At 35.0% G+C, this 72,089-nt stretch overlaps 1 protein-coding gene across 1 annotated transcript; it reads right to left on the bottom strand.

Moving 5' to 3' along the window:
- Positions 1 to 7,990: 7,990 nt before the first annotated feature.
- Positions 7,991 to 32,439, bottom strand: SLC5A7 (solute carrier family 5 member 7). Its single transcript, XM_019751685.2, has 9 exons — positions 31,952 to 32,439; positions 30,431 to 30,659; positions 26,086 to 26,199; positions 25,164 to 25,319; positions 20,652 to 20,800; positions 17,734 to 17,877; positions 14,101 to 14,254; positions 10,839 to 11,056; positions 7,991 to 9,878 (listed from the first exon to the last, which is right to left on the bottom strand). Exons 2-9 carry the CDS (start codon positions 30,606 to 30,608, stop codon positions 9,252 to 9,254), a joined length of 1,740 nt encoding a protein of 579 aa, XP_019607244.1. The 5' UTR covers positions 30,609 to 30,659; positions 31,952 to 32,439; the 3' UTR covers positions 7,991 to 9,251.
- Between the last annotated feature and the right edge of the window lie 39,650 nt (positions 32,440 to 72,089).

Genomic DNA, 72,089 nt, shown 5'->3' on the forward strand with positions numbered 1-72,089 from the left:
TTTATTTTATTTTTTCAGTGGAGCATTCCAGTCCTACTCCTAGAACACCAATGTATTGAAGAGCCCTGTATTTCAACATCGTATTTTTAATTAATTTTCATCATCAAAATTTTAAACCTGCCTTAGAAATCAAAATTATGTTTTTCTTACTTTATGACTTTGTTTATTGCGTTTGTTAGTGTCCATATTTTCAGTGAGGATATTATGGTATGGACAGTTGGAGCACTGTGGTTCTTAGATTGCCAGTTCAGAATTCACTTATTGCTTTACTCATTGCTCCCAAAAGCTGAAACGTTTATATTTCGTATTACTAAACACAGCAATAACAATGCCCACATACATGCAGCAGATCTGTGATTTTTTTCTTTCATTAATTGAAATCTTATATTCACTACCCATCTTCAACTGTGTGCTAATAGTGTATGCAACCCACCAGAGATAAAAATCTGTTAACTCAAAGAGAAATATAAGATATTTTGATCTAAGGCAACAATATAAAATATTTTTCAAGAAATTTTTTCTTAGTGCTTTGGCTATGGTAACAAAATTAAATTACTTTCTTGAGTAAAAACCAATTAATAAAAGGAAAAGCTTGGTAAGAATTGGAGGATAAGACGAGGTCAGTTATTTATAAGAGACTGGATAATTGACTGAGTTGTTATATAGATATTTAACAAGTTATTATTTTTTCGGAAATTATTTATTTAATATTGAAACTTTAGTTGCAACTCTTGGCCATTTTTCCTTTGGTCTAGTTTTCTACTTTAATAACGACATTTCTAAGTTACATACCATGAATTATTAAAACTCCAGTTACTACCCTACCTCTTTTCAATGCTGTCTGTATGTTATAGAAGAAAGACCACTCACTGGACTGGGATCCCAAATATTTGGGATACTAATAGATGCTGCTATTTGGTTGTAACTCAGCGGTTTTAAAGAAGTCACCTACTTTTCTATCACTATTAAGATTGAGATAAACTTTTTCCCTAAAATATTTCTAAATCATTCCATCATTGGTAGTGAGTAAAATCAAAGTTATGCTTCCACATCTGCTTTGAAATATTAGTTTACTCAAGCAGCCATAAAAATAAATATATTGTAAATAAAGTTATAAAAATTCATTAAATTTGAGCCATGAGAAATGTAAGTACTACCTATATACATTTCTTTAAAAAGTTGTCCACTTATATAAAAAAGATAGGTTAAGAGTCTCCTAGGTTTCAGTGGTGAGACATGTACATTCACAGTAAGGGGATAATAGATCTTATATTTGTCTATTCTTAAGTATCCCAAGTTATTTCAAATGAACATTAACTTTTAATTATGTCCAACTTTTATTTTTGAAGAAAATACAGGTGCTAATTTAAAAAAACAGAAACACATTCTCTTTGTCAGAGTATATATTTCAAGCAATAGCAGTAATCTTTTCATATATGTTGTTTGGTGTGTGTGTGGGTATGTGTGTAGAGAGACACATTATCATATTTTCCATATATATTAACATACACACAGACACAAACACAAAAAATAACTAATTGCAACAAAGTTCAGAGTTTAACTATTATGTTTTATATTTCCAAAACATTTTCAATGTATTCAGTTAAATACGTCATATTATTTGCATTAATTCACTTATTTTTTATGTTTTCTAAAGTGGTTTGTGGAAATTAGCATTACGTTTATGGCTCACATTATATTTCTATTGGACAGTGTTGCTCCCACATGTTTTCTAAATCCATTTAATCACCACCGCTTTTAAATGATGTTATTATATCATAAGTCTGAGATCATACACAATATATTATATGACTATTTCTATTCTCAATAAAACTACAACTTTTCTCCCACCCTTCATCCATAACATGGGTCAAATGTCTTTATTTCAAGGTCCTTCTTTCTAATTGTACCAATCTTTCCACATGACTATTGTCCTCAAGGAATGGTACGTGTATCATGTATATGTGAGTGCGTGTGTATTTTCTATTAATAGAGTCACTTTAAATCATAGCAAAGTTGTACTTACTACTTTAAATTATTAGGAGAGTGAAGGGAGGAGAGAAATGACACTTTCACTCCAAGGTGTTCTAAAGTAAACTTAAGTTACATTTTCCCTCTCTCTTCCCAAGTACCCAACATACACTTAGGGCCTAGACCAGCATTCAGAAGAATTTAAAATGTTGATTCCATATCCACTTGCAATTCTTTGTTCTAACCTGGGTCTTTTAGTAATATATTTGATATTTCACAGAGAATAACAATAAATATTTCTTTAGATACTATTTAATAAAATTTTTGTAGCATAATAACTGAAGAAGAAGGTCAAGGAATAAAAAAACACATTTTGGTTAAACAAGATTGGGAATGATCTATAAACTGTACCATTTGTCTGAAAAGACAATATAATATTTGAGTCTTGCTGAAATATTGAAGTTAATGGAACACTTAAATTTCTACAGTTCATATCCTTTTAAGAGTATAGTCAAAATATTTACAATAATCCCTATGTATAATTTGTGTAAAATTATGAAGAACATAGGCTGACAGAAGCTTATCAGATATGAGATTGAATTCTAAAGTATATTGTCCAATTTGATTCTGAAAAATTCTCTAAAATCTCACAGTGAGAATGTAAGTAAAATTTTAAAAATATGTATATGAAACTATAGAACACAAATGTTTCTGTTGTTTTATTTTCATTGAGAATGTGTTTTTGAAAATAAGTCCACTGAGCAAAGCTGAAAGAATACAAGGCTGTCTGCATTACCTGTGATTTCAAAAGAGAGCAAATGATGAGCATAAAGAATTGTCTTCTGCATTTCATAATTTTGTTCCTTCCTTGAAAAGGGGAAAATTTGTGCTTGAATGTGCCTAAATAAAGATGTTGCAATCACTGTTTCATTCTTTTTGATCTTCAACTATTTATGTCCTAATTTAAAAAATCATCTTGCTAATATTTAGCACATTATTGGACTTTACACTAAACTAGCTTTATAGTGGTTTACCTAGTTTAAGAGTAGGTAGGAAATAACAGGTTTAATAAAAATAGAACATTATTTATTAGCTAAACTGACTTATTTAGTTTTTAATATTTTGGATAAAGTAAACTATTTCCCCTTTATCTTTCTATTGTTACAAAATGAATAGAATGAAAGAAACTTTCACTATTAGTATTTATTCTTTTTCGCTGGATTTAAATATGATTGTTCAGACAATTGTTGCCCAACAAACTTGTAAAATATAGTGTCTGTAAAGAAAGTATTCTATCTCATTGCACTCTGTTATAATGTGGATGATGTGTTTCTATGGATGCATGTACCTGAATAGGTTGAAACAAAAACTTGTGGTGATGGAGTGGGGAAAAATAGTAATTCAGGTAATGTCTCGGAAAGCATGACATATCTCAAGTATCATGTTTGCCAGGAACTGTAGTCCCCACTAATTATTCACTTTACGTGCCAGATGTTTTTAACTTGGTTGTTTTTCATTAATGTGCTTCCTGCCCCTGGCTCTTCTCTCAGTCCATGTCTGAGAATTGGGACACCCACACTTACTGGTTCCAATAATGTGCTCCTTCCACGTATTCTATGGGATACTGGGCATAAAATAAATTCTGAGCAAACAGATGAATAAAAAGAATTCTCTTTTTGTTTACGATAGATGATGGTCTGTAAAGATTCTGAATGCAATGTCATATTCACTATTAAGTTTTGATAAAGCATTAAAAATATGGGACAGTATAACATGTAGAATTATTTAATTTTATGTTTAAAAAAATAACCCTGTAAACTTACTTCATGTTAAATAACAGATATATTATTTGATGCTTTTAGACGAGTACACTTTTTTAAAAAAAGGAATTCTACCTTCTTGAACACAACTTTTATACTTAATGTTGAACACTGAGTTAACTTCACTTTGTCTATGAATCACAAAAAATAAGTATTTTTGGAAAAAATGCTTTAGTTTGAACAATTCAGGCTGCCTTTCATTATTGGATCAAATGCCCAGATAATTTTTCAGCTCACCAGTATGCTCTGTTTTGTAGACAAATCTCCAGTTATATCTATTATATCGGTTATGTGACTGGTGGGATAGCATTTGAAATTTTAAAATGGAATATATATATATATATATATATATATATATATATATATATATATATATATATATATATATATATATATATAGAACCACTATATGTATCTGGTCAGTAGCAAACTTACAGTAAATTATACATTGTATCATATTAAATTTTCTTAAAGGATGGAAAAAAAGTCATGATTTATGTTTAAAATACAATGCTAATTCATTATTTCCAAGTAAAAAAGCTAATGACCATTACATTTGATTCACTATTTCAAGCTTACATTCATTTGATATCCACATAAAATTCATTACTTATGAGTATAGTAATGAAGTTGGATTTTGACACTGAGTGTTTGAAAGCTTATTGTCAACTTTTCAGTCCAGCTACAAGCTTGATGTTTTGAAAAATATGTGTGAAAAAAATCATTAAAATTACCCAATAAACATATTGCAATTATTGTAAAAGTGTGAAAATGAAATATGTTGCATTCTAATGCCACAGCATTACATTATAGCCAGTGTTTAAAATGTTTCTGTTGTTTTATTTTCATTGAGAATGTGTTTTTGAAAATAAGTCCACTGAGCAAAGCTGAAAGAATACAAGGCTGTCTGCATTACCTGGGATTTCAAAAGAGAGCAAATGATGAGCATAAAGAATTGTCTTCTGCATTTCATAATTTTGTTCCTTCCTTGAAAAGGGGAAAATTTGTGCTTGAATGTGCCTAAATAAAGATGTTGCAATCACTGTTTCATTCTTTTTGATCTTCAACTATTTATGTCCTAATTTAAAAAATCATCTTGCTAATATTTAGCACATTATTGGACTTTACACTAAACTAGCTTTATAGTGGTTTACCTAGTTTAAGAGTAGGTAGGAAATAACAGGTTTAATAAAAATAGAACATTATTTATTAGCTAAACTGACTTATTTAGTTTTTAATATTTTGGATAAAGTAAACTATTTCCCCTTTATCTTTCTATTGTTACAAAATGAATAGAATGAAAGAAACTTTCACTATTAGTATTTATTCTTTTTCGCTGGATTTAAATATGATTGTTCAGACAATTGTTGCCCAACAAACTTGTAAAATATAGTGTATGTAAAGAAAGTATTCTATCTCATTGCACTCTGTTATAATGTGGATGATGTGTTTCTATGGATGCATGTACCTGAATAGGTTGAAACAAAAACTTGTGGTGATGGAGTGGGGAAAAATAGTAATTCAGGTAATGTCTCGGAAAGCATGACATATCTCAAGTATCATGTTTGCCAGGAACTGTAGTCCCCACTAATTATTCACTTTACGTGCCAGATGTTTTTAACTTGGTTGTTTTTCATTAATGTGCTTCCTGCCCCTGGCTCTTCTCTCAGTCCATGTCTGAGAATTGGGACACCCACACTTACTGGTTCCAATAATGTGCTCCTTCCACGTATTCTATGGGATACTGGGCATAAAATAAATTCTGAGCAAACAGATGAATAAAAAGAATTCTCTTTTTGTTTACGTATAGATGATGGTCTGTAAAGATTCTGAATGCAATGTCATATTCACTATTAAGTTTTGATAAAGCATTAAAAATATGGGACAGTATAACATGTAGAATTATTTAATTTTATGTTTAAAAAAATAACCCTGTAAACTTACTTCATGTTAAATAACAGATATATTATTTGATGCTTTTAGACGAGTACACTTTTTTAAAAAAAGGAATTCTACCTTCTTGAACACAACTTTTATACTTAATGTTGAACACTGAGTTAACTTCACTTTGTCTATGAATCACAAAAAATAAGTATTTTTGGAAAAAATGCTTTAGTTTGAACAATTCAGGCTGCCTTTCATTATTGGATCAAATGCCCAGATAATTTTTCAGCTCACCAGTATGCTCTGTTTTGTAGACAAATCTCCAGTTATATCTATTATATCGGTTATGTGACTGGTGGGATAGCATTTGAAATTTTAAAATGGAAATATATATATATAGAACCACTATATGTATCTGGTCAGTAGCAAACTTACAGTAAATTATACATTGTATCATATTAAATTTTCTTAAAGGATGGAAAGAAAGTCATGATTTATGTTTAAAATACAATGCTAATTCATTATTTCCAAGTAAAAAAGCTAATGACCATTACATTTGATTCACTATTTCAAGCTTACATTCATCTGATATCCACATAAAATTCATTACTTATGAGTATAGTAATGAAGTTGGATTTTGACACTGAGTGTTTGAAAGCTTATTGTCAACTTTTCAGTCCAGCTACAAGCTTGATGTTTTGAAAAATATGTGAGAAAAAAAACCATTAAAATTACCCAATAAACATATTGCAATTATTGTAAAAGTGTGAAAATGAAATACGTTGCATTCTAATGCCACAGCATTACATTATAGCCAGTGTTTAAAATGTTTCTGTTGTTTTATTTTCATTGAGAATGTGTTTTTGAAAATAAGTCCACTGAGCAAAGCTGAAAGAATACAAGGCTGTCTGCATTACCTGGGATTTCAAAAGAGAGCAAATGATGAGCATAAAGAATTGTCTTCTGCATTTCATAATTTTGTTCCTTCCTTGAAAAGGGGAAAATTTGTGCTTGAATGTGCCTAAATAAAGATGTTGCAATCACTGTTTCATTCTTTTTGATCTTCAACTATTTATGTCCTAATTTAAAAAATCATCTTGCTAATATTTAGCACATTATTGGATTTTACACTAAACTAGCTTTATAGTGGTTTACCTAGTTTAAGAGTAGTTAGGAAATAACAGGTTTAATAAAAATAGAACATTATTTATTAGCTAAACTGACTTATTTAGTTTTTAATATTTTGGATAAAGTAAACTATTTCCCCTTTATCTTTCTATTGTTACAAAATGAATAGAATGAAAGAAACTTTCACTATTAGTATTTATTCTTTTTCGCTGGATTTAAATATGATTGTTCAGACAATTGTTGCCCAACAAACTTGTAAAATATAGTGTATGTAAAGAAAGTATTCTATCTCATTGCACTCTGTTATAATGTGGATGATGTGTTTCTATGGATGCATGTACCTGAATAGGTTGAAACAAAAACTTGTGGTGATGGAGTGGGGAAAAATAGTAATTCAGGTAATGTCCCGGAAAGCATGACATATCTCAAGTATCATGTTTGCCAGGAACTGTAGTCCCCACTAATTATTCACTTTACGTGCCAGATGTTTTTAACTTGGTTGTTTTTCGTTAATGTGCTTCCTGCCCCTGGCTCTTCTCTCAGTCCATGTCTGAGAATTGGGACACCCACACTTACTGGTTCCAATAACGTGCTCTTTCCACGTATTCTATGGGATACTGGGCATAAAATAAATTCTGAGCAAACAGATGAATAAAAAGAATTCTCTTTTTGTTTACGTATAGATGATGGTCTGTAAAGATTCTGAATGCAATGTCATATTCAGTATTAAGTTTTGATAAAGCATTAAAAATATGGGACAGTATAACATGTAGAATTATTTAATTTTATGTTTTAAAAAATAACCCTGTAAACTTACTTCATGTTAAATAACAGATATATTATTTGATGCTTTTAGACGAGTACACTTTTTTAAAAAAAGGAATTCTACCTTCTTGAACACAACTTTTATACTTAATGTTGAACACTGAGTTAACTTCACTTTGTCTATGAATCACAAAAAATAAGTAGTTTTGGAAAAAAATGCTTTAGTTTGAACAATTCAGGCTGCCTTTCATTATTGGATCAAATGCCCAGATAATTTTTCAGCTCACCAGTATGCTCTGTTTTGTAGACAAATCTCCAGTTATATCTGTTATATCAGTTATGTGACTGGTGGGATAGCATTTGAAATTTTAAAATGGAAAATATATATATATATATATATATATATATATATATATATATATATATATATATATAATCTCCAGAAAAGGAGCAAAATAATATTTAATGACTGACCTTGTGAAAATTATATAGACACCAAATATTAAAATTGATGGCTTCTTCCCTTTAGAACTTATTTTTACTTTCTGCTTTCTTCTGCATTTTAAAATTCACTATGTAATTTTTGTAGTGGTGATTTGTCCAGTACCTAAGACTGGCTTACATGCAAAAACACTACAGAGTAGCTCTCTTAACACTAAATCATCCTCATTAATAAATATCTAAAATTGAGTGGGTTTTGTTTTTCTATTTTTTTTCTACCTTCAGGAGGTGCAGTTTGTCCTTCATTAACCTTAATTGGTCCTATGGAGCTACCTCACCTTACATATGGCTCAATTTCACTCCCAATACTAATTAGATAATAAACTAAGACATTACTTCTTTAATCATAAATCATAATGTTATAAACTTCAGATGAAAATAAAAATCTACTGTGCTTCTTGTCACTTCTACTTAGTGGCCTTTTGATTTATTGCTTTAAGGTTGCCCAATAATCATGTCTTCCATGCTTCCAGTGCTCTTCTTAGTGCATATGGTAGCTGTAGACACATTCAAAGAAGCCCAGTCTCCTCTGCAAAGATGGATTCTATTTTGCTATTACCTTGCACATTAAAAAATCACTATACAATATTTTTTGTATTTGTTTTGCCTATGCTCAGAGTAACACACGCTGCTACTGAAAGAAAAACAAATTGCATATTCAGCAAATGTTATAGTGAAGAACATGAAAGAAGGGGTTCATCATTACATTGAGAAAGTCAGCTGGTTAATTCATTGCACCATTCCTTGGTATAAAGGTGAGTTATTCTCACAGCTTCAGGGCGGTAACTGAACTAGATTCACCAGTGCATTAGTAAACAAGGTCTGGATCAAGATGACCTGATTTCTTTGGCTCCTTCATCTCTACTTCCTTTTGTCATCATAAAGATACTCTGTTTGGCCCTCTGTTCTTTGAATGGGGTTTTATTCATTTTTTGAATAATTAGTGAAACTATCTAGAGTCAAAATCAAATGAAGGTGAGAAATTTCGATGAGAAAGAAAGCTTTCGCTTTCATAGGTGCTTCCTTCTAGCTTGGCTTGTATTTGTACAGTTGTACTTTTATATGGACTTTTGTCCTCCTGAACATTATTTTTAAATATATTTTTATATGCTGCAAACCATCCTTCCAGGACTAGCTTGCTATAGAGCTCTGAGAAAGCAGTGTTTTATTTAGATGGGGTTATTATAAATTATCTTCAGTCCCAGATCCTTCTGGGCTGGAATCGATGGCAAGGAAGGCCTCTTTATTGGTGAAAGTTGAGCTGAGAGTTATGCTCTGTCGAGGCCTCACAGGTGCAAGTTCATCTAATTTAATATTTTCATTTCTAACCAGAATTGTCTTATCCATGTTTTCTTCACTGTGCCTTGCAACAACAGCATCAAATACATCTAATTTTGGTGGCATGGTTCCACTTTCAAATAGGTATTTGGCTAGATAAGAGATGCCAATGTTAAATAAGAATGAGGTAACCATGGAGAGTGTTTTAAATGGGAATCTCTGATTATATATACCATTCTTATCAGAATAATAACCAGGATAAAAGATCAAGGGCTGCAGGTACAGATATGGCTCCCCGCCAGTTATTCTCAGGAAAAGGCCAGAAACATAACCAGCCACAGCTCCATACGTGTTAGTTCCCTTGACGAAAAGCACACAAAGCAGCTGCGGGAAGATGATGATGTAAACAAGGTCTGAGCTGAGGTACCAGAGCCCATACACGGTCTTTGTCAGCAAGGCCATAGCTGTTGCAGAGGCTCCAAACACAAACACTGTGACTCGCATGACCCAGACGATTTCCTTGTCTGATGCCTGTAAGAAGTTGCCACAGTGTCAGTTTTTTACACAATGTTGGCTCATTTACACGAAGAATGAGATGCACTTCTGTGCATGAAAGCTGGTTGAAAGAATTCCCCTTTTTCCAATGGCTCAATCTATGGGCAAAACCAACCTAAACTGCATCATATAAAGCAAGCAATCTAGGTGGCCACCCCAGTGGGCCTTTGGGAAGGGTTTCTAGGTACCATATGCAGGAAACACGGACCACCTTGTGCCTTTCCCTGAATGTGCAGGGGCAGAGGTGAGACAAGCTAATGTGTTGTCCTTGCTTCCTCTCTCCATAGGAGCCCTACCGTCTCTAAGGCTAACCTCCTTAAAAAACAAGTGGGGCTATTTTGTTAACTACAACCTAGAAAACCTAGAGAAAGACAGAGACTTAGTCAAGGAAGAAGGTGGAGAGGGGCTGGTGGCCCCTTAGTCACCACAATAGCATGCTGTTCGGCACCCACTCAGTTCAATTAGGAAAATAAAATTGAAAGCCTATTTTCGGGCAAACATGGGCTAGGGAGTCAAGTGGAGAATGGGACAGATGTTATTACAAATACCCATGAAATAATTTACTCACTTTCACTAAGATTCTCAAGTTTCTTATTGTATTTAATTAAACTCTAAGTTTTTCTAACATATTTTAGGTTTCATGACTCTGGCATTAGAAAAACAAGAGTTTAAGTTATAGCAATATGATGGCACCTCTATGGGAAATTTTTACATTGATTTGTTCCCTTCTGTATTAACATGAATGATAACAGGTATTAGAAGCATTCACACGTAGCATAAACAAAATTCATTGTTATTTAACCTTGTGTGCTTAGTCACAGTAGGGTCAGATTTAAATATAAAGTATTAATAAGTATATATTACTACAGCACAATAAATGCAATGACACCACCACCACCACCAACAACAATAATGTCACATAAAAAAAGTTCTTACGTTTTGTCTGAATGAAAGCTGGTAGATGTTCCGAGCAAACATTGAACTTGCTGACAGGATAGAAGAATCTGCTGATGACATAACAGCAGCAGACACTGCACCAAGACCAAAGAAAGAAATGTACACAGGGCAGAGATACTGCAGAACAATCGGTAAAATCATGTCTGCTTCTTCTTTACTCTTGGGATCTGGAAATCCATATGCAGTCTGGTTCCAGTCTGTTGAATAGAAACAAAAAACATAACAACAACAAAAAAGCCATATTTTCTTTAACAATCTAGGGTCATCTTATTTACTAGGTAGTTTTAAAAATAAATTTAGAATGTATGAGTCAGTCTAAGTAGGTGGGAAGTCTAATTAGTCTAACTAGATATGTTAGTCTAATTAGGTGGGAAGTTCACGTACTAGTCAAATGAAATTGTATTACATGTCCTGGCCTCTAATGGGTTTTAGTTACACTTAGTCTTATTCATAGGACCTGCACAGAATATGATGGTGATCTATGTATATATGTATATACGTATGTATGTACGTATGTATGTATGTATGTATGTTTGTATCATCATCATCATCATCAAATCTTCTGCAATGGTGGCATTCCATTGTACAGAATTACAGAAAACAAATGTTAGTAACTGAAGCATAGATTATTTCTTTAACCATTTGCAGATGTGAAAGGACATTCAATGTTTCATTTCTTAGTCCTCTTTTATATATGCATAAGTGTACAAAGACACAGTGGAGCTATTCTCACCCATCCTCTTCCTATATATAAACTTGGTTTTGGAGCTTCCTCAGCATTACTTTTCCCCTAACTATATTCTTTCTTGCATCATCTTTTACTTATTGGAAATAGGAGGCATGATAAAAAAAGAACAGTCCCTTTTTTTTTAAAATTAAAAAGTGCAGATATAAGGCTGAAATTTTCAGAAGGTTTTTGGGCTCTTTGGTAAAAGGCCTTGACACATGTTTATCTTTGAATAGGCAGCTCTTTTAATGATTGATTATTGAGTAGCCCCCTCTTATCTGCAGTTTCACTCTCGGCAGTTTCAATTACTCGCAGTCAACTGGGGTCTAGAAATACAAAATGGAAAATTCCAGAAATAAACAATTGGTAAGTTTTAAATTGCCCGCCATTCTGAGTAATCTGATGCAATCTCACACCATCCCACCTGGGATGTGAATCATCCCTTTGTCCATCACTTCCATGCTGTATACACTCCCTGCCCAATAGCCACTTAGCAGGCATCTCAGTTATCAGATCCTCTGTCTTAATATCCCAGTGCTTCTGTTCAAGTCACCCTTGTAGTAGCCTAACACTATGTCACACTGATTACATCATTCACCTCACTTCATCTCATCATGTAGGCACTGTGTCATCTCACCTCATCACAAGAAGGGTAAATACAGCACAATAAGATATTTTGAGAGAGAGAGAGAGAGAGAGAGAGAGAGAGAGAGAGAGAGAGAGAGACCACATTCACATAAGTTTTATTGCGGTATGTTTGTATAATTGTTCTATTTTATTATTAGTTATTGTTAAAATATTACTGTACCTAATTTATAAATCAAACTTTATCTTAGGTATGCATATAGTTGTAGAATAAAATATAGTATTTACAGTAAGTCCTCAAATAATGTCATTTCATTCAACATCACTTGGTTGTAATGTTGATGAGGTGCCATAGGAACCTAATTCTTGTTTATATACATTAGCCTATGGTAAACTTGGTTTTACCATATGTCATTGCAGAATGTATGGGTGACATTAAGTGAGGACTTACTGTATAAGATTTGGTACTATCTGAAATTTAGGGCATCCAGTGCAGGTCTCTAAACATATTCTCCATGGATAAGGGGATGTGGGAGTACTGTACTAACATGTGCCAAATAATACAATAGAACCTTTAAATGTACATTAGTATATCTCCTTTTTTTGTTATTGAACTTCTTTAATGTCATGATTACAGGACAAAATAGGAGTGGTTTCCCTTGGATGCTACCATTTTTTCTCCCCCCAATTTCCATGAAAACTCTTCAAAACTATGCTTTTATAGCATTAACTGAGATGTTATGACACCAGAATTAACAACCAAGAACATGTATCTAATCCAAGAAAAGAAAGCTTTACATTGTTTGTTTCAGTCTGTTGTCTTACAACACACACATACCCTCTCTCACACACACAAATAGCCACATCTGTTTTCTGACTGTGACATAAGTGTTATCTTTTATTCAAAGGCACACAATCACCTTTGTCAGCCATCTTCTTAAGTTTTTATTTATGCCATAAATGAGCAACTGGAATAGAGAATATACAATATAAATCATAACCGCTATTTTAAAAATTAAATAATCCAATAAATTGCTCAACTAATTGAAAATCAAAGTAGCCCTGTGAGTATCAACCTGGATCACCTTGACAGAACACAACAGAGTAAAAGTTCTTTAATCTGTTTTAATTACCTCTACCTAGAGTACATATTTGAATTTGGGTTAATGTGATGTGTTTTCATAAAATATTCTTAAAAGCTGTATAGCATGGGAACATAAGGTTCAGGAGTAATTAATAAGTTTAATCAGAGATTTAAAAAAATGTTGTAGATAGAGGCTAAGAGCACTTTATAATGCTCTTCTTTTTTAACCAATTTTGACTAAGTTATTTTCTAAGTGACATGGTGTCTTAGTTTATCTTTACCTATACACTTATTGATTGATTTCTCCAAGAAGGAAAACTTTTAATTATCAAACTATTGAAACTGTAAAGAAGAAATCTTAAGTTTAAAATGGTCTTTAGATGGTCATGATCATGGCAGGTAAATGTTGAAGCCACTGACTGCCAACTCTGGCTGCACTTTCACTCATCAAGGGGCCTTTAAGAAAACACGTGTCTCTGGCTCTGTCTTAAAATAAAATCCCTGTGAGGTAAGATAGAAATAGGTATGTTTGAGAGTCAGTCCCCTCCCCGGATGACGTTAATATGCACCTTGGTTGAGAACCACTGCTGATAAATATACCAACACTGGTGGGAGGGCTGCTTACAAATGTTTTATTGGTGGGGTGAGCAATCAAAAACTGTTTGGCAACTACAAATGTATAATACAATTTGTTGAATGCTACAGCAAAGGTATATGAACCTGATGGGAAACAATTAACTGTGTAGGAGTAAAAAGGAAAGTGGGAGAGGGAGGGCAGCTTGGTGGTAACTGGTAACTTGGGTGGAGCCTGAGTGGGTCAATTAGCAAAGATGCAAGAGAGTTACCTGTTGACGCTCCAATGGCCCCAATGAGTATGGCTGGTAGAGCCATCACCAGGCATCCAAAAGCTGCCAGGAAGGACAACACCTGAGCATAGGTGGCTGAGGATGAAGAGAGGACCCTCTGGAAGTAGGCTTGCCATGGAATTCCCCCCAGCATCTGCATGGGAACCACAAGGACTCAGAATGAACTGGAGACAAATAGCACATATTAGGCATTTTTAAAAGGAAATTTTTTACAGTCGCACTCAGAATAGTCACATGTACAGCTCTGAAGTACAGAAAATGGTCCTACATGCCACACATCTTAGTTGGTATCATTATTGTCATATTTTCAACTGTGCAGAATTTCCTCAAGTTCTTTTTCTTCGTAATTACATAGGAACAACTTCTTTTCCTTAATGTATCCACGTTAAGTTGCATTACAGTTACCCAGAGGCCTGTTTGTTCTCATCTGGAGGCCCTAACCATCATAAAATTGTCTCAAAAAAATTAAGGTTCTGAAAGTATAGAGTTTAATCTGAATCAGTATAACATAGTGAATATTTCTGGACTCTAATTATGTGCCAGGCAATGTAATGGTTGTTGGAGCACAAAGATGAGCACAGAGCTTCTTGTTCTCATGTTCACTGTCCACAGGGAGAGGCAATGCATTGCAGTGTTTTCCAAAGTGGCGTGTGCAGAGTGTTCCAGACAGCATAGTAGGGCATCAAAAATATTAGAATTTCTATTTATACCCATTTTTACCTCATACCTAGATGTGATATTGTTTTTATTAAATTATTTGCATAATGTGTTAGTACGGTATGTAGAAGCAATTTATAATTACATGCACCTACATTGGGGGTGTGCTTAAAATTCATATTGAGCATGCATATCAAAAAAGCTTGGAGACAGTGAACTATAATATAATTTATTGCATGTTACCGTGTTTCCCTGAAAATAAGACCTAGCCAGACAATCAGTTCTAATGCGTCTTTTGGAGCAAAAATTAATATAAGACCAGGTCTTATTTTCCTATAAGACTGGGTCTTAATATAATATAATATAATATAATATAATATAATATAATATAATATAATATAATGTAATATAATATATAATAAATATAATATAATATAATATAATATAATATAATATAATACCTGGTCTTATATCAATTTTTGCTCCAAAAGATGCATTAGAGCTGATTGTCCTGCTAGATCTTATTTTCAGGGAAACAGGATATAAAGATGTATGGAAGGGAATAAAAGTGAGAAGCAATTAATTATTCGGGGGTAACAGAGGGAGGTGGAAAGGTGTCAGGAAGGACAACTGCCAAGTAATTAGGAAAATCTACAGAAAAGACATTTGAGTCAGTCCTTAAGCACTGAAGGGGTGTCACTAGATGGAGGTGGAGAGAGAAGAGAGTACCTAAGAGAGAATCCAATAGAAAACAGAAAGACAAAAGCAATGAGGCAGCTATGAGACCACTCTGTATTTGGTATAACTAGAGGTCAGGGTATATGGGAATGGCTAGAGAGAAGGCTGGGAAAATACCTTCCCCTTGATTACTGCCACATTCTTCTGGCTGTCATACGAGTATATATATATATATATATATATATATATATATATATATATATATGTATTATGAATGAGCTTCCCATATCACAATATATTGAAGTTGATTCTTTAATTTCCTGTCTCACTGGGCTCTAAATTCTGGGATATCCTTATTTTGTCCATCCTTGTCACATCTGTGCCTGCCACATATTGACTCCAGAACAATTTCCTTCTTATAAAAGCCATGTATATTTAAAAGAAAAAAAAAGTTAAAAGATCAAATTCTAAATGCCTTAAGTCTATATTCTTCCCAAACTTTTCCTTTTGTTTTGCAATTTACAAATTAATATACCATTAACCTCTTCCATGTCGATGAACATTCATCAATAATATCAGTGACTATATGAATTGATACATACTAATTTACATACTAATCTCTCTGGACATTTACATCATCATAAGTTTATAAATAGGGTAAAGCTTGACCTCCACTGACAAACAGAAGCTCCCATGCCAAGGTGAAAACGGTCTTGGAGAAGTGAGATGTGCATGGACTGCCTCCAGGGAGACCAGTGAGGGGCTGTCACAATGGGCCAGGTGAGGAAAGCTGTCAGCCTGGTGCGAATATAGGGACACTGGGCAGGTTCAGGACAGGTTTGAGACATACCTGGAGGGTGTCACGAGCAGGACCTGACAAAGTCATGACAATTAGGAGTTGGATTGTAATGAGAGAAGAGACAAGTGGAAGATCTGAGACCATCGGTGAAACATTTCAAGGCTAACTTCACAGTTTATTCATTCATTCAACATCTGTTATTCCATTTCAACTTATTTTACAATTTGATGAATAAACATGACTTAGTCGTATAATTTTTTGAGATGGAAGAAACTTTAGCAATCATTAGATATAATGCTTTATCCTGAAAGAAGTAACTAAATGTGAGGCCTATGTGTTGTATAGGAGAAAGGACCTTGGAATCTTGATTCTCTCGTTCAGTCTCTTGCTCAGACAGTGGTGTGATTATCAACAAATTGCCTAACTTTTCTGAGCCTTGTCATCTCCTCCATATAACCATAAATATACCTGTCATGCAGGTATAATCACATACATATATAATATTTAATCCCTTTCTCCATTGAATTCATAATTGTGAACCATTCAAGACAAATTTCATCCAATACATTTCTTAACAATCCTCGGGAAAGAAGTCGCCTATACCAACACACGAAACATTTGTTTTCATGCTTTCCTGCCTCCTTACCAGGGAATTCTTTACTGAGACAGACACCTAATTTTTGTGCTAAAAGTTAGCAAAGTGCCACAAACACAAAGTGAAATCACAAAATTTTGTGAGCCCTTTGAAGAAGAAACAAAAATAAATAATTGATCCTTAATTTTGATATAAAAATTAATCTATTTCTTACTTTGAAATCAAACACAGTGTTTTATTTTTAAACATAACCCCTCTTATTAGCAAAATCACAAAACCTGGCAGCTTCTTTTGGTTTTCCCCTCTTCCCTCAGTCTGTGATCTGCCTTTATTTCTTCTGTTCCCACCTCTCACTGATAGCACATTGGCCTCAAGTTTCTGCGCCTTCCCAAGCTGCCTCTGTCTGCCCAGGGCTTCTTTCCTGAGGACTCCTGTTCCAACTTATCTCATGCACTTAACGCCTATTACACTGCTAATTTACTTACACTGTAAAGACTGAATGAGTTATTTACTTCAGAAGAAGTAGGTTTTTAACGCCTTAATTCAAACTACAGATGAAAACTTTTAGAGGGCTTGGCTCTCAGACTATAGGAGGTGTCTGGGGGTAAGACATGGTGTTCCCTCATTTACAGCACAACAGAAGTGTGAACACACCACACATAACCCCATGGATGTTATTCTTTTATGGCCTCACTCACTCTCCACTTTGACCCAAGTCAGCTACCACAGTCTGTGAGTGGCTCCACCCTTCCAATCCAAAGGAGTCAATTCAGAAATGGCCATGAGCCAGTAGGTAAAATTTACAAATAAACATTAAAATCTTGAAAATGTATTTGATTTTAGGAAAAATTACATTGCATTCCTCAAGTAAGACATCACTTACCAACAACATAAAGCTATCAAGCCAATTGTAAACTTCAAATGGCTCAATTGTCCCCAGCCAAGGCTCCTGGTATTTGGTATGAATAGCAGTGAACCCAATGTCGGTGACTGCAGGATGTGACAATGCAAAAGGGACGCTGATCCACTGTAACCAAAGAGTGACATTTAGAGCATTAGGCAATGTTTTTTTAACTATTTAATATATGCAAGATTTAGCCATCTAGTTCATAGATTACTTAACTCAGTAATTTGTCTTGTTCAGACAGAGAAGAACCAGGAATCGTGTTCTCTGTGGAACATCATGAAATACTCATTTAGAAAAGGTAAAGTAACATATCGTCTACTTCTGGGTTTAATTCTATCAATCCTATCAACTGTAGGAGCAGGCACCAGAAACCTTTGGGGAGAAAACATTAAATTTGAGAACATTTTTTTAATATATATTTATATATAAACTTTTTGTTTTCTTTACATTAAAATAAGATACACATTCATTAAAGTGACAAGAAAGCATTTGATTGAGAAATTGATGGATGAAACAAATCTTTAAGGATGGGCCCTGTGCTAATAGGCAGAAGAAGAAGAAAGTCAAGGGATAGGTGGTCTGGGTAGAGCAAGGCAAGGAGTAGAACATGGTGTGTGTGTGTGTGTGTGTGTGTGTGTGTGTGTGTGTGTGTGTGATTTGCTTGAAGGGGGTTGGCTTAGGGAAACAGGAGAGATAAAGATAGATATGTGGGGAGAAACTTGAATTGTAAGCTAAGTGATTTGTGTATTTTTTGTAGGCAACTAGAAGCTAGAGGAATGTTTTCTGAGTTTTAAAAAGATTTTAGTAGAATTTCTTTTACATTTTATTATCACAGATGTGAGCAGTAAGTTTATAAAAAGGGAGGAGTCAGGAAGAGCAGACGGTGGCACTGTATAATCCAGATAAAGGCCTGCAGTATAGTAGTGATATAGACCATGAAAAGATATTGGTATTAAATCGGATGATGAAGAGAAACTCAACAGCCCTTAGATTACAATAGGAAGAAAGAGGTCAAAGGGAGGAAAAACTTATATAGGAGCTTCAGGTTTACAGTTGGAGAGCTCCAAGGACGATGATAAAATTGATAGAATTAGAGCATTTGAGAAAAGGAAATGGTTTATGGTGGAAGATGATTAACTAATTCTGTACACATGTGTAGCAATTTGAAACTTATAAAACAAACTATATTTGGCCTTTTATTCAGCCAATTCAAAAAGGACTTAAATAGTAACCAACAGAACTTGATTCTTTATCAACTTAGTTAAATTTTGCAGCAGAAAACCACTGGAATACTTACCCGTACATATATGTGCCCCATCATCTTTATACTAGCACACGTGATGTATGCATCTGTGTGTTTGAAGTTCTGGTCGCATGCAAAGCAATACATCATAAATAAAAAGATTCATCCCCTGGGTTATGTTTCTTAGAATACCAAGTACATCCTTTATGAGAGCTGTCATTGCCAAACTAAACTTGCCTCTGACATTCTGAATAGAGAGATATTTCTCAAGTTTATGAGGATGCTAAGGAAAATTCAGAATTTCAGTACTGGACACATGCTTTTAGAAATTTAAAAATATAAAAGTAGAAGTCCTTGAACAAATAAACATTTTTGAATTCAACTAAAATATAAGTGAATGAAATTCCATGAAATGCAATAAAATGTCTAGGGGCAAAAAAGGAAATATTATAATCATTGCTAGCATATGTAAATTTATGGATAAATTGTAATTCTAATTGTAGTCAGTTTTTAAAAATTTTCCTCCTGTATATATTATTAGAGTTGCTGGAATGTAAAAACAATAAATAAATAAATAAATAAATAAATAAATAAATAAATAAATAAGTATGATATTCATTCTTCATCTTTCATTTCTAAGTGCCTAGTGTAAACACTAAAATAGAGTGAAAGGCTTCTTCTTATGAGGAAAATCAAGAAAAACACGGAGAATCAAGGGTGCTTTGATTGCGCATGGGAAAATGAGTCATGATCTGCAGTCTCAGCTTGCTCTGTCCATGGCCTTTGCAAAAGGGCATTGCGCTTATGGGATATGCAACTGAGGTAATGTACATGTATGAACCCATGACAGCCTAGCACAGAGTGGACAAATCATTTTCTTTATGCTTCCTTTATATGTCTTAGGTATTGGAGGTTATTTAACAATCTTCCCATTTTAAGATGTGAGTTTGCAAAGGCTAAACATCGACTAAAATGTGTTCACAACATACAAAAGTGCTTTTCATGTAATACTAACAATGTTCATGTCTCATAATTACACAGTACTTTTTGTTTAATAAAACACAAATATATTACCTAATTTAATCTAGGACTTACAAGAAATACATAATAAATACTTTAATGCCTTATGTAATTCACCCTTTTGTTTGCTTAGTGTCGAAACCCACAATACTCCCAATGGGAGAATTTCTATGCCCTATAAGCAGTATTATGGATTAACGAACACTAATATAAGAGAAGGATAAGAGACTAATACAGGTTAGCACCAAGGTTTAAATTTTAACTTTGAGGAAAATGTGTTTCCTTCAAAACTCAAGGAAGATCACACATGTTTCCATCAAACGTAGACTTGAAGAAAAGACTTAGACCTTTCTAAGAATTAAACTGAGGACACACTTTTCTGTCAAAATCTAACAGAACAACTGTAGATTTAAATCCAATTAATTCATAAAGAAATTTAATATTTCATAGTGTATGACTTACTATGTATTATTTGTGATGAAAAATAACATTTCTATTAGTTTTTGCTGAGTTAGTATAAAATACCACATTATTACAAAAGAAGAAAGAAGAGGAAGGAGGAAGAAAGGAAGGAAAGGAAGGAAAGGAAGAAAAGATGAAAGAAAGAAAGTCTGTGAATGGCCCCACTTACCAGTCCTATGAAAATGCAAAAGAGCTGAACAACATCGGTGTAGGCCACTGAGTAGAGGCCGCCCACGAGGGTGTACAGAATGGCGATGAGCGCGGAGACAATGACGGAAATATGAACGTCGATGTCAATGATCACACTGATGGTGGCTCCTGGAAGAAAGCAAACAAGAGAACAATGCTATGATAAAGGTACTCAAATGGATTCCGTCTCGTATGCAAAGACATATTGTAAGTTCAGTGACAGCAGATATTTTTCCCTGTGTAATGTGAAATATATTGGATTATAACAGCTAAAGTGAGTTTTCATATTGAAAATTTTAATCTCTGTAAATTGAATAGATGTATATGTATTTATGTATATACATACATATATTTAAAATTTTTCTTTCTGAAATTAATGTCTTGCTAACTTATGTGGGGACACCTGCAAATCATGATATGATTACATAATTCCATAAAATATACTAAATTTAATACTAATATAAGAAGTTACCTTAGTTCCAATTAACTGACACTCTGACTTAAACATATGCAATATATTTACTCACATCTATGAGCGAACAAGCATAATGACCCCTTTTCATATTTTACAATTAATACTCATCCTCTATTTTGCATTAATTCTGACCCCTGCTAGCTTTTATTAGATGATAGATGGTATAACATACCAAGGTTTGAGACAAATTTGTAGGAGAAAATAATAAAATTGGTAAATTGCATCTACTAAATTTTTCTCTTTAGCTTTATGAAAGATCACTTTTATTTTATTTTTTCAGTGGAGCATTCCAGTCCTACTCCTAGAACACCAATGTATTGAAGAGCCCTGTATTTCAACATCGTATTTTTAATTAATTTTCATCATCAAAATTTTAAACCTGCCTTAGAAATCAAAATTATGTTTTTCTTACTTTATGACTTTGTTTATTGTGTTTGTTAGTGTCCATATTTTCAGTGAGGATATTATGGTATGGACAGTTGGAGCACTGTGGTTCTTAGATTGCCAGTTCAGAATTCACTTATTGCTTTACTCATTGCTCCCAAAAGCTGAAACGTTTATATTTCGTATTACTAAACACAGCAATAACAATGCCCACATACATGCAGCAGATCTGTGATTTTTTTCTTTCATTAATTGAAATCTTATATTCACTACCCATCTTCAACTGTGTGCTAATAGTGTATGCAACCCACCAGAGATAAAAATCTGTTAACTCAAAGAGAAATATAAGATATTTTGATCTAAGGCAACAATATAAAATATTTTTCAAGAAATTTTTTCTTAGTGCTTTGGCTATGGTAACAAAATTAAATTACTTTCTTGAGTAAAAACCAATTAATAAAAGGAAAAGCTTGGTAAGAATTGGAGGATAAGACGAGGTCAGTTATTTATAAGAGACTGGATAATTGACTGAGTTGTTATATAGATATTTAACAAGTTATTATTTTTTTCGGAAATTATTTATTTAATATTGAAACTTTAGTTGCAACTCTTGGCCATTTTTCCTTTGGTCTAGTTTTCTACTTTAATAACGACATTTCTAAGTTACATACCATGAATTATTAAAACTCCAGTTACTACCCTACCTCTTTTCAATGCTGTCTGTATGTTATAGAAGAAAGACCACTCACTGGACTGGGATCCCAAATATTTGGGATACTAATAGATGCTGCTATTTGGTTGTAACTCAGCGGTTTTAAAGAAGTCACCTACTTTTCTATCACTATTAAGATTGAGATAAACTTTTTCCCTAAAATATTTCTAAATCATTCCATCATTGGTAGTGAGTAAAATCAAAGTTATGCTTCCACATCTGCTTTGAAATATTAGTTTACTCAAGCAGCCATAAAAATAAATATATTGTAAATAAAGTTATAAAAATTCATTAAATTTGAGCCATGAGAAATGTAAGTACTACCTATATACATTTCTTTAAAAGTTGTCCACTTATATCAAAAAGATAGGTTAAGAGTCTCCTAGGTTTCAGTGGTGAGACATGTACATTCACAGTAAGGGGATAATAGATCTTATATTTGTCTATTCTTAAGTATCCCAAGTTATTTCAAATGAACATTAACTTTTAATTATGTCCAACTTTTATTTTTGAAGAAAATACAGGTGCTAATTTAAAAAAACAGAAACACATTCTCTTTGTCAGAGTATATATTTCAAGCAATAGCAGTAATCTTTTCATATATGTTGTTTGGTGTGTGTGTGGGTATGTGTGTAGAGAGACACATTATCATATTTTCCATATATATTAACATACACACACAGACACAAACACAAAAAAATAACTAATTGCAACAAAGTTCAGAGTTTAACTATTATGTTTTATATTTCCAAAACATTTTAGGAATTTTAGCTTATTAATTCTACTCTCTCTTCAGGTCTCTGTTACATAAATTGATCTTTATTCAGTGAGAGTGAATATTTTGTATTCTGTTTGATATTCAGCCCACTCCTTTTTGATACCTCAGCAGGCAGTTTGTTCTTAAAACCAAAATTTTCTGGTGTTGAAATCAATGACAAATAAACGACCACTGCTTCTTAGCTACTAAGCAAGGTGGATGGGGGTGGTGGTGTATATTTGCACATAATTAGAATATAAGAGCAGTGGTAGTTGTGGAGTATTGTTATCAACACCATTTTACACTGAGTTATTGCAGTATTTTATAACTATTAAATTATCTTCTTTTCTACGAGTCTTTCCCTCATTGGACAGTTGGAGACCAAGAAAATAAGATAGGATTATATAGGGGTTTGAGAGAGAAAGGAGTGAAAGGCAGTATAAATTAAGGTCTGTTATTATAGAGACCAGATCTGATGATAATACTGAAACCAGAAGACAAATTTGTAATCTAAAATATATAACACAGAAATAAATTAATCTTATTTTACCTTTGTTTTGACCACTTAAAGTCTGGCTATAGACTTAAGCCTTTTATTTTCATTTGTAAGAACAGATGGAGAGTAACGTATGTGAATGACTGGATGTCCAACATTGACATAACTCACTAGGAAGGTTGTGAAACTTCCAACTCTGTTTATCTTCAAGAAGGAACTCAACACTCAGTAGATGTAGATTTCCCTTTGATCAAAAGGGAGGGACCTGAGCCTGAACACCTCCCATGATTCCATGGAAATCTCATTTTCTAAATCTTATAAGTGGGCTGAGAGTCCAGGAGCCAAGGATAGGTTGTCCTTAGCATTAATTGATCTTAGCAGTAAGTTAGACCCTAAAGAGTCTAAGTTCATTTTCTAGATCCCTAAACATGTCTATAATCCAATACTTTGTGAAGCTATGGAATTATATTGAGGAAAAAAAGTAACATTCTTTTTGTCTCTTTTGAAGAAAGTATAGCCATGTATGGTTTATTCATTCGTGATTGGATTACAACTGTTAAGAAAATGCAAGTCCTGCCTTCAAGAAATTTATAACCTCTTTTGTGAGGTTGGAAAGTTGGCATGAAATAGATAAACAGGCATATGACCACACAGAGTGACAAGTCCAATGAAAACAAAATTTCTTCTGCCTAATGAAGTCCATAGGAAAGGCATCCAACAAGTTCAGGATGACTGCCCTAAGAAGTGACATCAACGTGAAGACCCAAAGGAAGATTCCTGGTTAGTCAGGTAGACATGAGAAAGGAAAGAGGAGAGATGAGTTCTAAACAGAGGGCACCAGGGCTTGCAAAGTGTCAGAGGCAAGAGAGGAAGACTACAGTTCTAGAAGAAGGAAGGAAGAGAGAGGAATGATGAGAGGAGCGAATCAGAGGTCAACTCCTGAAAAGCTTATGAGCCTGGGAGAAAAGTTTGGTTTTGCTAGATGGGAGTGGGGGTGAAGGGATTAGAAAGCACAGTCGGTAACCACAAGATTGCCACGGGGATACGAAAGTCAATTTGGGGAATGTAATCAATAATGTTGTTAAGATATTGTAGGGTATCTGATGGACACTTGTCTTATTAGGGAGACCATCTCAGGAATGATGTAGATACCTGATCACTGCACTGTACATCTGAAGCTGAAGCTGAACAATAACAAATGTCAACTACAATTTTATATTTGTATTTACAAGAAGCAGAGTACAGCATTAGGAATGGAGACAGTGGAAATGTAATGGCTGTGTGCGTTGTCAGAGGGGTAGTGGATGCAGGGAGGGGGTTGTCACTGTGTGAGGGATATAAATGATAAATGTCTAACTATTACATTGTTTTGTACACCTGAAACTAATAATTAAAAAAATGTTCAAAAAGAAGATAATAAAAAAAAGAAAAGCTTGGTTTTAAGCAGGAAAGGAGCGTGATCAGATTTGCATTTTAGAAGGAAGAGTCTGGCCACCATGTGGAGACTACTGGAGGGAGAGCAGAACTGTAAGCAGGGATATAGTTGCTTTAATCCAGGTGAGGGAGGATGGGGGTGGCCTGGCCTGTGGCTGAAGAAAGTAAAGTTGTGTGCCTGGCATTCAGTCAACCAGAGAGATGCAGCTAGAGCAACGTTCCATTGGTCCTTACCTAAGGCAGAGAAAATGGCTGCAGCCCAGAACATTTCTCCCATTAGTGCAGGAATAAACAGGAGCCCGCCCATGCGTTTTCCATAGATCTGCTGAAATGGGTCTAACATGGTCACATATCCCTTGGAACGCATAGGTTTTGCAAAAAACAGACCACCTAAAAGAAATGGAACAAGTGTTTATGAGAAAATAAAAAAATTCATAAAGTAATAGTGTTTGTCAACCTTTTACTATGCTATAATTTCTCAACGGAAATGAATTTTTTAGAACACTTATATGTGTTGAGGAACCAGTCTGAAACATCCTTTTAATACAGACTCAAGGAATATTTAGCAGCCAAATGCAAATTTCCTAATACATTTAGAATTGTATGCATCCAAAGAACAGTTGAATGGTATATCTGAGGCCTGTGGATTGAAAAACATGGCCTAGCACAGCCCTCACGAAAATGCCTTGATGGATTTGTATCACCTGGCACTGCAAGCAGATATTTCGATTAAGCACAAGATTTAGTAAAAAATATTTTAAGTGCAAAAATAAGTTAAGAACTCTCTGTTATATAATATTCTTGACCTTTTATTAGTTTGATTTACAAAAATAAATTCAGGTACAATTCACGCTGATTCATTTTTAATGACATATCCACACTGTTTTTGAAAGAAAAAAAACCACATCATTAAGAAATTCACTGTTCTGATAGTCATAATATCAAAGGTTTTTTGTTTGTTTGTTTGTTTTTCATATTCCATAATCAAAAGATCAAATAATCTAAGCATTAGTGTTATCAATTTCTGGTAACATCTACTTAGAGATTTCTGGCAACATTTTTCCACAATAATTATTTACATTGTTTGACTTGTTATTTATATTCCCGTTCTTTATGCTTTCCTGAGTGGTTCACTGAAGTTTAAACTTTCACTTACCTAAAATCAGACTAAGAGAATATCCGATTGGTGCCTGGGCCCAAGCTAGACCATAATCTGGTGCATATACTGCTTCAGCCGTCCCATTGATGTAACCTCCTCCAACCCACGTGGCTGAAATAGAATGAAGAGTGAGGGAAAGACACTCTTGTACCTGGCATACCCTAGACCTGCTCAGTCGAACACAGTGGCAGTTAGCCTCATCTGGCTATTGAGCATCTGACATGTGGCTAGACTGAATGAGATGTTCTTTGAGTGTAAAATACACATGGTATTTCAAAGACTTTGTATGGAAAACTGAATGTAAGATGTCTCAATAATTTTTTGATTACAAGGTGAAATAAAAACATTTTCAATGTATTCAGTTAAATACGTCATATTATTTGCATTAATTCACTTATTTTTTATGTTTTCTAAAGTGGTTTGTGGAAATTAGCATTACGTTTATGGCTCACATTATATTTCTATTGGACAGTGTTGCTCCCACATGTTTTCTAAATCCATTTAATCACCACCGCTTTTAAATGATGTTATTATATCATAAGTCTGAGATCATACACAATATATTATATGACTATTTCTATTCTCAATAAAACTACAACTTTTCTCCCACCCTTCATCCATAACATGGGTCAAATGTCTTTATTTCAAGGTCCTTCTTTCTAATTGTACCAATCTTTCCACATGACTATTGTCCTCAAGGAATGGTACGTGTATCATGTATATGTGAGTGCGTGTGTGTATTTTCTATTAATAGAGTCACTTTAAATCATAGCAAAGTTGTACTTACTACTTTAAATTATTAGGAGAGTGAAGGGAGGAGAGAAATGACACTTTCACTCCAAGGTGTTCTAAAGTAAACTTAAATTACCTTTTCCCTCTCTCTTCCCAAGTACCCAACATACACTTAGGGCCTAGACCAGCATTCAGAAGAATTTAAAATGTTGATTCCATATCCACTTGCAATTCTTTGTTCTAACCTGGGTCTTTTAGTAATATATTTGATATTTCACAGAGAATAACAATAAATATTTCTTTAGATACTATTTAATAAAATTTTTGTAGCATAATAACTGAAGAAGAAGGTCAAGGAATAAAAAAACACATTTTGGTTAAACAAGATTGGGAATGATCTATAAACTGTACCATTTGTCTGAAAAGACAATATAATATTTGAGTCTTGCTGAAATATTGAAGTTAATGGAACACTTAAATTTCTACAGTTCATATCCTTTTAAGAGTATAGTCAAAATATTTACAATAATCCCTATGTATAATTTGTGTAAAATTATGAAGAACATAGGCTGACAGAAGCTTATCAGATATGAGATTGAATTCTAAAGTATATTGTCCAATTTGATTCTGAAAAATTCTCTAAAATCTCACAGTGAGAATGTAAGTAAAATTTTAAAAATATGTATATGAAACTATAGAACACAAATGTTTCTGTTGTATTCATGCCAAAACCTATCTGGCTTTTAATCCAAATACAAAGCAAAGAAGAAATAATAGTTTGGGGTTTAATACTATTTTTTAAAGGTTAACATAAAAAGACCTTTCTGCAAAGGAATTTTAAGTATATTTAAATGAAAAGTTTATATACAAAATCTTAAAGTAGACAAATACGTATTTAGCAACCACTCTTCATTGTCATAGTAGCTTTTACATGGGTGTTAACAAGTAACAAAAGCTATAGTGGTTTTTGTTTGTTTGTTTGTTTTCATTCTAAGTCCTGTTGAAAAGGGTTCTCTGTCCCCAACCCAGTGGTTGTGTAACTAGGACAAGAAGAAATGAATTCTCACAGGCACAGAATCTGAGGCTTTATCTTCCATATTCCTGCTAAGAAACTGGAACTGCTAAAATACCCCAGCCATGTTTCATTGCATAAAGTAAATGGTCTGAAGGTCTTACAAGCAGCAAGCTTATTAGTCATCATTTTTCATTGTGTAGGTCTCCTCTCCATTGTCCAGAAAGAAAATTGGTGCCTGAATGATTGCAAATATTATACCATAGAAGTGAAGATTTAGTTACTTGTTATGAATAAAGTCCCTCCATTTTTATCAAGCTAGTCCGGTCTACACCAGAATTTGCTCTGCATGTTTGTATGTTTAATGTTAGATTCAGGAGTGAGAACAAGAACTCTTTTAAACTATATGCATTTTAATTTTCAATCTGTATTCTTCATCAAATATATGCAGTTGATGAATCTGACAATGTTTGAATAATGTGGTTCATATTTTAAAAGAATTATATTATTGACCAAGGTTCTTTTAAGTTCTGAGAGATTAAAAAAAAAAATTAAACTGAGCTAGACCATGACACTTTATAAGAAACATTGTAATTCAATATTTTTCTATATAACGTAGCAGCTTATTAGATTGAAAAAAAACTCACTCTACATGATGAAAGAACAAATATTGAAATATTATCTTTTTGGCCATAATAAATATAATTTTAAACTAGAGTAACAGAACATTATGATAATTTACAATGAACAAAATACTTTTATATTCAACAGCTCATTTATTCTTTTCAACATTTTTTTGAATGAAATCAACCACCTTTGTTGTTTTATTTTGCTTTTCTTCCCATTTTCTTTAAAATTGGGGAAATATGAGGGAAATATAATTAATATGTTGTATTCCTTTTCAGACACCAGCATCAGATTGGGATTTTTAAGGGGGAAAGAAGAAATGGTCTAATGAAAAATGAAAATAAAAATATCAAGTTGTGTACACTGCTCATCAATAGGTAGATAATAAGAGAAAAAACATCGGGAAATCTATGCCAGCATTTCATTAAACTTATCTGCATGTGGTAGGTAGGTTTATGGATGACTCTTATTCTTTGTGTTTATTTATCTAATTTTATATATTAGGCATCATAGACAATATTTTGCACAATACAATTTGTTCTATATATGTGTGTATATAATAAGAGAAAGAGAGAGAGAGAGAGAGAGAGAGAGAGAGAGAGAGAGAGAGACCTCTTTGCAACTGTGTACCTTTGTAAAATAAATAAATAAATAAACAAAGAGAAAGCAGCTAGAGGGGATGTGGTACATTGTGGAGAGGCCCTGGGCGTGGCTGCCAGAAGACCTGGGTTTGGCTCTGCCTCTGGCCTTTGTTAGTCCTGTAACTCTGTATCCTCACAATCCCAGACCCCTTTCATGGTGCTCAAATACAGAGAGCTTCATAGAGACCAAATGAAAGCAGGTACAGTTGGCCAAGAGCTTAAAAAAAAAGTGATTATCTGAAAGATAAAATCTATAGTCCACAAATTATTCTAGAACATTGCAGGTTGCAGATGGCCAAACAGGGCTGCAGTCCTCACAGATTGGTTTGGTAAAGTATTTCACATAGAGAGTGAATCATTTAAAAAAGCACTTCAGGACTGAAACTGGCCATCATTTGGATATGGTTTTCAGTGGGATACTTTTTCAATGAGCACTGAGAGCTCCTGTTAGTATGGGTTATGTTGTTGATGTTTACAAGTCTAATAAGACTCTAAATTGAATGGTGTGTGATTAGTAAATATGTCTCAAATAATATTAAAGATATCATTTAAAACTATTTTTCCAAAACATTTTCAATGACCAAAACAGAATATAAACGAGAAATAAGTCACCACTTAAACAGAACCACCTCTAGACAAAGGATAGCATATCGGCTCCTCCTAGTTCTCATAAGATTTGAGTGGGACAGAGCTGCAGACCATGGCAGAGAGAGTCCTGTTAGGACACACCCTATATATTTTTTCCTTTTATATCAAAGTTTCTGGAAATGTTTTCTTTCAGTGCTATGGATTTCTAACATGCGATTGTCTTCCTGTAAGGAAATTAGTTTATTAAATGGGAGAATTAGGTTTCAAAAGAGGCCATCAATCAATTTGAAATTGTGTGGCCCCCGAATTGATTTATTGTTTGAAACCATCAGTAGTTAGTATTCATTGATATTCACCATTTAAGACAACTCAAGGTCACAACTTCATGTCTGTATTAATTAACAAGATGAGATACTGACTGTATCATATTTATTAAAAGAGACATAACTTGTAAGACTAAGACACTTTTGCACTTTCCTCATCTCTTTGTTTTTACTGTTTCCACCCATTAAACAACCCAGATAGCCCAGGTTTGTTTCATTGATAGTCTGCCGAGTGGTTTATTATAAAATCATTTTGTTCAAGTCCTATTGAGATGAACTCTTTTACTTTTGTTTTAAATAAATGTAAAATTATTTTTTTAAAATACAAGCATTGAACATAAAAAAAAAAATCCTCAAGAGACAAAGAGTAACATTTGCTTTGTCTGAAAAGCCAAGGAGGGGCGGGTAGCTGAACTCACCTGTCATGGTAAATCCCCCCACCAGCAGACCGATGTCTCGGCCACCAACTATTATGGCCTCACTGCGCTCTTCTGCACTGCCGCTGTTTTTGGTTCTCCAGGCAGCCCATATTCCAACCAGCAGTATAAGAAGATAGAACACGATGATAGCTATCAGTCCTTCCACGTGGAAAGCCATTTTTATCTAGGGGTTTGGAATCTTCCACAGCTGGCTACCTCATTAAGATTTCTGAAGAAAATACAGCAAAGCATTATAAAGCAGCCAAGCATACATTGGCAGCCAGGAATAAACCAGCTGGCTCAGGAGACATCCTGTGCCACTTGAAGAAAAAGTACACTAAAATCTCATGTTAAACTAGCAGTTACCAACAAGTGTCCACTATATTATTCTATTTAGCAATATAACATTGTTTTGAGCATTCAAGAAACAAACAAAAAAAAAAAAAAACAAAAAAAAAAGAAGAAAGTGCCTTTTAAAAGGTAATCATAATCATTTGTTTTAATAAATTCTTTGAATATAACATTAACCCTGTCTTGTATCTTCACTCATTAACTCAGTCAAGAAATCACTTATAAAGAGTATACCTGAATTTGCTTTTTGGAAGTAACTATTCAATCTAGAATTATTCAGTAAAGTTAAAAAAAAATAAAGACTATGATGAGAATCTAAGGTATTCGTTCTTTCATTCATTCTTCTGTCCCTTACAAACAATGCCAGGGAATGGTTCCAAAAGTAGTATGACATGCACATATCTAGGAAAAAACACAAAACTTTAGGAAAATCAGTTTCAAAAAACACATCAACTCCAATTTTCAACAAGTGCCTGTGGTTCAAGTTTCTTTAGCAACTAAAGATGTCATGTTGTTTAAGTTGTCCACCCTTTTGGTCACTTTTCTTCGCCATCCATTGTCCTTCCTTTCATCTTCCCTTCCCCCCCTCAATGGTATATACAAAAAAAAAAAAGACTTAAAAATACATAAATGCTTAAAAACATAACAGAGGGTCAAAGATATTAAAAACAAGACTCTTAGAAGATAGATGTCAAGTTCTAACGCCTTCATTTACTGGAATTCTTGTTCTCTGTTGTTTTCCCACCTCAGGACCACTGCTATTTCATTCACCCCGGTTCACACAAACACGTTTCTGGGGAAAACTCAGATATTTGTGCATGCCGGTGGGTAATGAGACCTTGGGCAAAAGAACTAGCCTCCCTCGCATTCAGGGGGAAGCAAAAGAATCTTCAGTGGGTTTGATAGGCTCTGCCTTTGTGTGAGCAAAGGAACCGGGAAGTTGTTTCTCCGGCCAAGGCCCGGTGCTACCCGGGCCCCCGCTGTCCCTCCTGGGCCCCCTCTACACATCTCCTGCGCCCGGATTTTGTCTCTCCTGCAACCAGACTTTCCGGCCGTTCGCACCCGAGAACCATGGGTGCCAGACATTGGACCGAAAACGCCCTGCTCGGTGCCCACCGCGTCCCGGAGGGAACGGCCCCGACGTTTCTGGGATGCCAGCTCCGCGCTTACCTGGAGTGGTCTCCGCGCGCGGAAGCGCTCCGCCGGGTCCGGCTGTTCCTGGAACCGCCGCCCCCGGGAACCGCGGCGGCGGGGGGCTGCAAGGGTGCAGTGTGGAGTATGGGTGTGTGTACCAGGGTGTGATGGGAGGGGTTGGGCAGGGGTGCAGAGGGGCGGGGACAGGGCCAAGCGCCCGAGTCGGGATCCCAGCGGTTCCTCGCCGGGCTTCTCCACCGACCTGAGCGCGCGCGGAGTTGACAGGTGTGGGCGCCAATAGAGGGTGCGTGGCTTGGGGCGAGGTGGCGATCGATCCCAGTATTGGCAAAAGTCCCCTTTATAAGGGCAGCTGGCGGGGGCGATCGTCAGAGCTCAGGAGCGGACGTCAGAGAAAAGTGGTGCTGGGGCGGGTGCTGGGGACAGTGCCCTCACGAGCAGGGTGGGTGTGGAGGTGCGCAGGCAATGGGGGCCAGAGGAACTGGGGCCCAGCCTGGGCTCTAGGCCAGCGCCCTGGAGATATCCCAGTCCCTGACGGATGAGAGGCGGGTCCTGCCACTCGTGCTTCCCTCCTCCAGGAAAGAGGGCGTGATTCCCTAGGGTCATTTCCAATTCTAACTTCTCACGACTCCGGTTGGAAGTAGGAAATGGAGATTGGGAGGGTCTCAGAAAATTATGTTTTTAGATGGAACAGCGGGACGTCCTATAGAGAGCAGGGGTCCAGGGTTCTCGACTTCCCAGATTTCACCCCTAATGGTTTCTTGAGGCATCTCTCGCAGAGAGCAGAGGGCTCTTTCCCACTGGCCCCCAGGGGGCCTCGGGGAAGTGGGGGGAGGCTGATTTCGGCTTCCCTGAAAATGGTTTCTATGAAGGAGACATTTCAGGGATGTTTCAAAAGTCATTTTTAAATTCATACCCCTTCCACTTAAAAATGGGATCAAAATGAAAGACTCTTAGGAGTTGTCCAAAATAATTGGACACATGAGCCAGACAGGATAGCTTTCCTTGTAGAGCCAACCAGGTTGCTTGCCCACCAAAATGTCTTATTCCAGCATTACAAAACTTTTCCCAGATACATTTAAAATATCTACCTATGTACACCTAGATATCTGTATTTACTACCTAGACTATTTATGTGTTCATGGATATAGTTACATATTATCTATAGCTATGTTTACACATAGCTATATATCTATCCTCTATAAGTAGATGGCCACTTTCTCACTTCTTTCCATATTCCACCATGCTGGTGTATTAAACCATGAAATAGGAAAATCTAATAACTGATAGAGTAAGAGCATTTCCTAACTATTGTCCACCTCTCATTAGGCAAAATTCCAGACCATTTTCTTACACTGGATACAGAAATGAACCTTCAAATTTGTATCACTACTCCTTTTCTTTGTTTTCTGGAAACACAATAACTGTGTCTACCCACCTTTGTGTGAGATTAGAGAGTTTATGCAGTTCAGACAGAACAGACAGGGAGGAGGGCCTGCATGCCAGCTAACTCATCTCGTTGTTCTGATGGCTCTTTCTGCTTTTCTAGAAGGGGTTTAGCTAGCCTTTCAACATAAACCCATTTTTACATGGAAGGGTAATGAATTTAAGCAACCTTAAGTAATTGAAGAGAGAGAATTTCACATAATTAATTACTCAAGTGTTTTTCCAAAGAGATTCATTCATTTATTTTGTTTTTGACAGTTATAACTCAATTTCTGATTTTGGATTTTGGCCACAGGTTAATTTATGTCTTACCTACTAGAATATACGTAAGGTGATGATAACAAAAACTTGAGGTGGTAGCAGGGTAGGCATAGGCAATGACAGCATGTGAAGCAGTACCCAAGGCTAAGGTCAAATGCAAAGAGGAACAAAAGAGGTGCCTGTCCTCAGAGAAATATCACCAGGGCTTTTAGGTAATAACAATCAGGGATGCAGCCAGGATACAAGTCTCTCTTTGGGGCATCATAATCCACTTTAAGAACCCAGACTTGCCAGAATCTAGATTCAGTACCAGATCTGGAAAGGTACAATGACTTTGAAGATGGCCAAAAAATTCTGACCTGGCAGAGCAGCTGTCCTTCATGACAAAAAACCCCAGTTGAAAATAACTGCTGATGTATTGAGTCTACTTCTGTGGAGACATTGCCTCATTTGCCAAGTCGTTTGAGCTTCTGTGTCTGATCTAAGGATGATGGTGCATGTGAATTTCTGCTCCAGGATGTGTCCTTCTTTTTTGTTCAGTATGCACCTCTTCCTCCACTCTCCTGAGAATATGTGATCATTCTTAGAGTTAGAGAAATACAGGTCATTGGAAGATCAATTGCAGCTTTGGGGGATAAAAAGCATTAATTGCCAAATCATTTATTTGTTTAAGATACATTTTCTAAAGGCTTTTTATGTTCCGGTTACTGTCCTAAGTACTGAGAAACATGTAGAAAATTATATAGACCCTAATTTCAAGCAACTTAGCATCAGTGAAAGGAAAGAAAGAACAACAAAGCTCTACCTCAGTATATTGTTACAAACGCTGAGAAAGTTGTATCATATCTATTCACAGATCTTAGGGAAAACACAAACCAAAGGCCTTAATCGGATTGGAGAAAGGGGAGATTTATTTACCCAACAAACACATGGTGAGCACCCACTACGTGCCAGGAATTGTCATAAGTGCTAGGTATATACCAAACTACTGGAACAAAAAGAACCCTGTCCTCAATGAGCTGACAGTCTGTGTAACCTTGCTATCAAAGTATGGTCCGTGGGACAACAGCATCAGCATCATTTCTTTTTTATTTTAATAACCTTGGTGATTTGAAAAGGACATCACTTGGCATACATGTATTGAACATGACTCAGATATAAATGAAAATGCATAATGAGATTTCTGGACATTCATTTTCCTTAAGTTATTATCCATCATGATGTCCTATTTCTGCATGCAATTTTTACTTGAACCTTTCATAATTTTAATTGGTTACACTTGGCTTCAGTTGTAATTTTGGCCTATCATTTCCAATCCACAGTGATCATCACAATCATCGAATGCTTGTAAGGTGAAGATTCTAGGGCCCGATAGAAAAAATTATGATTCAATAAATCTTGGGCAAGAAAAAGAGAAATCTTTTTTTTTTTTAATAGACTTTAGTTTTTTAAGAGCAACACTGAGCAGAGTTCATTTCCAATATACTCCCTGCCTCCACTCATGCATGGCCTCTACCGTTGATAGTGTCTCCTATTAGAATGGTGTATTTGTTATAATGGATGAACCTACATGGACACATCAGTACTCAGAGCCCACAGTTTACATTACGGTTCACTCTTGGTGTACTTTCAATGGGGACAAACATATATCCACCATTACAGTATCATGCAGAGTAGTTTCACTGCCCTAAAAATCATCTGTGCTCCATCGATTCATCCCTTCTTCCCCACTAACCCGTGGCAACCACTGAACTTTTTACTGTCTCCACAGTTTTGTCTTTTCTAGAATGTCATATGGTTGGAATCAAACAGTAATTAACTTTTTCAAATTAGCTTCTATCAATTAGTAATGTGCATTTAAGTTCCTTCTATGTCTTTTCATGGCTTGATAACTCATATTTTTATTGCTGAATAATATTTCATTGTCTGGATGTACCAGTTTATTTATCCATTCTCCTACTAAAGAATATTTTGGTTCCTTCCAAGTTTGGACAATAATGAATAAAGCTGCTATAAACATCTGTGTGCAGGTTTTTGTGTGGACATACGTTTTCCACTCCTTTGGGTAAATACCAAAAAGTGTGATTGCTGGATCATACTATAAGGGTATGTTTAGTTTTGTAAGAAACTGTCCAACTATGTTTCAAAGTGGCTGTACATTTTACATTCCCACCAGCAATGAATGAAAGAGTTCCTACTGTTCCACGTCCTTACCAGCATTCAGTGATGTCACTGTTCTGAAGTTTGGGCCTTCAAATAGATGTGCAATGGTACTGCTTTTTTATTTTAATTTGTATTTCTCAATGGTGTATGATGTGGAGCATATTTTCATGTGCTTATTTGCTGTCTGTATCTCTTCTTTGGTAAGGTGTTTTTAAGGTCTTTGGCCCATTTTTAAATTAGGCTGTTTGTCTCTTTTTGTTAAATTTTAATAATTCTTTGTTCTTTTGGATAAAAGTCCTTAATAACATACATGTTTTGCAAATGTTTTCTCCCAATCTATGGCTTGTATTTTTATTATTTTGACAATGCCTTTTGCAGAGCAGAAATATTTATTTTAATGAAGTCCGGCTTATCAATTATTTCTTTTGTGGATTGTGCCTTTGGTGTTGTATCCAAAAAGTCATCTTTATACCCCGGGCCATGCACATTTTTCCCTATTTATCATCTAGGAGTTTTGTCATTTTGACTTTTATATTTAGGTCTATGATTCATTTTGTGTTAATTTTTGTGAAAGGTTTTAGGTATGCTTCTAGATTTATTTATTTATTTATTTGCATATGGATATCCAGTTGTTCCAGCACAATTTTTTGAAAAGACTATCTGTCCTCTATGATAGTGCCTTTACTCCTTTGTCCAACATCAGTTGACTACACTTACATGGCTCTATTTCTGGGCTGTCTGTTCTCTTACATTGATCTGTTTGTTCATTCACCATGCCATACTGTCTCCATTGCTGTAGCCCTATAGTAAGTCTGGAAGTCAAGTAAAATCAGTACTCTAACTTTATTCCTCTCCTTCAATACTGTGTTGGCTATTTGGGTGTTTTGCTTCTCTATGTAAACTTTAGAATCAGTTTATCAATATCCACAAAATAACTTCCTAGGATTTTGATTGGAATTTCATTGATTGTATAGATCAACTTTGGAAGAGCTGACATTTTGATAATATATAGTCTATCTAGCCTATCCATGAACTTGGACTATCTCTCCATTTATTTAGTTTTTTATTTCTTTCATCACGTATATGTAGTTTTTCTTCATATAAATCTTGAACATATTTTGTTAGATTTATACCTGCTTCCTTTATGTGGGTGCTAATGTAAATGGTGTTGTGTTTTTAATTTGTTTCCCCTTGTTCATCGAGGGTATATAGAAAAGTAGATTTGTTTTTTTAACCTTCCCTGTTGACTCTGTAGACCAGCTACGTTTTGGAAATCTTGAGTTCCAGAATTCGAAACAGACAACTTTAGCTCAAATTTGCTTGTTATAGGATCTTCAGCAAATTAGTTTGTCTTCTTTGAGCTTTAATTGTCTTTTCTGTAAAGTGGAAATAAGAAATGTGCAAGGTTAGTTTGGTCTCATAGGAACATGAGGATTAATTGAGATGGTATATTTGAAAACACTAAGTGAAACACTTATTTCCCCTCTGGTGTTTAACATATGATAAGCAACTGCTGTTTCAACAGCTCCTACTGCTGCATTAGTTCATGTTGAAGCCTGCTGATGTTTCAGCCTCTGGTTCATTTCACAACTAGTGGGTGAGTAAATGTAACTGCCTATTTCCTTGCCTAATGGTAAAGAAATGTTTTGCTTCTAATCTCAGAGGTACTTCAGGAGTTCATATATTCTGTGAACCACATCACAAGTGAAGATCTAGATGCTACTTCTTGACCAATATTTAACTAAATTCAATTTATGCCTTTGTAGGTAGGGCTAGAAGAGTGACACTAATCCACTTTCATAGAGATACATGTGAAAGAGATTCAGCTGCTTCTTCCTCTGCCTGACATTCAACTTCACCAACAGTTCCCAGTAACTTTTCAGTGACATCCTCTTCACCTTGGCCAACTCGTATAAGGCTAATTCCTTTTCATTCTTTTAGACTCAGATAAGACGTGGATTCAAGAGAGCTTTCATGATCTCTGTCTATGCCCAGGCTGGGTAATGTGTCCCTCTTTGAACTGTTCTCCCATGGCACTTACTACCACATATCAATTGTTTACAAACCATGTGTGTATTTCTCTATTAGCCTATGAACTCTGTGTAGGAGAAGATGATACTGCATTCATCTTTATATACTTAGCACTTAGTAATATGACTGGAATGTTACTAGTCAAAAACTTAGTTGAATTCAACTGCTTTATCACTTTACAGAAGAAAAAATTGAAACTCAAAATGAATAAAGCTTTGAGCTCATTAGATAAGATCTTCATGTGCTGAAAATGACAGTAATTCTAGAATTAATCACTTGGATACTAATAAATTAGAATTAAATTCAACTGCCCAGAAAATGCAAGGTTTTTCTTCTGTCCTTTTGATAAATGATATATGATGACTTTATCCTCATACTTTTAAAATAGTAAGTTATGTACAAATTATCAATTGTATACCTCCATCATGTTTAAAAACAAAGTACAGCAGTTATAAATAATATATTTTAAGGTTAATAACTTTTTTCTATGGGTGGTATCAAAGTCATTCTGCGCAACCATCGCTATAGTTCTTGGGAGCAGCAGAAGTTATTTTTCCTTCTCTTTATTTTTCTAACATTTTATTATGAAAACATTCAAATAAATCGCAGTGTTGAAATATATATCAAAATTAACACCTGTAGAGCCAAATTATAGACTCTATCATTAACATTTCTTTATCTCATGTCTATTTGTCCATCTTTCTATCCATTCATCAATTAATCTCATTTATTTGATGCATTTCAAAGTAAATAGTATAAGTACAATCCCCCCCTGAGCAAACATATCATTAACTAGAGTTTGATAATTGTCTGCTGGTTGTTGGGTTTTTTTGTATTGAGGTAAATTTTACATGCGATGAAATACATGCATGTTGAGAGTAGAGCAACTGAATTTTGATAAATGCAAATACCTGTGTAACTCAAATCCTGATTAACATATAAAACATTACTTTTGTCCACAGACAGTCCCTTATGCTCTTTCTAAGTCAATCCCTGCCATTGACCCCTAAGGCAAGTGATCTGATTTTTCTTCTGTAAGTTAATTTTGACTATTCTAGAATTTCCTATAAATAGAATCATATAGTTTTTTCTTGTCCTCAGAATACTATGTTTGAGATTCATCCATGTTGCTGAGTGGATAAGTAATTTGTTCTTTCTTGCTGACATTTTCTATTATATGTATATATCACAATTGGTTTTCCAGGCTCTTATTGATAGGCACTTGAGTGTGTCCCATTTTTGATTATTATGTATAAAGCTGTGATGACCAAGTATATTTGTGGATGCAGGTTTTTATTTCTCTTGGGTAAATACCTAGCAGTGATAGTTCTGGGTCACAGAATAAGTATAAATGTAGATTTTTTTTTTCCAAAGCCCAGATTTTTCTCCAAAGAGGTGGTACCACTTTACACTCCCACCAACAATGTATAAGATTTTGTTTTATATTTTTGGGTAGACACCCAGGAGAGGGATTGCTGGATCATATGGTAATTCTATTCGTAATTTTTTGAGGGAACTCCACACTGGCTTCCATAGCGGCTGCACCAGTCTGCATTCCCACCAACAGTGTATGAGGGAATTTTTTTTCTGCACAGTCTCTCCAACACTTGTTATTATTTGTGTTGTTGATGACAGCCATTCTAACTGGTACGAGGTGATATCTCATTGTGGTTTTTATTTGTATTTCTCTGATTCTTAGTAATATTGAGTATTTTTTTGTATGTCTACTAGCCAGTTTTATATCCTCTTTGGAGAAATGTCTATTCAGGTCCTCTGCCCATTTTTTTAAATTGGATTGTTTGCTTTCTGTTGTTGAGTTGTATGAGTGTCATAAGAAAAGATGAATAGTGCCATTTGCAACAAGATGGATAGATCTTAAGATTATTATGCTAAGCTAAATAAGTCAGACAGAAAAAGTCAAGAACCATATGATTTCACTGATATGTGGTATGTAAAACTAAAAACAACAAAGGAACAAGATAAACAAATGAAGAGACACAAACTGATAGACAGACAATAGTTTATTGGTTACCAGAGGGTAAAGGGGGAGGAGGGTGATAGAAGAGGATAAAGGGGGTCAAATATAAGGTGATGGAAGGAGGAATGACTCTGGGTGGTGAATACACAATGTGATATACAGATGATGTATTACCAAATTGTACACCTGAAACTTTACTAACAACTGTCACCCCAATAAACTTTAATTTTAAAAAAATAAATAAGAAATGTTCAAAAAAAAAAAAAAAGACTTTGCTTTATATCTTCGCTAGTATTTGGTGTTATGAGTCCTTTTAAAAATATTTTTTATATGCTTTTCTTTTAATTTTGGCCATTCTGGTGCTTATGTAGAGATATGTCATGGTGGGTTTAATTTACACTTTCCTGTTAACTAATAATGCCAGACAATTTTTCATGTGTTTAATGGATAATAGCACATCTTCTTTTGTGAAGTGTGTTTTGATTGTTTTTTCCATTTATGATGGATTACTTGATGTCTTTTTTGTTGTTGTTTTTGTTTTTTCATTGAGTTTAAACATTCTTTACACATACTGGATACCAGTCATTATCATACATATGTTTTGTGAATATTTGCTTCCAATCTAACTTGCTTATCTACTTTCTTCATGAGTATCAAAAGTTTTTAATTTTGGCTTAATAATTAGTATTTTGTACTTTTGGAATTTCTATTTGTTCCTTTTAAATTATCTAGCTGAATTTCCCATCTTTTCAGTCAATGTGACATTTTATTTCTTTAAAAAATTTTTATTATGTTTTCCCCAGTTTTATTGAGAAATAAATCACTGTATAAATTTAAGGTATACAGTATCATGGTTTCATTTATATATATTGGACATTTTTCTTTAATGTAGTGAAGCATAGTTAAAATAGACGTCTTAGTGTCCTTGTCTGTTAATAGAAACACCTGGGTCAAATAGGTTTTTTTTTCCTGCTATCTTTTCTATTGGGAATTGGTCACATTTTTCCATTGCTTCATATGTTGAATAATTTGTTTTATATCCTGGACAATGTGAATGATAGATTTTGGATTTTGGTATATTCTTATAAAGACTATAGCTTCATTTATACATCTTTTCTTATCGAAATACTGGCATTGTCTCTCTTTTTAAAAGTAATTTATTGAGATAGAATTCACATAACATAAAATTAACCACTTTAAAGTGAAAAATTCAGTAACATTTACTACATTCACAGTATTTGCAACCACTACTTCTATCTAGTTCCAAAACATTTCCAAAGCAAAACCTTGATCCATTAAGCAGTTCTCCCCAGTCCCCCACTCCTCCCAGCTCCAATGAACCAGCAATGTGCATTCTGTTTCTATGGATATACCTATTCTGGATATTTCCTATAAATAGAATCATACAAAATGTAACCTCTAGTGTCTGGCTTCTTTTTTATTTTCTTAAAGATCTGTATTTAAACTATAGCTAACATGCAATATTACATTAGTTTCAGGTGTACACCATAGTTAGTCAACACTTATATACCTAAAGAACTGATCACCATAAGTCCAGCAACCATCTGACACTGTACTATGCTATCACAATATTATTCATTATATTTCCCATGCTGTACATTACATCCGCGTGAATTATTTGTTTTATACCTGAAAATTCGAACCTCTTTTTTCCCTTCTCCTTCACTCCCACTTTTAAAATTTTTCCATTACAGTTAAATTTGGTACTATTTTTATATTAATTTCAGGTGTACAACACAGTGGTTAGACACTTTCATAATTTAAGATGTGATCCCCTGACTAGTCTAGTACTCATGTGGCACTGTACATAATTATTATCATATTATTGACTATAGTCTCTGTGTTTTTCTTTACATTCCTATAACTAGCTTGTAGCTACCAATTTGTACTTCTTAATTCTTTCATCTTTTTCACCCTGGTGCTCAAACTCCCTCCCATCTATAACTCTGATAAATGTAGCACCCATCTGACACTACACATAGTTATTACAATATTATTGACAATATTCCTTATGCTATACCCTATGTCCCCACGACTACTGTGTAACAATCAATCTGTACTTCTTAATCCCTTCCTCTTTTATACCCATAACCCACCCTCCATATCTGGTAACCACCAAAATATTATCTGTATCTGTTTTGTTTCATTGTTTGTTTTCTTCTTTAGATTTAATATGTAAGCTAAATCACATTGTATCTGTCTTTCTCTGTCTGACATACTCCACTCAACACAATACCCTCCAGATCCATCCATGCTGCCATAGATGGCAAGAACCCATTCCCTTCCCTGGCTGAGCAATATTCCACTATGTGTTTATCAACCTCCTTTTTATCCATTCTTCTATTGACAGACACCCAGGCTGCCTCCACATTTTGACCACTGTAAACAATGCTGCAATGAACATATGGATGCACATGTTCCCTCAAAGTAGCATTTCAGGTTTCTTTGGATAAATACCCAGAAATGGGGTTACTGGGTCCTTCTTTGTCTCTATTATAATCCCTGTTTTAAAGTCTATTTTGTCTGGTGTAAGTATTGCTTTCCCAACTTTTTTGTTTATTTCTTTCCATTTTCATGAAATATCTTTTTCCATCCCTTTACTTTCAGTCTGTGTTCATGCCTTTCGATCTGAAGTGAGTCTCTTTCTCATATAGGCAGAATATATAAGGGTCTTGTTCTCTTATCCATTCAGCCATCCAGGGCTTTTGATTGGAGTTTTTAATCCATTTACATTTAAAGTAATTGTTGATATCTAGGTATTGTCATTTTATTGTTCTTTTTTTTTTATCTTTTCTTTTTTTCACATTGAAGTCCTTCTAATATTCCTTGTAATACTGGTTTAAAGGTGATGAACTCCTTTAGCTTTTCTTGTTTGTGAGGCTCTTTATTGTCTTTAAATGCTAAATGACAGCTTTGCTGCGCAGAGTAGTCTTGGTTGTAGGTCCTTGATTTTCATCACATTGACTATTTCATGCCAATTCTTTCTGGTCTGCACAATTTCTGTTGAGAAATCAGGTGAATAGTTTTATGGGAACTCTTTTGTAAGTAACTAACTGCTTTTTTCTTGCTGCTTTTAAGATTCTCTCTTTGTCTCTAACCTTTGCCATTTTAATTATGATGTATCTTAGTTGGGGTCTCCGTGGGTTTATCCTGTTTGGGACTCTTTATGCTTCCTGGTGTATCTATTTCCTTCATCATGTTAGGGAGTTTTCTGTCATTAATTCTTACTTGCCGTCTTTCTTCTCCTTGTAGTACCCCTATGATGTGAATATTGGTATGCTTGATGTTGTCCCAGAAGTCCCCTAAACTATCCTGATATTTTGGATTCTTTTTTTCCTGTTGCTGTTCTGATTGGGTGTTTTTGCTTCTTTACCTTTATTATTTTTTTATCTTCCCCTCTTATTAATTTTTCAATTAGAGTTGACATTCAATATTATTTTATATTAGTTTGAGGTGTAAAGCATATATAATTTAACAAACGATCCCCCTGTCTAGTACCCACCTGGCACTATATATAGCTAGTACCATATTATTGATTCTATTCCCTATACTTTACATCCTCATGACTATTTTGTAATTACCAATTTATTTTTCTTAATCCCTTTACCATTTTTACCCTGCCCTCACCCCCTCCCATCTATCACCCTGATAGATCTGGTATCCATCTGACACCATTCATAATTAATGCATTATTGTTGACTATTTTCCTTATGCTATACCTATATCCCCATAACTACTATGTAACAACAAATTTGTACTTCTTAATCCCTTCTCCTTTTCACCTACCCTCAAACCCCCTTCCGTCTGCAACCACCAAAATGTTCTGAGTATCTATGAGTTTGTTTCTCTTTCGTTTGTTTGTTGATTTTGTTTTTTAGATTCAACTTATAAGTGAAATCATATGACATTGGTCTTTCCATGTATGACTTATTACACTCAGCACAATACCCTCTAGGTCCATCCATGTTGTTGCAGAAGGCAAGATTTTGTTCTTTTTATGGTTGAGTAATATTCCACTGTACATATATACCAACTCTTCTTTATCCATTCATCCATTTAGGGACACCCAGGTTGCCTTCATATCTTGTCTTATGCAAATAATGCTGCAATGACCATAGGGATGAGCCTATCACCTCAAAATAATATTTTGGGTTTGTTCAGATAAATACACAGAAGTGTGATTACCAGGTCCTTCTTTGTCTCCTGTTATAGTCTTTGTTTTAAAATCTATTTTGTCTGGTATAAGTATTGTCACTGCAGCTCGTTTGTTTGTTTGTTTCCATTTTCATGAAATATCTTTCTGGGCTTGTATATCTATTTCCTTTGCCAGGTTAGGGAAGTTTTCTGTCATTATTTTTTCAAACAGGTTTTCAATTTCTTGCTCTCTCTCTTCTTCTGTTACCCCTACAGCAAAAATTTGGTATGCTTGAAGTAGTCCCAGATGCCCCTTAAACTCTCTTTAATTTTTGGGGTTCTTTTATCTTGTTGCTGCTCTGTTTGAATGTTTTCTGCTACCTTACCTTCTAAATTGCTGATTCAGTCCTCTGCTTCATCTAATAGACTGTTGATTTCCTCTAATGCATTCTTCATTTCAGTTATTGTATTCCTTATTTCTGATTGACTCTTTTTATGTTTTGTATTTCCATTTTTATGTTTCCTATCTCTTTGTTGAAGCTTTCCCTGAGATCATCGAGCATCCTTATATCCTTATAACCAGTGTTTGAAACTCTGTGTCTGATAGATTACTTGTTATCATTTTTTTCAGTTCTTTTTCTGGAGCTTTGTTCTATCCCTTCATTTGGGACACGTTTCTTTGTCTTTCAATTTTGGCTGCCTCCCTGTGTTTGTTTCTATATGTTAGGTAGGACTGCTATGTCTTCTGGTCTTGGTAGAGTGGCCTTATGCAGTAGGTATGTGGTGGGGCTCAGTGATGCAATCTTCCTGGTTACTTGAGCCGTGTACTCTAGGTGTGTTCCTTGTATGGGTTGTGTGTGCCCTCATCTTGTAGTTGAGCCTTGGTTGCTATTTGCATATCAATGGGAGCGATTGACCCTTGGGCTCATTGGTTGTGAGGACTGGCTTTGACTACAGTGGAGGAGCTGTGGCGCAGGGGCTGATCCTATGGAGCAGGATCTGCCTTAGCAGGGCTCTGGTGCCTGCCCAATCTGCCCTTTGGCTGTGTCAACCTTGGAGGTGGGTGGGTGATACTCCAGCTTATTTCAAAGCTGGCTGCTGAGGATGCCAGCACTAGGGCCATCTGAGAGTGGACCCACTGCAGGTCACATCAGCCACAGCTCATGTCCCATCCAGGGCCACCTGGCAGGAACCACAAAGAAATCTGCAGATGGCTACCACCAGTACTGTGCTTGGAAGCACTTTGAGAGGCTAAGCTGCAAACCAAGGCTGGCAGCCACTACTGCTGGACTTAGGACTGCTCAGCTGGATGTACAAGACATACTCAAGCCAGGTGCTGCTTCTTGGGTTCTGCAAATCTTTGAGAGAACCTAGGAAAATCTGCAGTGTGAGCCAAGGCAGGTAGTTTGAATGAAAAAGCTTCTGGAAGTGGCTTGGATGTGCCCGAATGTTGGGGGAGGGGGCAGGACAGGGTCTCAAATCACTAGGGAGAGATGAATGAATGGTGTTTACCCCACTTGATGGAGACTCAGATATGGCAGCCACCTCCTTCCACATGCTGGGAAGGGGGAGGGCTCAACAAAGAAACAATAGCTTCTGCCAGCTACTCTGTCCAGGAGAAAGCTGCCTTCCAGCCCCTGTCCTGAAGCCAGACAACTCAGTTCTCCACTATATGTCCCCGCCACCTATCCAGCTACTGCCCCAGCCCTGGAGCTCAGAGCCAATGCTTCTATTGGTGAGTAAGACCATGCATGGTCCCTTTAAGAGGAGCACCTCGGACTCTAGCCACCCTCCATCTCACTCAGTCACAATCTCCACTGGTTTTCACAGCCAGAAATTATGGGGCTTTTCTCTCTGACACTGGACTCGTGGACTGGACTCGTGCCCTCACTCTTCTGGGGGCACCTCCAAAGCCAAGATATCCATCCCAATTTTTAATGGCCACACAGGGGTGTAAGACAAGCCCATTCTGCATCTCTGTCCCTCCTAGCAGTCTCCAGGTGGCTTCTTCTGCATGTTCTTAGTTGTAAGGCTTCTGTTCAGCAAGATTTTAGGCAATTCTCAATGATGGTTGTTTTGTAGTTCAGTTGTAATTTTGATGTGGTCACAAGAGAAGGTAAGCACAGCATTTACCCACTGTGCCATCTTGATCAGAAGCTTCTGCTATAATACTTTATCTTTAAATCACTGATTTTATCCTCGGCTTCATCTAATCTATTGATTCTCTTTAATGTATTCTTCCTTTCAGTTATTATACACGTTTTTTCTGACTGGTTCTTTTTTGTGTCTTCTACATTCATTTTTATGTTTCCTAGCTCTTTGTTAATGTTCTCCTGAGATTACTGAGGATCCTTATAACCAGTGTTTTGTACTCTGTATCCGGTAGATTGTTTCTTTCCATTTTGTTTAGTTTTTGTTTGTTTGTTTGTTTGTTTTCCTGAAGCTTTGTTCTGTTCTTTCATTTGGGAAATGTTTCTTTGTCTCCCCATGTTAGTTGCGTCCCTGTGTTTGTTTCTGTGTATTAGGTAGAGCAGCTATGACTCCCAGTCTTAGATTAGCCTTATGTAGTAGGTGTCCTGAATGTCCCAGTTGCAGTCTCCTTGTCATCTGAGTCTGGTGCTCCAGGTGTGTCCCTTGAGTGGGTTGTGTGTGCCCTCCTGTTGTGGTTGAGCCTTGATTGCTCTTTGCATGTCAATGGGAAGGATTAACCCTAAGGCTGACTGGTTGCAAGGACTTGCTGTGACTATAGTATAGGAGCTGTTGGGCAGGCCTTACTCTAGAGAGCAAGATTCACTTTAGCAGGATTCTGGTACCGGCTCAGTCTCCCCTTTGGATGTGTCATTCTTGGAAGTGGTCAGGTGATGCTCAGTCTTTTTCTGAAGCTCGAAGCTCACCATAGGGTATGCCAGCCCTGGGGTTTCCTGGGAGAACTCGTGGGAAATCCTTTGGCTTCATTCATTTAGCATAATGTTTTATAATATGTAATCCACATTGTAACATCATCAGTAGTTTATTCCTTTTGATGGCTAAATAATATTCTATTTTAGTTGTACATATGTAACACAAATTATGTATCCTATTGATGAAGATTTGTGTTGTTTTCACCTTTGTGCTATTTTGAATAGTGCTGATATGAGCATGCACCTACATGTACATGTTTGAGTCTCTGTTTTCAATTCTTTTGGTATAGACCTCGGTTTAAATTGCATAGTCATATGGTAGTTTTATGTTTAACTATCCGAAGAGCCACAAAATTCTTTTCCACACCATCTGAACCATTCTACATTCTCACCAGCAGTGGACAGGGTTTCTATTTCTCCAAATCTCATCATTTGTTCTTTTTTCTTTTTTTGCTTAATTATGATATAATAGTGTGTGAGTGAAGTGTCAACTGCATGCTGTTTTGATTTGCATTTCCCTTAGGACTAATGATGTTATCATCTTTTCCTGATGTTTGTTTGTTTGCTTGTTTTCCATTTTCATACCTTCTTTGGAGATATGCTTTTTCAAGATCCTAGACCATTTTTTTTTTTTTTTTAATGGTGATTTGTCTTTTTGACTAAGAGGTTTTTTTCCGTTTTTTTTTTTTTTTTTAATGTATTCTGGATACCAGACTCTAATCAGATTTGCAAATAATTCCTCCCATTTATCATGTGTTTTTCTTGATAATATCTTTGATGCACAGAAGTTTTAAATTTTGATGAAATCTTATGTATCCATTTTTCTTTTGCTGTTCACACTTTTGGTATCATATCTAATAATACATTGCCAAATCCAAGATCATGATGATTTACTCATATGTTTCTCCTAAGCAACTTATGGTTTTGAATTAATTTTGTATGTAGTGTGAGATAGGGGTCCAATTTCATTATTTTCCATATGGGTATCCGATTGTCTCAGAACCATTTGTTAAAGAGATTATTCTTCCCCCATTGAGTGATCATGGCATACTTTATGAAAGTCAGTTGACCATATGAGTTTATTTCAGGGCTCTCAACTCTATTCCATTCATATTTTATGTCTATCCTTAAGCTATTATAGCAATATTTGGATAACAATAACTTTGTAGCAAGTTTTGAAGTTGAGAAATTTCACTCCTCCAACTTTGCTCTTTTTATTCAGGATTGTTTTGACTATTTAGAGCCACTTGTAATTCCATAAAAATTTGAGAATTTTCATTTCCATTTCTGCAAAAAAGAATATTGGAAATTTTATAGGAATTTCATTGTATCTATAGATCACTTTGGGTAATATTGACATGTTAATAATATTAATTTTTCTAACCCATGAACATGGAACATCATTTTACTTATTTAGATATCCATTAACTTATTTCAGCAATGATTTATAGATTTTAATGCACAAGTCATTTGGCTCCTTGGTTATATTTATTTCTAGGTATTTCATGGTTCTAGATGCTATTACAAATTTCGACTTCAGATTGTTTACTGTTGGTATATTGAAATGCAGCTGACTTTTGTGTGTTCGTCTTATAACCTGCCATTTCACTGAAACTGTTTATTAGCTCTAAGTGTGTGTGAGTGTGTGAGTGAGTATGTGTGTGTGTGTGTGTTATTTGGGATTTTCTATGTATAGAACATGTTGATAAGAAAATAGAGATCATTCTACCCCTTATTTTCATTTTGAATGTCTTTTTCTTGCCTAATTATTTTGACTAGAATTCCAAAACTATGTTGAATAACAATGATGGATTCATGTATCATTGTATTGTTCCTGATCTTAGGAGGAAACCATTAAGTCTTCACTAGGAGGTATAATGTTAATTATACAGTTTTCATGTGTGCCATTTATCATATTGAGGTAGTTTTTTTTGTATTCCTAGAGTTTATAAGTATTTTATTCTTTAAGGATGTTGAATTTTTTCAATACTTTTAAAACATCAATTGATATGTAGGTTTTTTTAGCCCTTTTCATTCTAGTAATGTGGTGTATTACACTGATTGATTTTCTTGAGTTGTAACATCCTTGCATTATGGGAATAAATCCTACTTGGTCATAGTATACAATCCTTTTAATAAGTTGCTATATTTGGTTTACTAGTATTTAGCTGAAGAGTTTACATCAATATTCATAACATATTTTTGTCCATAGTTTTCTTTTCTTGTAGTGTCCTTGTCTGGTCTTAGTATCATAATAATGTTAGCCTAATAGAATAAGTAAGGAACTGGTCCCCCTCTTTAATTATTTGGAAGAGAGTGAGAAGGATTTTTGTTGGTTGGTGTTTTAAATGTTTGGCAGAATGTGCCAGTAAAACATTTGGTCCAAGGCTTTTGTAACTGGGAAATTCTTTGACTGTTGATTCAATTTTCTTACTAGTTATATATTATATATTATATCTTCCATTTCTTTATGGTTCAGTTATGCTATATTATGTATCTCTAGAAATTTGTCCATTTTCTCTAGCCTAACAAATTCATTGGCATACAATTCTTCATAATCTTCTCCTATAATCTATTTTATTTTAGTATAATTAGTAGTAGTGTCTCCACTTTCATTTACAATTTTAGTAATTTAAGTCTTTTATTTATTTTTCCATAGTCAATCTAGCTAAAATGTGTCACAATTATTGAATTTTTAAAGAACCAACTTTAAGTTTTATTGATTGTTCTCAATTTTTTGCATTTTATCTTATGTACATAACTCTAACATTTATTATTTCCTTCCTTCCACTATCTTTGGACTTAATTTGCTCTTCTTTTTCTAGTTTCTTCAGGTGTAAAGTTGGGTTATTGATGTAAAATATTTCTTTCTTTTATGTAGGTATTTATGGCTATAAATTTCCCTCTGTGTACTACTTTCACTTATTCCACATATTTTGGTATGTTGTCTCTTCATTTCAACTTATCTCAAATTATTTCTAATTTTTTTTCAAACCTATTGTATTTTTATTAGCGTGTTGTTTAACTTCCACATATTTCTGAATTTTCCAGTTTTTCTTGTGGTATAGATTTCTAGTTTCATTCCTTTGTAATTGCAAAAATACTCTGTATAATTAAAAATTTTACACTTATTAAGACTTGCTTTGTAGCTTAACATATGTCCTATCCTGGAGAATGTTCAATGTGCATTTAGCAAAATGTTTATTGTGCTGTTGTTGAGTGGAATGTTCTGTATATGTCCATTAGCTCCAATTGGTTTATAGTGTTTTTCAAGTTTTATGTTTCCTTTTTGATCTGCTGGTTATTTTATCAATTATTGAAAATGGGGATAACAAATTCTCCAACTATTATTTTAGAAATGTCTATTTTGAAATATGTTTTGTGTATGTCTCATAGCTTTTTGTTCCTTATTTCCTCTATTATTGACCTTTATTTGTTTCGTGACAAAATTTTTTGTCAATAAAAATATTTATAGTGCTATGTTTGATTCCCTTCTGTTATGGACTCAATTGTGTTCTTTCAAAATTTACATGTTGAAGATTTAACCACCAATGACTGTATTTGGAGATAAAACCTTAAGGAGATAATTAAGATTAAATGAAGTCATAAGGGTGGAACCCTAATCTAATAGGAATGGTATTCTTATAAGAATAGGAAGAAACATCAGGGCTTTCTCTCTACAAGTATGGAGATAAAAGGCCATGTGAGGATAAGGTATAAAAGGTGGCCATCTGAAAGCCAGGAAGAAAAGTCTCACCAGCAACCAACCCTGCTGGCATCTTTCTCTTGTATTTCCAGCCCCCAAAACTGTGACAAAATAAATGTCTGTTGTTTAAGTCACCCAGCCTATGGTTCTGTCATTTCAGCGTGAGTTGAACAATACATATTTTGGCACGTTAGTTGGGTACTGCTGAAGCAAATATCTAAAAATGTGGAAATGGCTTTGGAACTGGGTAATGGTAAGGACTGGAGGAGTTGTGAGGTGCATGCTAGTAAAAGCCTAGATTGCCTTGAATAAACTATTGATAGAAACATGAATATTAAAAGCTATTCTGGTGAGGACTTAGAAAGAAAAAAGGAGAACTGTAAAGAAAGCTTTTATCATCTTAGATAATACATATATCAACATGAGCAGAATGTTGGTAGAAATATGAACATCAAAGGTGTTTCTGGTGAGGTTTCAAGTAGAAATGAGGAACACACTATTGGAAACTGGAGGGAAGGTGAGCTTGCTATTGGTGGCAAAAACATGGCTGAATTTTGTTCTAGTGTTTTATTGAAGTAAAACTTGTGAGTAATAAAATTCATTATGTAGCTGAAGAAATTTCTCCGAAAAGTGTTGTAAAATGTAAAATTCACACATTAGTTGTAAAATGTTAGAACCAGTTGAGAAAAAGTTTGGCCACTTTCTTATAAAATTAGCATGTAATTATCATACACCCCAACATCTGCAACATTTATTGCAGAGACATAAAAACTTAAGTTTACTGAAAAACCCATACAAAACACACACACACACACACACACACACACACACAACCCTATACAGGTATCTTTATTGTAACTTTATTTCTAATAATCCCAAACTGGAAATAGTGAAGATGTCTTTCAACAGACAAATACATAATTCAACAGTGTTCTATCAATGCCATATGATAATATTCAACAATAAGAAGGAACAAACTATTAATAAATGCAACAAGATGAATGACTCCCCAGGGAATCATGTGGAGTGAAAAAAGCCAATGCTTCAAAGTTATATGTGGTATAATTCAATTTTTGTAATATTTTACAGTGACAACATTTTAGAAATAGAGAACAGAGTAGAAATTGCGAGGGTTTTGGGTATGGGAGTTTGCTGGATTGGGGGATGGAGGAGAAAAGTGGGCATTGTTAAAAGGCCACATAAGGGATCCTTGGTGTGATGGAACTGCTTTCTATCTTGATTTTGTTGGTAGAAACATGAACCTATACATGTGATAACATTGCATGCAAATAAGTATAAGTTAAAATGGAAAATCAGAATAAATTTAGTGGATTGTGTCAATGTCGACATCCTAATTGTGGTAGTATAGTATTGTCACATCTGTACTGTGGTTTTGCAAGATATTATCATTGGGGCAAATTGCCAAATGGTACCTGGATCTCCCTTTATTTTTTCTTATGACTGCATCTGCATCTATATTTGCCTCAATAAATATTTGAATTAAATGGTTATTCTGTTAAAATTGCATATAATATATCTAATTAAAGACCTGTAGCCAGAATATATATAAAGAACCATTATATATTAGAATTCTCCAGAGAAACAGAATCAGTAGGATATGGATATATATTATTGGCTCCAATATATATTACTGGCTGTCACGCTTATGGAGGCCAAGAAGCTCCATGATCTCCCATTTGCTAGCTAGAGACCCAGGAAAGTCAGTGGTGTAGTACGAAAACCTCATGGCTTCCATGGTGGATATTTCAGTCTGAATCTGAAGGCCTGAGATCCAGGAGTGCTGAGGGCAGGAGAATATTGGCATCCTCACTCAAGCTGTCAGGCAGAGAGCAAACTCATATTTCTCTGCATTTTTATTCTTTGCAGGCCCTTAATGGATTAGATGAAGCCCACCCACATTGGGAAAAGCTATTTGCTTTACTTAGTCCACTAATTCAAATGCTAATCTCTTCTGGAAACACCAATACAGATACACCCAGAAATACCTGGGCATCCTGTGACCCATTCAAATTGACACATGTGATTAACCATAACACCATAACATGTTATATCTCAATAATAAAAAGACAAATAACCTAACTTTAAAAATAGGCAATGTATCTGAAAAGGCATTTCACCAAAGAAGATACAGAAATGACCTATATCTTCTTTGGTGAAATGTAAGAGCAGGAAAAAATCTGTACATAATTAGTCATTAGAGAAATACATATTAAATACAAATTAAAACATCAATGGACTATACACTTACTAGAATGACAGTAATAAAAAAGGTAAACAATGACAAGTATTAAAAAGGATGTCTAGAAAGTGGTATCTCATACATTACTGGCAGGAACATAAAATGACACAGTCACTTTTGAAAATAGTTTGGTGGTTTCCTAGAACTTTAAACATAATCATAACATACAACCCAGCAATCTCAAGAGAACTGACAATAGGTATGTACCCAAAGATTTACATGTAAATGTTTATTGAAAAATTATTCATGACAGTCTAAAAGTAGACACTCCAAATATTCATAAATTGGTGAAGAATAAACAACACATGATATAACTGTACAATTGGACACTACTTAACAACAAAATAAATGAACTAATGATACATCCTACAATGTGTATAAACCTCAAAAATATTATAGTAAGTGAAAGAAAGCTAGACTCCGAAGACTACACATTGTCTGGTTCCACATAATAGTAAATCTATAGAAACAGAAAGGAGGTAATTATTAGCCTGTGGCTGGAGATTGGGAGTGGGAATCAATTGTGTACATACATCAGGAAATACTCTAAAACTGGATTGCAGTATTGTTCACAAACTATATATTTACTAAAAATTCCTTGAATTTTACACTTAAAAGAGATGTATCTCGTGACATGGAAATTATACCTTGATAAAGCTGTTATAAATTACTGATATATAAAACAACATGGATGAATCTCAAAATCAGTTTGTTGAGTGTAATATGCCTTTCACAAAACAGTGCAGACTATGTAAGTGTAATTGTATGAAGTTCTAGAACAGGCTGAACTGATTTATTGTGAAAAACATCAGAGCAGTAGTTCCCTTTGTTCAGATGAAGTGGGTACTTGCTGGAAAGAAACATGAAGGAAACTTCTGGTGGAAAGATGATATTTGGTATCTAATTTGCTAGTAGTTTGTATATACAGATTAGCTAAAATTCTAAAAGTGTACTCTTGAGATTTATATATTTCACTTTGTAAATTCTACCTCAAAAATAGGATTGACAATTAAGTTTGCGAACTCACCCGAGAAAAAGTGCTACATACTTTATTGCTGAATATCACTATAGTCACCTTCGAAGTACTCTCCTTGGGAAGTACTACTCCTCCCTTCAAAGCAATTTTGGATCTCTTTTTCTGGAATGGCCATCAGAGCTGTCATCGTATTACCCTTGATGTCCTGAATGTCATCAAATGTCTTCCTTTCAATATTTCCTTTATCTTTGGGTAAAGAAAGAAGTCATTGGGGGCCAGATCAGGGGAGTAGGGAGGGTGCTCCAATACAATTATTTGTTTACTAGCTAAAAACTGCCTCACAGACAGTGTCCTGTGAGCTGGTTCATTGTCGTGATGCAAGAGCCGAAAAGTTCAGGTTGTTTTCATCTAAGTTTTTCACTCACCATTTCAGCACTTCCAAATAGTAAACTTGGTTAACTGTTTGTCCAGCTGGTACAAATTCAGAATTACATCAAAAAAGGTTAGCAACATCATTTTGACTCTTGATTTGCACTGACAGAACTTTTTCGGTCATGGAGAATTGGTTGACTTCCATTGTGTACTTTGATGCTTTTTTTCCAGGTAGTAGTATTGGTACACCCATGTTTCATCACCAGTGATAACATGGCCCAAAACATCGTCTTGCCTCTCTAAAAGGTCTTGGCAAACTTTGACTCTCCTTTGCTTTTGTTCATCGGTGAGCTCCTTCAGGACCATTTTTGCACACACCTTTCTCATGCCAAGATTTTTAGTTAAGATTTTCCTAACTGTTTTTCTATCAATGTTTACTTGGTCTGCTATGCTTCTCAGTTAGCTGATGATTTTGACACACAATTCAACAAATTTATGCAATGTTTTAGTCAGTTCTGCTCGTTATTGGCTGCCCTGACCTCTGTTCATCGGTGACCCGTTCATTCTCTCCCCTCAGAAAAAAGTTTTAATCCATGTGTACACAGCTGTTTTCTTCATGGCATTATCCCATTGAACTTGGACTAACATGTCCCTGATTTCACTTCCACTCTTGCCAAGTTTAACAAGAAATATAATGTTTGTTCGTTGCTCTAATTCAAGCTCAGATATTCCCACGATGGCACACAAAAACACGCAAGAATAATAATGAACACCACTCAGCAAGAAATTGCCACACATTGAAATGAACACAGCTGTGAGACACTGATATACTAAGGTTATGAAACCTTACTGAGCTGTTTGTATAATGCTGCCAATGTAAGCGGATGGTGGCAAGTTCGCAAACTTAATTGTCACACCTCATAAATCAATATTGATATGCATAATGAAATGTTTATGGGTGAAATGTGATGTCTATAACTTTCTTTGAAATCCAGAAAAAAACTAGGTTGATTGATGGATGGAAGGCTGAATAGATGTGTAAATTTCCAAATATCACAAGGTATTAATTGTAGAATCTGAGTAATGACACTCTACATGTTTACTACCCTTTTTTTTTCAATTTATCTGTATATTTGAACACTACTTATAATAAAATGGTGGGGGGAAAGAACTCAACAGGTATTGCTCTCATTAATACTATTTGATAAAGTTTGTAAGCCAGTTATATTTAAGACCAACTTATACCTTAATACATTTGGTCAGTGTAGGAATGTTCCCATATTTATTAAAAAAGAGCCACTTCTAATTTCTACAAAACTCTTGATATCTTGCAGAGGTTTGTGCACTGCTATTACTTAAATCTTTAAGAAGAGTTAGTATTCCTGCTACATGTCTTTATTTCCAATTGGTATTCCAAATAAACTATAAAAAGAAAAAATATCACTGTGATAGCAACAAATGGCTTAGAGGTCTACAAGATAAAATTTCAAAATCTATTAATTGATCTGAGTTTTCTGCTAGATGGCCCCTCATTTACAAAATTCAATTGAAGGCAAATGTGATCTCTAGAATAAACATTTTTTGTAACAATTATTTAAGTTTTTTTTTTTTTTTTCTTTAAAGTCATAGCCCAGTATCAAAAAGAAAAAAAAAAAAAAAAGAGAGAAAAGAAAATCTATTAAGGTCATTGGCTGTAAAGAAAGAAAACATGTAAATTAGCCAAAATGGTATGTTTGTACTTCATAATATGTCGGCTAGATACATGACACTTTTCCTTTTATAAACCTTTTCTAGTCTTCTTGCCAAAAACGTAATTTTGATAAATTTCAATGTTATTTACTGTTAGCAAATTTTAATTACATTTCACACCACTCCTTTATATTTGCTTCATTCTTTGATATAAAGGAGTGCACTTTTTTCTTTTTCAGTGAAACTATAAAAACAGCTAGAAAACAATTACTAAGTTTACTTAATAATAATATTGATTCTTTCTGTGCATATGGGAAACTACAACTTGCCAAAAAAAATGTATACAAGTGGACACTTTGGTCAACGTTGCTCAAGCAGTAGTTCACCGTAATCAGAAGTGTCTGGATGCTGATGGTAACCACTTTGAGAACCTCTCGTAATTGCAGAAGTCAAACGTTACCTGTCTTCATCTTTTCTTATTGGTATTTATTATTACAATTTTAATAGTTTTTTCCTTTCTTAAAATGTGTATACATTTTTTGGCACCCTCTATATTTATTTTTTACTACATGTTACTTTAAAGGTAGGAGGCCTTGATTTTTTCAAAACTAGAGTAACATTTTTCATACAATCTTTGGAGAACTTTCTCCATTAAATTTAAATTATGTTCTTTTGAGAGAATAGTTTTACATGTGCCTTTTTATTGATTGCAAAAACTTCCATTTACAGAGACCATAGAAACTTAATATGTAATGGATGGACTGTCAAATGAATTAAACAAACAGTTGCTAAAGCAACTTCAAATTGAGTCAGTGAGCTACCTGAGCACATCTGGCATTGACAGCTTTGTGATGGCAGTAGTAATACTGGATTTTGGCATTGATAACCAATACTTTTCTTTCTGTTGTAATATAATTTAAAACATAATACAGATCCACGTTCCGTATTTCAGGTATCATCAGTAAGGATTTGGGAAATGGTCAACGGTGCGAGCAAATTTACAGCATTGAACTCAATAAGGAGTTATAAATATCAAGAATAGGGACAGGAAGAAATCTCTAACGTAAAACAAAACAAAAATCTACAAATACTATTATTCCAAAAGGAAAGAAAATCAGCATCATATTTTTTGATGTACTCTTTCAGATTTCCTTAGTGTTTACCTAATGTCCCTTTTCTGTTCCAGAATCCCATCCAGGATACCATATCACATTGAGTCATCATAGCTCCTTAGATTTTTCTAGATTGTTACAGTGTCTCATACTTTCCTTTTTTGATGACTTCAACAGTTTTAAGGAGTTTTGATCAGGTATTTTACAGAATGTAACTTTGTTTGATGTTTTTCTCACGATTAGGCGGTGATTATGGGTTTTGTGAAGAAAGGCCACAGTGGTAAAATGCCATTCTCATCATAGCAACATGACTTGTTACTGTTGATGTTGACCTTGGTCTCCTGAATGATATAGTGTTTGTCATGTTTCTCCACTGACAAGTGACTCTCTCTTACCCCCTCCCCTTTGCATACCATACTCTTTGGAAGGAATTGTGCAGCCCTCATTTAAGGGGTGGAAGTTGTATTTTACTTCCTTGAGGAGGAAATATTTCCATAAATAACTTGGAATTCCTCTGGAAGATTTATCTAATCTCCCAATTTATTTATGTATTTAATCATTTCTTTATATTGGTATAATCTTAAGGATACTTATTTTATGCTTTGTGTTATAAACCAATACTAAATTATTAATTTTGTTGCTTAATTTTTTCCATCCTTGTAATTAGGATCTTTTACAATTGTCTACTGTGTCTCTTTGACATACTACTATTGTTGTGTGTGTATGTGTGATTATGTGTGTGTGTGTTTATGTATGTTTTAGCATTTCTTTACCTTCTACCACTATGAAATGTTCCAAGCTCATTTTGTGTATTCCCTGCCTCAGTTGTGAAAGAAGCCATTTAGCCAAGGAACTGTAGTTCCTTTTAAGGAGAATGGTTTTAGGAAGCAAGATATGGTCTCTGAGTGTGCTCATTGTTTCTGGAATACCATTGTTTCTAGTTCCTCTCACACAAAAGAGTTTGGAAATACGTATGCACACTATTTTTATACATATATTTATAAATATTCTCTCTATATATTCACCTGTAACTATCTATCCATCTGTATCTATCTATATCTATCATCTATCTACTTATCTATCTGTATCTATCATCTATGTATCAATCTATATCTATCATCTTTGTATCTATTTATCTATCATGTATCTATTATCATCTGTCTATCTATCTATCTATCTATCTATCTATCTATCTATCTATCTATCTATCTCTAACTGTAACTATATTATAACATGAATTCATACAATCATCTCTAATTCTAATCCAGTCCCACATAGATAATTCTAGCCTTCTTTATTTGATTTTCTGTAACTTCCCACTCCAACAGTGAGAAAGCTGGCTTTCCTACATCTCCATGTATTTACTTAATTGTCAATTATAGTATACTTTTATAGTGGTTTCAAAATTTTAACATGATATTTTAATGATAAAACAAAATTTTGTTAGCCCATGCCATTCTTTAACTCTAGATATTTTTGTCTAGTAAGATAAAGGACTCTGTATTGAGTACTAATAAGGAATGTGTTATGCATTTAAGGAAATTAAAAATCTAGTTACGATAAATAATTGACAGTGAACCTTAGTTATTTTTTATCTCCTAGGCATGTGAATATAAGTATTTGCTACTTAAAAATTAAGATGTAATTAGAGTAAAAAAATCATCCCATTCCTCATCCACCACTCTTTCAACCAGAAAGAAATAATGCTCCTAGTTTACCATTAGGATAAATTTATTGTTATAATGAAGAGGCCCAGCTTTAATCACCAGACATGAAGACTTACTCTTTAGCCATGGAAGATAGTTTATTTCATTCCCAGGATCACTGAGAAGTCTTGATGTCATCTAAGATTTATATGCTATCTTTGGGGGGTGATCATGTTTAAAATTACAGAATTCTAGATACTTTAGAGTATAAATATTATAAAAACTGGAAACGAAAGGTATACATCAGGTCTTTGCTTATTTTTAAACAATTATCTTGATATTTTAAACATTAATAACTGTAATTATTAGCCCTACATTTAATTCAATTTCACAAGAAGTCTGTGACTGTGAATCTAATTGGCCATTTGGTAAGTCTCTTCTCATTCATAACTGTCAGAGACATTAATCTTCCTTTAGTCACAGTGAGAATCATATGGATTGGGCATCATGTTCTGCATTTTGTAACTAGTGATTGGGATCTGCTGACTCTGTTCACGTTGAATGCAAATACATTCTCTTAGTAAATGTTTCTGACATTAGCACTGCTGCTCAGTAAGGAAGAAAATGAAAATGAACATTGTTTACTGCTATGCAACCAATGATTCAAAAACTTAACAGGTGTGAATGTTTAAAATACATTTGATATAAAAATTAACAGAAATTAACACTGAAATTCAGAATACTGGTTAGCTCTTAAAAATAAATCAATTAATAAATAGATTTTCAAATTTATTAAGGATAAAAATTCTACCTATATACCTAACACAAAATAATTTTAGAAACATTCAGGTTTATTAAAAGGATATTTGCTCTGTATGCTAAGATTTCAACTTTGTCCAGAAAATAAAGCTTTTTGACCTATACCTTCAATATATTTTTTAAATTTTAGGTATTTTTATATTTCTATTCCGATTGAATTGTATTAGCTGTGATATGTCTATAATGAATAATTTTTAATAGTTCTATAAACAGATACAATTATATAGTCCTGTTAATTTTATCCATAGATATCCTAGACACATGTATACTTTCTTGTGGACAATGGTAAGATAATGTATTCATTCTTTCAACAAATATACATTGCCCATCTATTATGTGCAAGGTCTCTGTGCATAATAGCTTTTTAATTTATTTTGCATTTGATATGAAAGTTGAATAATAAAAGCAAAACTTTATTTAAAGATATATTTAATTACACAATTGTGGTCCTCTGGGAAAAGAGTACCTTTTCACACTAAGCTGATATCATGAGTAAGCAAAACAAGAAAGGGATTACTGTTTGCCTTTCTTTTTCCTTGCTGAACCAGAGCTTCTTAATCTTTTATATACGGCAACACATAGGCTATAAGATGGCATATTAACTGTGTATTCCTAATTCTTGGCCCAATGCTTGTAACCACACTCTTTATTTTTCTACTTAAGAAAGTATTTCAAATAAGAATAAATGTGGCATAACTATAGAAAGAATAGTCTTTCATTTAAAAAAAATTCAGTAACTTGATTCTTATTAGATTTCACTTATTAGATGCTGTGACTAAGGCAGTGAGATTCTCAGTTTTGGACCATTTGTCTATTCTCTTTTCTCCACCACTTCAAATTAGGTCGTTTTACCTGAGGAATAAAATCCTGGGAGAATGAATATGATATTCTTTCACTTTCCATCTCCATAATTTATACTGGTTGTGTAAATCTACATCTCTATTACAAACAGAAATACCCAAGGTTTATTATTATTATTATCATTATTACAATTGTTGTCGTTATTGGGTGGGATTGGTGATGTATTTTCACGGAAGCTTCAACTCCTACTTACTCAGTTTTCTGGTGTTACTCAATTTTGATATGCTCTCCCGGCAGCAAAATAGTGTTCCATGAGCTGGATTCAATCTGCAGATCTGTTTTGTTTTGAGTCACTGAGTTTTGGCACATCTGAACATCTTAAAATCAGATTTCACATAAAAATTCAGATTTCTCCTGAAATTTGAAAATCTAGCCTGGCTGAATGTTATTTTCCTCAGGAGAATGAGGGGCTGGGGTGAATAACTGCTGCTCCACTTAATTGTGGAGTCAGAGACCTCACCCACTGCTCTTGCTTTCCTGAGACCAAGGGCAAGCGTCCCTTTGCATTTACTCCTGCATTTTTGTTTTGCTTTTGCTACAGTAAGGGTTAGGAGAAAAAGAAAATATTTATTGAATCACTATCAAAAATGGGAAAGTGAAAGAGAGAAAAGAGACAATTGTTTTACCATTTCCATTTCACTTATTGTACTATCTGCCTGGATCCGATACATATTTAAGTTTTGTGGCCTCTAGTAGTATATTTGAACATTATTTGGAATATACAATTTTGTATATATGTGTGCCGGGGTTTCATTAGCTAAATTCAATGCAGTGGCCATTGAATAAATGAGATATCACTCACTCTGTTGGGAACCGAGAATGCAGAAATGAATGAGACATAATACTGTTATAAAGGAGTGCATGGTCTAGGCAACTAGAGTGGAAGTCCATGATAATTGCTTTCCTAATTATATATTATTTAAAATGTACTTCCTTCTACTGTAGGTGGCATGAAAAATCCCCTGAAGTAGAGTTGAATTCCCATGTCATTAATTGTTAATACAAATCTATACTAAGTCAAAACTCACATATTCAAATATACTCTCTTAAGTCTGCAAAAAATTTTTCCAACACTTACTGATAGTGTACAGTGAAAAAAAATACCTGGTAACTAATTTGTTGAGAAGGATAAGGTTATTTCTTCTAAGGAAAAGGTAATTCATAGCAAGAATTTTTGGACTATACCTAGAGAAAATGAAAATTTATATTAGAGAAAACTAAATCTGTCATTACTTGGACAGCAGTCAAATCCATGAATGGATTTATAATATTGTTTGGGAGATAAAGTTTAAAAAACATAAACATCTATAATTTCAGGTAGGCTTTACTCTCACTATCTTTCAACAGTTTTGTTATACACATTGAGGATTCACAAAATGATGGGTTTTTATTTCTTAATCCATCTGCCTGAAGGAGCCCACAGGATAGAGATCAATTCATAAGTCATAATGGCAGTGGCTTTAGCTGATGCTCTTACAATTTAAAGCCCTAAGTGATTTCTCTGCCGAGAGCTTGGTAGTCCTTGAGCATCCTTTGGATTGCTTGATGCACTACTAAAGATGAGGCTAGACACTCTCCATTATGAAGAAATAGAGCAATGCTAAACAAACATCCTGTGGCTTGATTTGGACCTTAGCTGTTAGGTATGTAACAATGGTAGAAGTTTGATTAATTCTTAGGAAAGTCATCAGAAATTTGCCTTCCCTCCAATATAGTTGTATCCTTGCTTCCTTTTTTTCTCTTAAAATTATTCCTGTTAAAAAAATGACTAAAGTGAAACAGTTGTAATAATTTAGGATCACGTGAGAAAAGCAAACATTTAATCTCATGTCCTTTATGCCTCTGGAAGAAAATGAGTACTGTGATTTGATTGTTTTTTTCTCTTTAGAATGCAGATCATTGTAATAATTTTAAAAATAATATGATAGAATATCATTTCTCATGTTCAAGATTGGCAAATGTTAAAAGTCTTATAAAGATTTCATAATTTATTATGTAAAACATTTTCCCCAAACTGCCCCTAACCACACTGGGAATGGTTTCTTTGCACTTCTCTTCAAGCAAATGATCTTTGCAAGCCATTTTCCTTCATACTCAGTCTCATTTATAAATTATCTTCATTTCATAGTAACATTAAGTTATTATTAGATGTCTGGGTAATGAGCTAAAGGTATCACCTGAATAAAACGTTATATTAAAGGCTGAGAGATTAATCAGTACTCAAGACAATACTCATTAATAAATTTATTACAAAACACATTTAAGGCTCCGTATCTTCTTGAATATCAATGTATTCCATTTTGTAATCATTGTTACTGGATTGGATGATGGCCTAATTGCCCAGGTGGTATGAGCGAGCAGATGACAAAAGGGGAAAAGAAATCAGAAAAAAATCAAAGCTTATTATGTGTCAGTTGCTTTATATTCATTAATTCTTTTAACTTCCCAAAACAGTATGTGGTAGTATCATTATTCCCATTCTACAGGTGAGGCAACCAAAGCTCTCTTGAGAGTAAATAATTTGGTTGAAATCATGTAGCTGGTGAGTGGTGGAACCAGAATTTAAATGCAATTCTCCATGACTTCAAAGTCCATGCTTTCTCTCTCGGTGTCCCTATAATGTGTTTGAATGCACAGAATGGATTATTTTCTCTTTCTTCCTTGGATTTTTCCTCTCTCACTATAACAAATTCGAAGGTACATGGTACCTGAACAGCTACAACTCCAGCTATCCGACCACTCAATGGATATCATCTTCATGCCCATGTAACCTTAGTTTTTTAAATAAACGTTTTAAGAATTGGTGCTCTCCAATTGCTCTTTGAGAAACTCTGATTTATGCTAACAAAAAGAGAAACCCTAAGCTTTTGTCCATTTTTTCCTTTGATACACCATAACGTACAATAAGTTCTCACTTAGGTCATTGATAGGTTCTTGGAAACTGCAACTTTAAGTGAAATGATGTGTAATGAAATCAATTTTAACATTGGTTTCAGTTACCAGTCTAATTGATATAAACAAGAATTAAGTTTCTACAGCATATTTCTAGTCACAAAAACATCACCAAACTTCTAAATAAAGACCCAAAAACACTTTTAGTATTAAACATTGAAATAAATGTAAGATATATATATATATATATATATATATATATATATATATATATATATGTGTGTGTGTGTGTATTTAAGATATATACATATGTGTGTATATATATATGTATATATACGTATATATACATTTAAGAAAGATAATAAAAATAAGGAAGATAATTTTTTTCAAATCCACTTTTCCAGTTCAGGATCATGGGTGGCTGGAGTGTATTCTTACAGCTCAGGGTGCAAGGCAGGAACTAACCATGGGCCCTTCTATCGCAGAGCACACTCACACCCACACTCTCAGACTGGGACAATTTAAACATGTCAGTTAATCTAATGTGTACTTTGGGATGTGGGAGGAAACCAGAGTCCCTGGAGAAAACCCAAGCTGACATGGGGAGAACATACACACTCCACACAGACAGTAGCTTTGGCCTGGAATTGATTGTTTTCCCCTCTTCAACATTATAATGAAATGCTGTTGAACAAAACAACATTATTCGAGGACCTGCTGTAGTTACTGAAAGTTAGAATCTCTCCCTACTATTTCCCATTTGATCATTTAATTCGTGTACAATTTGTGATCTTGTTCTGAAATTTGTTCATCATTTTTTAGAAGAAAGAACCTGGTGAGCATCAACTAAAGTCATCTTTAATGAATTACCTTTGGCCATTTATAGACCTCTTCATTTTATTGGAAAGGCACCAAATGAAGGCAATGAAGGTATTCCCCATTATAGACTCTAAGCACGGACTCCTTTTTAATGAACACTCTAGCATTATAGATAACTATTGTCTGGGCATACATGATTGGTGATACGATATTTTGCTTGTTGAGTAAGAATTGTCAGTGGCAAGATGTCACTGAAATTAAGCAATTGAGGAAGTGGTGAAGCCTTCTCAGCATCATATCACCATTTTCTCTGGCAATGGATGGATGCATTTTTGTACTGATAAGAATAGAGTTTATAGTAGAAACTTGCTCAATGTTAGAGACTGTTGTTAATAGACTTCAATACAAACTCTTGATCTTACCTTTTATCAAAAAGTTAAATTCACTAGATTGCAGAATTTATCAGCGTGTTTTGAGATGCTGGATATTGTTTGGAAAAGAGAAATTTTCTTTCTTTCTGAAAATTAGAAAATGCTGTAGCATTAATTGTATCAGGACTCTGGTATCTGAATTAATGTATTGGAATACTTTAGAAGTGTGACGGGGATAGAAATGAGGTAGAGTCATAAAGCGACTTTTTCTTCTTCTCTGGAAGTTTTTAGTCATATGTATTCTCCTGACAAAGATCACCTCCAGTCATCAGTCTCCAAATAAGTAATTATCTTGGAAATGACTGTCTTACTAACTTATTCACATTATTATTTAAAAGGAGTTCCATATCAGAATTGCAGAATAAAAACCACAATGAGATATCACCTCACCCCAGTCAGAATGGCTATCATCAACAAGACAAATAGTAACAAATGTTGGGAGGCTGTGGAGAAAAAGGAACCCTCATACACTGTTGGTGGGAATGCAGATTGGTGCAGCTGCTATGGAAGGCAGTGTGGAGGTTCCTCAAAAAATTACAAATAGAATTGCCATATGACCCAGCAATCCCTCTTCTGGGTATCTACCCAAAAAATCTGAAAACATTTAGGGATAAAGACACGTGTGCTCCAATGTTTGTTGCAGCTTTGTTTACGGTGGCCAAGTCATGGAAACAACCAAAATATCCTTTGATAGATGAATGGATAAAGAAGTTGTGGTATATATACACAATGGAATACTATTCAGCGGTAAGAAAAGATGATATAGGAACATTTGTGACAACATGGATGGATCTTGAGAGTGTAATGCTGAGCGAAGTAAGTCAGATAGAAAAAGCAGAGAACCATGTGATTTCACCGATATGTGGTATATAAACCAAAAACAACAAAAGAACAAGACAAACAAATGAGAAACAGAAACTCATAGACACAGACAATAGTTTAGTGGTTACCAGAGGGTAAGGGGGGTGGGGGGGTGGGAGATGAGGGTAAGGGGGTTCAAATATATGGTGATGGAAGGAGAATTGACTTTGGGCGGTGAACACACAATGGGATTTATAGATGATGTAATACAGAATTGTACACCTGAAATCTATGTAATTTTACTAACAATTGTCACCCCAATAAATTAAAAAAAAAAAAGAATAGCAGAATAATATTTTAATTGGTGGACGCTAAATTTGTGAAATACCCATTTGGAATTATAAATCAAAGAGATTCTATTTTCCCCTACACTTCTATCTTTGGGGTGGTAAGAATGTAATAAGTGTTATTTTTAGCACTGGCTAATCACAAATTAGTGAAGATACATGGAAAGCATCCAGCAACTGGAAGGGTATTTCAGAACTGGCCCCTGGCTTCTCTATCAATGGGGATTATGCATTCCTCCTTGCACTTACTGCCAGGTCCATATCTAAATACTCAAAAGCCCATAAGGAGTATCACATGTATCTTGTTAAGAACAACAATGAATTCTTAGACTCCTAGAATAAGAGGTGTAAACACTATGAAGAGAGCCTCACATTCCCATCTCTCCCAAAAACTGGGAATTGCCCAGTTCAGGTCCGAAGAGTGTGATGTGCTTCTTTTGATCATTGTTTTTTTTCTTTTTTCGTGGTACAAAAGTATTTAATAAGTGACACATCAGTACAGAAACACAGTATGAGGTCAGACAATTAAGTTTGTGAACTTTCCACTGTGTAAGTGCACTTCAAAAACAAGAATAGCCAAGTAAAAAGTCAGTAGACTCTTATTTTTACTTACTAAAAAGCCAAATGTACATGTTGAGAATTGAACTACTATGTTCTATCTTCTTTCTCGAGATGTGACATACATGTTTTCTTGTCAGTAATATTCTACCGAACATTGTACTAAATGAAAGCAGACAGATGACCAGTAAAGCTTTTGCTCTCTCCACTTGTGCTGAGCTAGACTAGTAGAACACCATCTTGGTAGCAGAGATTTTGACAGGAAGAAGGAATTGCAGAGACCCTACCCTGATAGAAAAGCAAATGAACTGATTTATGCAGAAAGTATTTTAAACAAATCTGCACAAACATTTAACATGCTGTAAGAGAAGGATACCTTTTAGTCCACTTGTAGTATAGCATACATTCATTTGTGCCATGTAAAATAGTAATTCTAACATATGGAAGATTTTTACCTTCATAGCACTGACAAGTAAAAAAAGTCAGCATCCAATACTTTGAACTTTGTGTAGTAATCATGGAAGTTCCAACATTATATCCACTGGGTCAGCCTCAGTATTCATTTATAGAAATATTTTTTCAAAAATGCTTAAAAGAGACTTCTAGAAACAGAGGAACTCCATCAGGATCAGCGGAAGACATAATGATACGGGGCTGCAAATGTAACACTAAGAATTGATGTTCATGTATAACTTTTAGGTAAAGACCATCTCTCTCAGTTGATCCCTACAGTCAAGACTAGCCGATGCTCCAGAAATCTCATGACGGGTAAGTGGCTTGAGTAACACCCTAGATAAATACTCCCAGACAGTCAAATACCCCATAGAGGCTGAAGGACTGACTGTGTGAGGCATGTAAAAAGCTGTGAGTGCACAAAAAGATTCATACATAACCTGCTAGGAAAAAGAGGGTTGGTGAGGGTGGGTTACTCCACAGGGCTGACATACAAACATGTATGCCCCTAGGTGGGATGCTTGGCACAGGCTTGCTGCAGAGGAGCCCAACTCAGAAGGACCTAACAGATGTGTCTACTTTGGGAAAAGCACTAGAGCTTGAGAACACAAGAGATGTTTGTGGGAAAGATGTTAGGAAAATTTGCCTTCATTGACTGATGTTAGCTTTTGTCTGTTAGCCTTTTGTTCCCTCACATAAGAGACTACATGTGAGGTGATGGTTATCCTTAGGTTAAGAAAGTTCTTCCCCTCTCATTCTCGAGAGGGGAGATATGAGGTAATGAAGAGTCTTTCTGTCTGTGTCACCCGCATCAGCAGATGAGGTGGAGAAATAACCAAGTTATATCAGAATGATGTGACAGGCATGTTGCCAGGCTTTGGAAGGTGTTGGGCCGATGGTCCTAGCCGACAAAAGTAGGTATTGTTTGTCCAAATAAATTGGCCCTTCAGCCAGATAAGCAATATTTTTATCACAGTGACTGCTGGACCCTCCCAGAACTGGCCATTCCTGGAGGGGCAGGCAGGAACAAGGAGCTTGGCTCTAAGGTACATCTGAGAAATATATATAAGACAGACCTCAGTTGGCAGTGTAATTTTTGTCATTTGTCATTGGTGATTCTTCATCATTTTAAGATTTTGGAAACTTGTATATAATATTCAGCTTACAACATCAGGAGATGTCCTGACTTCCAGCCGCAGACCTGGTGAGGTCGGGCTGGTTCCCGACCTCTCCAGTGTTGTTCCCCACAGTTAGCATTTTTGAGAACTTGTTAACATTTTAGAAGCTTATATACAGCTTGCAGCTTGCAGCATCAGGAGCCCTAACTTCCAGCAATAACAATAGCAGCAACAGCAATGACAACAGCAGCAGCATTCTTGAGAACTTGCTAGCATTTTGGAAACTTGTATGCAGCTTGCAGGTTGTAGCATCAGGCGATGCCTCAGCTTTCCAGACACGGATCTGGCAAGGTTTTGATTCCTGACTTTCCACTGTTGTTTCCCCACAGTTTGGTGAGCTTTTGGCATCTACTGTAATAGTTGCTATCCTATAGAGTGTATTACTGCTTTTGGATACTCCTTATTGATCTTATTTGTGTATATAGCCAAGCAATTTTTGATCAATAGTAAACAAATGTTGGGATCTCTTAAACTTGTATGTATGTATACTCCTTTGACATGACATTGTTATCAGTGTATATAGTTTAGTCTTAACTGCCTTTACTTTCTGTCATTAACACATTCTTTTAAGTGCCTTTATCTTTTGTTATTATATATAGCTAAATAAATTGATTAGATATTGCCAAATAAATCAATTAGTCCCTTTCTATCGTGTGTTCTTCTCTTTTCCCTGCTTATCATTACAGTGTTTCAGCTGAAAGAGGTCTCAGGAGGGTCAGTTTATTTTCTTTTTGACACATCAATACTTCACATTAATGAAGAATCGCAGAACAGAATAAGTCTCTCATCACTAGCCAAAACCTCTCCCAGCCTGTTGAGCCAATGATGTCCAGAACAATCCTATTGCTTAAGGTGGGACCTAAAGCCTCTGCTGTTTCTAGGAAGCTGGCATAGGACATGATGTGCTCAACAAACTCCCACTGAACCACTGCTTCAGTTCAGTCCCTAGCCTTCTTTCTTATACTCTATAGTCCAGAAACATTTATTTAAAAGACAGAAAATCTGGAACGGTGAGCTGCCTATGGAATATGTGACCAGCCACTTCCTCTTCACAGCGCTGTAATATGATTGGTGCGAAAGCTGCCGTTTTAAGTCCAGGAACCTGCTCCAGCAGCTGTTCTTCAATATTCTTTTCTATCAGAGACATATGTTTGTTAAAAATAGGCATGTAGGTGAGTTTATCCTCTTCTGTCTTCAAACTCCTGGCAACTCTTGTCCATGAAATTTCTCTGTAATAACTGGAACTTGTCGTCCAAGTGAATGTCCTCTATTTAATCACAACATCAAATTCTCCATCGGAGGTGGAAGAGGACTGTGCGAAACTCTCTTCCTCTAGGGCGTCCGTCGATGCTGCCCACCCACCTGGCGTAGGCCTGGGCCTTCTACCCTCCCACCGAGCCTGCTACCAGGCACAGCCTCATTTTGCTCTGCCGAGCCCCAACCCACCTGGGGAGACCTCACCCCCCAAACCTCCTTCCCCCACCCCCTGCCCTGGCTATTGCCGGTTCATGGCCAGACTCCAGCCTTAGGCTCCGGGCTGCAGCCATGTGCTGGCCTGGCTTCCATACCAGGCCGGATGTGCGCCAATGTTGTGATCATTCTTAGTCCCAACCCCTCCAGTGTAACCTGGTACCTATGTGATCAAAGGGAAGTGACGATAGTAATGCTGTTCTGGTGGAAGTGAGGGAGCAGCGTGTGGGGGAGGGCGACCCCCAAGTCCTGCTAACACGACCCTGTCTCAACACCGTACACTCACCGACCTCCTGTGGCCCTGAGGGCTGTAAGAAGACAATCTGAAAACTTTGTAGCAAGGCTTTCCTCCATATTGTTAGTAGTTTTCTAGGACCGCACTCAGATGTGTCGGAGACGCTCCATGTCCAATGACATTGAAGGAATATGGAAAATATCTTTAGAGTTTAGTTTACAATCTTGAGTATAAACATAAAAATAACTGTAGTTTTATTTTCCTCTGCTTTTTAAACCTGCTTGGAATGAGAGAACAGTCACAGAGGAAACCTTTTTTTCTTCCTGACCCCGAGTGAAATTGGATAGGTTCCAAAACTTAAAAATAAATGTTTTTATTGTAATTTGTATATACATGGAAAATGTTAGAATGCATATGTATACATTGTATACATTATTAGACCTACCAACCAAATTAAGATGCAGACTATTAGCAAGGGGATAAGAGTGAATATGGGAGTAGCCCCAGGCAAAAACATCAGAGACTCCGTCTATTCCTGCCCATGTTTCTGTAACTTTTCATGATTAAAAACTTCTCAGTTTGTTGAATGATGTTGGCTGATTTCCATGTTTCTATACTTCTTAAAAACAAAAAAGCAAAAAAGCAGCTTTATTGAGATACAATTCACATATCATACAATTCATCCATTTAAGGTTTACAATTCAAAGGATTTTGGTATACAGTTGGCTCTTGAACAAGATGAGTTTGAATTGCTCGAGTCCACTTATATGCAGATTTCTTTTCAATAAATGCACAATTGGCCTTCCGTATTCCCAGGTTTCCAATCTGCAGATTCAACAAACTATGGATAAAAAACTATTTTCGATTCATAGATGGGCATCTGCAGATTCACAGGGACAACTTTAGTTAAGTTTTTGGGGAGTCAGAAGTTACACATAGATTTTTAACTGTGAGGGGGTCAGCACCCCTAACCCCTGGGTTGTTCAAGGTTCCATTGTATTCACAGAGTTCTGTGTCCATCACCAAAGTCGATGCTAGTTATCATCCTCCGTCCCCTTTTTCCTTACCTTCCCCTCCTCTACCCTAAGCAACCAGGAATCTATTCTCTGTCTATAGATTTTCCTAGTCTAGATTATTTATATGAATGGAATCATACAGCATGTGGTCTTTTGTGACTGACCTCTCAGCACAATATTTTCAAGGTTCATCCATGTTGCAGCATGTACCAGTACCTCAATCCTTTTTATGACTAAATAATATACCATGAATGGAAAAACCACATTTCATGTGTTCATTCATCAGTTGATGGGCATTTGGGTTGTTTCCACCTTTTGAATATTATGAATAATGCTGCTATAAACATTAGTGTGCGAGTACTTGGATCTGAATTTACCTTAGGCCTGTATCAGAGGTCCTATTGATCTTCTCTCTTACAGGTATTTGTATCACTGGTTTTCAATAACACAAACTCATCTTGTTCCTTCAATTTTAGGGATGGTAACAGCCTCTTTCTCTTATTAGTTCTGGTGGTGTTTTACCGAGTTTTGTTGGTTTCCCTCATCACTGTTCACAAATTTGCCAATGTTCTTTTCTTGATCTTTCCTCAATTTTCCTATTTGAGTATACCAACTTTTTTTCCACCAAAATCTGGCTAATACACAGCCTTTTAAGGCTTGAGGTAAAGGAAACAGTCAATAACCAATCCTTCCCACTTTTTTTAAGGACTGCTGTTTAAGACTCTGGGTGTTGAACACACAATGTGATATATGAATGATGTATTACAAAATTGTGCACATGAAATCTATGTAACTTTACTAATCATTGTCATCCCAGTAAACTTTAATTAAAAAAAAAAAGATTCTTAAACAGCTCTTTCAGAAATACTCTTCATAAAACTCTCTTCCATTCCAAATCTTTGGCTTCTTGGCCCTTAATCATTTTTAAAATTAAATTGATTGAAATAACATTGGTTAATAACATTATATGAATTTCAGGTGCATAACTTTATAATACAAGAGCTGTATACGCCAGTGTGTGTTCACCACCCAAAGTCCAGTCTCCTTCCATCACCATATATTTGACTCCTTTACTCTCTTTTTACTCCCCCCAATCCTCTTCTTCTCTGGTAACCAACATCACCATTCTGTTGTCTGTATCTATGAGTTTATTTCTTTTGGTTTCTATATCCCACATATGAGTAAAATAATATAGTTCTTGTCTTTTTCCATCAGATTTATTTCATTTAGCATGATACTCTCAAGATCCATTCATGTTGTTGCAAATGGCAGTATTTCATCTTTTTTATGGCTGAGTAGTATTCCATAGGTACAACATCTTCTTTATCCAATAAGCCAGTGAAGGACATTTAGGTTGTTTCTATGGCTTGGCTAGTGACTAATACTGCAATGAACATGGAGTGCGTATATCTTTATGTATAAGTGCTTCCAATTTTTGCAGGTAGATACTGAAAAGAGGGATTTCTGTGTCAAATGGTAGTTCTATTCTTATATTTTTGAGGAGCCTTCATACTGTTTTCCATGGTGGCTACACCAATTTATAATCCCACCAGCAGTGAGTGAGGGTTTCCTTTTCTCCAC

This window comes from Rhinolophus sinicus, linkage group LG05, assembly GCF_036562045.2.
Source record: "Rhinolophus sinicus isolate RSC01 linkage group LG05, ASM3656204v1, whole genome shotgun sequence".
NCBI classification, from domain to species: Eukaryota; Metazoa; Chordata; class Mammalia; order Chiroptera; family Rhinolophidae; genus Rhinolophus; species Rhinolophus sinicus.

Bases quoted from the DNA above. Each gene is read 5' to 3' on its own strand.
- SLC5A7 (XM_019751685.2), bottom strand. From the start codon at position 30,608: ATGGCTTTCCACGTGGAAGGACTGATAGCTATCATCGTGTTCTATCTT. The intron at 25,320-26,085 runs GTAAGTGAAAGT...CATTTCTTTTAG, and splicing joins TTCTCTTAGTCTGATTTTAG to GTGGTCTGTTTTTTGCAAAA. The intron at 9,879-10,838 runs GTAAGAACTTTT...AACTTCTTACAG, and splicing joins AGCTTTCATTCAGACAAAAC to GCATCAGACAAGGAAATCGT.